This window comes from Pristis pectinata, chromosome 11, assembly GCF_009764475.1.
Source record: "Pristis pectinata isolate sPriPec2 chromosome 11, sPriPec2.1.pri, whole genome shotgun sequence".
NCBI classification, from domain to species: domain Eukaryota; kingdom Metazoa; phylum Chordata; class Chondrichthyes; order Rhinopristiformes; family Pristidae; genus Pristis; species Pristis pectinata.
In genome coordinates this window covers 70,736,391-70,808,479 of record NC_067415.1, presented here as the reverse complement: position 1 = coordinate 70,808,479, position 72,089 = coordinate 70,736,391, and the positions used below count along the sequence as shown (strand labels likewise).

The 72,089-nt window shown below is 39.5% G+C and overlaps 1 protein-coding gene across 2 annotated transcripts; it reads right to left on the bottom strand.

The window, feature by feature from the left end:
* Positions 1–28,212: 28,212 nt before the first annotated feature.
* LOC127575891 (SLIT and NTRK-like protein 6) lies at positions 28,213–66,317 on the bottom strand. 2 transcript variants are annotated; one of them, XM_052026101.1, is made up of 2 exons: positions 65,906–66,317; positions 28,213–31,891 (listed from the first exon to the last, which is right to left on the bottom strand). In XM_052026101.1, exon 2 carries the CDS (start codon positions 31,860–31,862, stop codon positions 29,307–29,309), a length of 2,556 nt encoding a protein of 851 aa, XP_051882061.1. In that variant the 5' UTR covers positions 31,863–31,891; positions 65,906–66,317; the 3' UTR covers positions 28,213–29,306. The 2 variants fall into 2 exon arrangements, with proteins under 2 accessions (XP_051882061.1, XP_051882062.1); XM_052026102.1 differs by lacking the exon at positions 65,906–66,317 and adding an exon at positions 64,026–64,261.
* Between the last annotated feature and the right edge of the window lie 5,772 nt (positions 66,318–72,089).

Here is a 72,089-nt window from a genome sequence, read left to right as displayed (position 1 = left end):
ATTATAGAACACTCCCACATGTGTCTAACTCCAGAGTTCTGTTGCCAAGTTCCCACTCCTGATCATTGACCAACAGATTAGTGGATCTGGCTGCATGTTAGATGGAACTCTTCAAATGCGGCACCTCTTACTGGAAAAAATGACTTGAACCTTTTTAATATCAGAGTTCAATGAAGAAGCTCACAGAATCCCAGTCGAGAGGATAAGAAGAAATCTAAGGTTGTACTATTACTTGTCATTTCTAATAGCTTTGTTATTAACTGGCAGCAAAGCCTTCAGAGTCATATATCTATTGGAAATGATAGCCCTGACTTTGAACTCAGTGATTGTTGAGTCATTGAAGTCGATAGAACAACATTTCAGGTGAGTGCAATGGCTCCTCATCTTTGATACACTTGAAACATCCCTCCCTGTTTTCCACAGATGTCATGCTATCTGCTTCATACTTAAATCATTTTCTTTTATTGTTCAGATTCCTAGCATCAGCAATATTTCACTCTTTATTTTATGTTGTAATCATGTTGTAATTAAATTTGCTAGAACCTTTAAAAATATTACTGAGATAAAAAAAGAACATGTGCAAACTACAATGTTGTCCAATTTTTTTTACAATAAAGGACTTTTAGTTGCTGTAAGGCTCTGTCATCTCTTTTCAGATAACAACGAACTCACTGTGCCTGTTCAGGACTCATTTATTTTCTAAACAGAAGAAAAATCATGAACTTGAATACTCTAGGGATAGAATTAGAAGATTATTCAATGATGACATGCATGTGCCAAGCATTAGGTACACAATGGCATTAATACGGAATCATTTACCTAACAATTTCATGCAGTCAAATGGCACCGCACAATACTTCTGAGCATTTAATTTGCTCTGTATTGAGCTTTACATGTTATTAAATCTTTTTATGAGTAATTGTAGTAATCTACTCTGTACACAGCAGGTTTCTGAATATTCAATCACTGTTCTGCATATCAATATCACAAATAATCTTCTCAATAAAACATTTATCTTTATGGTGAGTTTCACCTTGCAGAGCCGAGAGTTGGAGCCAGGTTTGGAGCAGGAGCTCTGAAAAGAGGTGAGTGTCTGTGCATGTGCTTGTGAGTTTCACCTTGCAGAGTCGGGAGCAAACAGCAGCAAATAAAAGGAAGGTAGTAGAGTGGCCATTTTGGGGGCGGCCATTGTTGTAGTGGACTAGGATTAAAGTGGGGGACTGAGGCTTTGGCTCAAGGGGCTTTGGCGAGAGGAGGCTAAAGTAAGTATCTGGTGCATTTCTTTCTTTCTTGCTTTGGTTTTTCCTGCAGTGCCAGGCCAGAGTAGTTAGAATGGCTCCAGGGTCAGTGGTCTGTTCATCTTGTGAGATGTGGGAGTTCTGACAGACATCCAGTCTCCCTGATAACGATATCTGCATGAGGTACATCCAGTTGCAGCTCCTTGCAGACCGTGTTAGGGAACTGGAGATGCAGCTGGATGACCTTCGGCTCCTATGGTAGAATGAGGAGTTCATAGATAAGAGCTACAGGGAGGCGGTCACTCCTAAGCTGCAGGAGGCAGGTAGCTGGGTGACTCTCAGGAGGAGGAAAGAGAGTAGGCAGGTAGTGCAGAGTACCCTTGTGGCTGAAGTGTGTCTGTTTTAATGTGAGAAGTATCAGGAACAAGGCTGATGAACTTAGAGCATAGGTAAGTGCGTGGAACTATGACGTGGTGGCCATTACAGAGACTTGGTTGTCACAAGGGCAGGAATGGCTGCTGGATATCCCGGGGCTTAAATGTTTCAAGAGGGACAGGGACAAAGGTAAAAGAGGTGGGGGAGTGACTAGGGACAGTGTCACAGCTGTAGAAAGGAAGGAAATCCTGGAGGGATCATCTACTGAGTCAGTGTGGGTGGAAGTCAGAAACAGGAAGGGAGCGATCACACTATTAGAAGTATTCTACAGACCCCCAATAGCAGCAGAGACACTGATGAGCAGATCTGGAGGCAGATTTTGGAGAGGTACAAAAATAACAGGGTTGTTGTCATGAGTGATTTCAACTTTCCTAATATTGATTGGCACCTCCTTAGTGTAAAAGGGATAGATGGGGCAGAGTTTGTTAAGTGTGTCCAGGAAGGATTCCTGACACAGTATGTGGACAGGCCGACTAGAGGAGAGGCTGTACTGGACCTGGTACTAGGCAATGAGCCTGATCAGGTTTCAGATCTCTCGGTGGGAGATCATTTTGGAGACCATAATTCCTTGACCTTTACCATAGCCTTGGAGAGGGATAGGAGCAGATGATATGGGAAATTATTTAATTGGGGGAGGGGGAATTATGATGCTATTAGGCAGAAACTTGGGAGAGTAAATTAGAAACAGATGTTCTTGGGGACGTGCACAGTGGAAATGTGGAGGTTGTTTAGGGAGTACTTGCATGGGGTTCTGGATAGGTTTGTCCCATTGAGGCAGGGTAAGGATGGTAGAGTGAAGAAACCATGGTTGACGAGAGACATAGAATATCTTGTCAAGAGGAAAAAGAAGAACTTAAGGTTTAGAAGCATGGATCAGACAGGGCTCTGGAGAGTTACAAGGTAGCCAGTAGGGATCTTAAGAATGGACTCAGGGGAGCTAGAAGGGGGCATGAGAAGGCCTTGGCGAGTAAGATTAAGGTAAACCCCAAGGCATTCTACACGTATGTGAATAATAGGAGAATGACTAGAGTGAGGGTAGGACCGATCAGGGATAAAAGAGGAAACGTGCCTGGAGTTAGAAGAGGTGGGGGTGGTCCTTAAAATGAATACTTTGCTTCAGTATTCACCAGTGAGAGAGACCTTGATGTTTGTGAGGGTGGTGTACAACAGACTGATATGCTAGTGCATGTCGACATGAGGAAACAGGATGTGCTGGAATTTTTGAAAAATATTAGGATAGATAAGTCACTGGGGCCAGAGGGATATATCCAAGGTTATTACGGGAAGTGAGAGAAGAGATTGCTGCACCTTTGGCAACAATTTTTGTGTCCTCACTGGTAACAGGAGTAGTGTCAGATGATTGGAGGGTGGCAAATGTTGTTCCTTTGTTTAAGAAAAGGAGTAGGGATAACCCTGGGAATTACAGACCAGTGAATCTTACTTCAGTGGTGGGAAAATTACTGGAGAAGATTCTTAGAGACAGGATTTATGGGCATTTGGAGAAGCATAGGCTGATTAGGGACAGTTAGCATGGCTTTGTGAGGGGCAGGTTGTGCTTCATGAGCCTGATTGAATTCTTTGAGGATGTGACAATGCACATTGATGAAGGTAGAGCAGTGGATGTGGTATACATGGATTTTAGTAAGGTGTTTGATAAGGTTCCTCATGGAAGGCTCATTCAGAAAGTCAGGAGGCATGGAATCCACAGAAACTTGGCTGTGTGGATTCAGAATTGGCTCAGCCATAGAAGACAGAGGGTGGTGGTAGATGGAGCATATTCTGCCTGGAGGTCGGTGACCAGTGGTGTTCTGCAGGAATCTATTATGGGACCCCTGCTCATTGTGATATTTATAAATGACTTGAATGAGATGTGGAAGGGTGGGTTAATAAGTTTGCTGATGACACAAAGGTTAGTGGTGTTGTGGATGTAGAAATTTGCTGTAGATCACAACAGGACATTGATAGGATGCAGAGCTGGCCTGACAAGTGACGGATGGAGTTCAACCCGGGAAAGTGTGAAGTGATACACTTTGGAAGATCAAATCTGAAGGCAGAATACAAGGTTGATGGCAGGACTCTTAGCAGTGTGGAACAACAGAGGGGTCATGGGGTTCACGTCCATAGATCCCTCAAGGTTGTTGTGCAGGTCAATAAGGTTGTTAAGAAGGCATATGGTGTGTTGGCCTTCATTAGTCAAGAACCACGAAGTAATGTTGCAGCTGTATAGAATTCTGGTTAGAGCACACTTGGAGTACTGTGTTCAGTTCTGGTTGCCTCATTATAGGAAGGATATGGAAGCTTTAGAGAGGGTGCAGAGGAGATTTACCAGGATGCTGTCTGAATTAGAGAGTATGTCTTATGAGGATAGGTTAAGTGAGCTAGGGCTTTTCTCTTTGGAGAGAAGGAGGATGAGAGGTGACCTAACAGAGGTGTACAAGATGATAAGAGGCATAGATTGAGTGGACAGTCAGAGACTTTTTCCCAGGTTGAAAATGGCTAACAAGAGTGTGCATAATTTTAAAGTGATTGGAGTAGGTTTAAGGGGACGTCAGAGGTAAGTTTTTTACACAGAGAGTAGTGGATGTGTGGAATGCACTGCTGGCAGAGGTTGTGGGGGCAGATACATTAGGGACATTTAAGAGACTCTTAGATAGACACATGAATGAGAGAAAAATGGAGGGCTATGTTGAAAGGAAGGGATAGATATTAGAGCAGGATAAAATGTCAACACAACATCATGGTCTGAAGGGCTAATACTGTGCTGTAAGGTTCTATGTTCTATGTTCAATCCACTCCTTGTGCTGGATAATGCGAAATAATGCAGTTCATTAAATTTTGAAATTGAATAAATCCTTATGATGGAGATCTGTTTTGAATCTGACAACATAGGTTCAAATCCTAAACAAGAGCGACAAACATATACTCCAAGTCAACTCTTTAGTAAGATACAGAGAGAGTGCTGCATTGTTAGTGGTGCTGTTTTTGGATAATATTGAGGCCTCTCAGGTAAAAAGATTCTGACCCTTATCAAAGAAGAGCAGGGAATCTAACTCTTGTGTACTTCCTATGCATATTTCCCAGACACCACCTAAACAAAGGTTATTGGGTCGTATTCTGTTGTGTGTGGAGCCCATTTATTATAGAAAAACAAAATTTTCTCTGTTTGTTGCTCAGCTGCCTTGCTTATTGTTAACAACATTTTCCATTATTTTCAAGTTCTCTCTAATAAACATTAGTTCCTCATAATTATCATTGCTTGTTTATTTATGGTTCCAATTATTTTTTTCCACAACATTTTTTGTACTCAAATCTTTCCTGCACATTCTTCTGAGGGGACTTCTATGGGAAAAGTAGGAAAGCGAAGTATTATTTAAATAGTGTGAAAAGACTGGTATCAGAAAAAATTATCCTCATGCATGAAACACAACAAATTACTTCTAGTAAAAGGCAAATAGTTTGTTGGGTTTAATTACGAGAGGGATAGCACAAAAGATTAAAGACACGTTTCTGGAACCTTACAGGGGTTGATGAGTCAACATGCAGAGCATTGTGTATAGTTTTAGTCTCTTTATTTAAAGAAGGATATATCTGCCCGCGGGGTATTACTACAGAGGCTCACCAGATTGATTCCTGGAATGACAGGATTGTTTTATGTCGAAATATGGAACAGAATAATCCTATTCTTTCTGCTGTTTAGACAAATGGGAGGTGATGCCATTGAAAACTATAAAATTTTGATGGGATTTGACAGGATGCATTCAATAAGCACGTTTTCCCTGGTGGATCAAAAATTGGGAAGTGTAGTCTCACAATAAAGGGTTAATGGTTTAATACTGAGATAAGTAATGATTTCTTCCCTCAGATGGTTGTGAATCTGTGAAATGGATTCTGGATGCTGAGTAGTGGATGGTGACTTATTAAGTACATTCAGGAATGAGATAAACACATTTTTGAACTACTGAAGAAATATGGTCAAAGTCAAAGTTGAAGCCAAAGTCAAAACTGAGTTTATTGTCAAATGTACATGTGCATGTAAGTACGGGTGCAATGAAAAGCTTACTTGCAGCAGCATCATAGTCACATAGCATCAGATACATAACATTCACAAGAAAAACATAAATTAGACATAAATTAATTTAAATACAATTTTTACAAAAAAAAGAACACAATTGGAACAAAACAAAAACAAAGTCCATTGTAGTGCAAAGTGGTCAAAGTGGTCATAGTGTTGCTTTATCAAGGTAGTGATTAGAGTTGTGCTGGTTGGTTCAAGAACCAAATGGTTGAAGGGAAGTAGCTGTTCTTGAATCTGGTGGTGTGGGACTTCAGTCTTCTGTACCTCCTGCCCAATGGTAGCTGTGAAATGGCATGACCTGGATGGTGGGGATCTTTGATGATCAGTGTTGCCTTCTTGAGGCAGCACCTCGTGTAAATACGACTGATGTTGGAGAGGGATGTGCTCATGATATATTGGGCTGAGTCCACTACTCTCTGAAGCTTCTTACATTCCTGCACATTTGAATTGCCATACCAGGCTATGTAACAATGAGTCAGATACTTTCAACAGAGCATTTGCAGCAGTTTGTTAGAGTGTTTGGTGACATACCAAACCTTCATAACTTTCTATGAAAGTAAACACATCTCTGCCATTTCCTGACAGGAAAATGGATTTGACATCATAAATCAGATCAACCATGATCTTTTGAATAGTTTATTCACACAATCTGTGTGTAACTTTCCTCCACTAGCTGCATTTAGCTGGACATATAAATTCCATGTTCTCTGATCTTTAAATACAGTAAGTAAATTTGTTTTCTTCATATTGGTCAGTTTGTTTTCAGCCAAAAATATGGCTGACAAAGTGTTCCCAACAAGTATTCTGTTGACACAGGAAAATAGCAATGATGCCCATTTTATTCCACTGTTGACTGAAGTTTAAAAGAACACAACAAGGAACAGGTGATGAAAATATGGCATATTATTTGCATGCCGCATATTTGCAGAACAAATGAAACGATAACATGAGGATTAATGATAGAAATCATCACAAATAGCTTTGTGATCATGTTTCATAGTGCACTTATTCATTTTGCACCAGTGTGCAGTGTTTATTATTTGCATATCAGTAAAGTGATGCGTTACCTCGATAACTGAGTCAGCAAGGTCTGACCCAATATACATGAAAACAGGTCAGAAACATTGAAAGGGCTTGCACCTATAGCACTTCTAATAAACATTGGATTGTCCAAAATGCATAAATGTTCATCAGATACTTTTGAAGGTTAGTCACTGTTGTAATATAGACAGAGCAGCAACTAATTTACACACAGGAGACTGCATCGTTGTATCAGGCATAGACTAGCCTCACTGAGGCCTTAAAATAAAGATATTGGCACCTTGGTTCATGATATGATCCAAGCTCCTGAACAAATCTGCAAGCACGCATTTATTATATAAAAAGGACAGATTTCCTCTCTAATAAAGTTGATTCCTTTCTTGAAAGGGAAGTTTATTTGTTGTTTGAATTAGATAGACGCGTACTGAGCCAACATTTTAAATTCAAGAAAAAAAGCTGGAAATACTCAGCAGGTCACTATCTTGAAAGGAGGTTGTAGACCTTTCAAGTAAACTGTAAAAGGAGAAAACAAATGTGTTTTACTTTGGCAGGATAGCTATATTGATAAGCTGTTGATGTAATAACTGGTTAATAGGTTAAAGGGAGCAGTTAGAGAGAAAGAATGCAAATAAAGGAACATATAAAAGCTGTAAAATGCAAAACAGAAGGAAATGCCCAGCAGGCTGTTTTAGTGGAGAGAGAAAAATTGAATTAATATTGCAGGTGGATAATCTACAACAGAATATGCAATTCTGAAAGTGAGTTACCTGAAACTGTTGAATTTAGTACTCAGCGGAGAGAAGTGTAATGTGCCCAGATGGAAGGTGAGGCATTGTTTCTCAAGCCTTGTTATAACACTGCAGGAGGTCACAGGCAGATAAGTCAAAGTGGGAGTGGACTGGAGGATTAAATTGCCACTCTATTACTTTGACAGCTTCTAATTTCCTGATCCCAACAAGCTCATCTTTACCATGGAGGTACAATCCATCTACACCCCTGTCCCACACTAGAATAGTCTGAGGGCCCTCCACTTCTTCCTTGAACAGAGTTTCAATCAGATCTCCACCACCAATTCACTTGGTTAATTTTTCTTACATTGAACAACTTCTACTTCAACTCCAATTACTTTCTCCAGATCTAACCTTTATATCTGAGAATTGAAGTGGGCCCAGGCTATGCTTGTTGTGGGATACGTAGGAAAGTTTATTATTTCTGTACTGCTCAGGTCCCCTCCCTCAACTCCTTTTCTGATGCATTAAGACTGTACTGGTGCTACTTGCTGCACTCATGCAGAACTTGAATTTGTTGTTACTTTTCCTGTCAATTACTATCCTGCTCTCACTTTCACATAGTCTATCTTTCTTTTTACATTCATTCAAGGAATGTGAGCTTTGCAGGCTGAGTCAGCATTTAATTGCCCATCCCGAGCTGTCCTTTAGAAGGTGGTGGTGAGCTACCTTCATGAACCGGTGCAGTCCTTGAGCTGTGGGTATACCTCACAATGCTGTTAGGGAGGGAGTTCCATGATTTTGACCTAGCGATGGTGGATGGGCAATATACCTCCAAGTCAGGATGGTGTGTGGCTTGGAGGGCAACTTTTAGGTGGTGGTGTTCCCATGTTTTTGTTGTCTTTATCCTTCTATCTGGTAGAGGTCGTGGGTTTGGAAGATACTGTCTAAGGAGTCTATCTCTGACGCTTCCTTTCACTTTCTGGATAGCTCTATGCCTATCTCGGGGATTAGGTTAGCGTTCAATATCCATTACAAGTCAACAGATTAACACAGTTATCTGGGCTACTCTTCCTCAAAACCTTCCTCCTGTATGGAATTCCAGTTCCTTGGTGTTCATTGCCTTTACTCCAATGAAGAGATTTTCTGCACAGGTGCCTCTGAGATGTTTTCCTTATACCTTAACTATGGCTTCCCTTCTACCATAGTTGACAGAGCCCTCAGCTGTATCTCATCTATTACCTGAGCCTCAGCTCTCACCCCCAGAAAAAAAATTGAGATCCTCAGGCCTTCAACTCCAATACCTCTATGGCCTCTACAGGCAGACAAATTATCATCTGAACTTTCCAATGCATCAACAAAATTCCACCTCCAGAGATACCTTCCCCTCCCCTTCCCTGCCAATTCAACATCCTGAAGGGGCTACTCTGTTTACAATCCCTGGACCACTCTTCCAGCCACTTTGTCATTCCCTTCCCTTCTTCATGGCACTTTCTGATGTAACCACAGGAGATGCGATACCTGCTCTTTTATTTCATCACTTCCACCCAGCCAGGACCTAAACAGTCCTTCCAAGTGAGGGGACAATTCACTTGCATTTCTTCCGACCTAATGACTGCATTCGGCGTTAACAGTATAGTCTCCTCTACATTTGAGAAACCAAACACAAAATGGGTGATGACTTTGGTGCAGTCCATGGAGCAACTCTGAGCTTCCATTTTTCTGCTGCTTTAATTCTCCATCCCATTCTGCTCTGTTCAAATGGTACTTGCTTAAGCTTGAGAAACAGTGTCTCTCCTTCCATTTAACAAACCTCTGTACAGATGTATTGTTGAAAGTATCCTCACTGGTTGCATCATGGTCTGGTATGGCAATTCAAATGTGCAGGAACATAAGAAGCTGCAGAGAGGAGTGAACTCTGCACAATACATCACAGGCACATCTCTCCCCACCACTGCAAGTATCTACAGCAGGCGCTGACTCAAGAAGGCAATAACCATCAGTAAAGATCCCCACCATCCAGGCCATGCCACCTTCTCGCAGCTACCATCAGGCAGGAGGTATAGAAGCCTGAAGTCCCATATTAGTAGGTTCAAGACCAGTTACTTCCCTTCAACCATTCAGTTCTTGAACCAACCAGCACAACCCTAAACGCTACAGTATAGCAACATTATGACCACTTTGCACTAAAATGGACTTTTTAAAAATTATGTTCTTCATTAAAATTGTGTAAAATTTATTGTTAATTTTGATTTTCTTGTCAATGCTGTGTATTGATGCTATGTGCCTGTGATGTTGTTGCAAGTAAGTTTATCAGTGAACCTGTGCATACATGTACTTGTGCATATTACAATAAACTCAACTTTGTCTTTGACATCTTTGTGACTCAACTTTGAGTTTAATAATTTCAGATAACCCACTTTGTCTGGATAATTCTGCTGTAAGATTATCCACGTGTGATATTAGCTTAGTTTTTCTCATTCCACAGGTCTGACCTCCAATATTCTTCCTTTGGTCTTCAGTTTTCTGCAACATCTTTGACCTGCTTTTTACAGCTATTATATGTCTATTTGTTGATTTTCTTTCTCTCTAACTCAATCTCATTATCAAAGACACAGTTTCTAAACAGCATATCAACAGTGCAACTCCAGCTTCATTCAATTGGAAATATTCCCTTTATCCAATCTCTCTCCTGCCCTCTTTGCACTTAAAAGCAACTTGTTTTCTCACTTCTGACAAAGTGCCTTTGACCTGAAATGTTCACTTTCTTTCTCTTTCCTCAGATGCTGCCTAACCTGCTGAGTGTTTCCAACATTTTACATTTTTATTTTAGATTTCCAGCAACTGCAGCTTTTTATTCTCCTTTTTCTAGGAAGTACATTGACCTGTTTACATAGCTGCAAAACAGAATGCAGTTCTAAACAGAAGCAATGCCTGTGGGATCAGGGATAGCTGAACAGTTGCTATAGAGCTGTCTATTCTCCTTCATTGATGCTCTGCCAAGCATTCAGCAGACAGATGATATAACAACAATGTGCTTGAGTAAACTTCAGAGGAGATTATGGAATATTTCTTTCCAGATGACTGCAGAGGACAATTCTCCTTTGACAATGGATTCCTTGCCCCTACTAATTCCACTTCTCCCAAAAATGAAAATGAACATAAAGCTGCTAAGTGATAAACTATTTGAGAAGGAAATTGGATCCAGTATTAAACTGCATGCATGCAATATAAGGTCCAAATTAAAACAGATTTTCCACTGAACTTACAATAATAACAACAGTATCAGTATTGCTTTTTTAATAAGTAGATTTACAATTTCTCTTTTTTCAATATTTAAACTGGAAAGAGGGAAATTTTAACTATGTTCATTAAAAAAGCAAATAGTTTTGTAACAATTGTGCTTGGGATACTGCCAACAACTAAAAGGATTAATAGGATGAAGTGATTAGAAATTTGAATAATCTTAAAGTACATTGCTAACCACAGCATTTTTATTTAATTCTGAATATTAACAGAACACAATACAACTGAGTAGCTCCACATTCAACACAAGTGCAAATCATGGCAATGAGTTTCAACCTCTACCATTACCATTGTGAGTCCTCAGATCTTTAAATCCCCATGTAATTATTTGGAACAATTCATTTTCAGAATCATCTTATTTATAAACTGCTTCCTGGTACCCAGTATTGATCCATCAACAAAGGACAGGCGTGTTGAAAAAAAATGGACCAATGGAACTCTGCTTAACCTTTCCAAAGATGGGTGTCAATTCACAAACTAACCATTAGTTTGTGCTGAAAGTTTGTGCAAAATTCATGGCACAAAAGGATAGATGGTGGACCAGCTACAATTGTCCATCAATTTACTTAACAAACAAAAGCTTGGTTTGGAAATTGGATTATTGATGAACTAACCATGTGATGTGCATTGCACTAATGCAAAAAGAAAATGTTAAAAATAGGATTATGGTGGTTTACATGCCAAATCATACACTAAAATGGAACCTGTATGGTTCCAGCTCAACTCAATATAGTCCTGCCAAATTGGCTTATTTGAGATACCATCAAACCTTAAGGGCACATTAGCCATAACAGCCAGATTCCAGCAACATGCACAATAGCTGCCATGGTAGAGAATGCAGCAGAGATCAGAAAGGTACCATATTTAGTGAAAGAGACCTGGTATTCTCATCAGTGAGATAAATGTCAAGTGGGAGATCCTCTGTGTTGGAGGCCAGGAAACCCATTAGGGACAACATAGGAAGATCTTGGTAGGAGGTGACTACAGTTGTCTCCCACAGGGCTCAGAAGGCCCACTCAGGCAACTGATGCAGTGATAAATTTCATGTCCTCACAAGTTATGTCAGAGTGAGTTATTCACCATTGCACATAGTTGTAGTGAGACTTTTCAATAAATGAATCAGAGATTCATTCATTTGCGTGATATGTTAACACAGATTCTGCAAGGAGGATGTGGTGGATAAGTATATGTCATCTTATTCTTTGCTGTTTGATGTTGGTGTTAAGGAAGGATAAAATGGTTTTGGGTTGGATAACTATACAAACAATTGCCTGATGGTTGGCACAGACTCTGTGAGCTGAAGGGGCTGTTTCCATGCTTTATCTCTCTAATGAAGTGTGGAGAAGATCATTTTGTGTGTATTGAGAACAATGATTTAGTAGGTTCCTTATGAAAAACACTTGTGTGTAGTCCCTTGTTATCCATCCAGTTAATTCCATGCTCTTCTGCTTTGGGGGAGATGAAGCTGGTGATGTTCTGCTGGGAATTCCTTCTGGTTCACTTCCTCATCCCCCCACTTGCTCCTGTTCTCCTTCTGCCTGCATCTCATGCTCACAGGCTCCAAGTCTGCTTGCTACTCCTGCTCCAGTAATGGCTGCTGACTTCAGATTGTGCACCACACAACTAGCAAAAGTGGTGCCTCTTTCTGTATAGGCACCAGAATCTTATTTTCAAGTCAATGGCATTTTCCATAACAATTCTGGTTCTTGTCTCTTACAACAGTGTTCAGCAGCAGTGGTATAACTGTGAATTTATGTCAGAAGCCAGGACAGTAGAAGCTATCCCTAGTATCCTAAAATCCATTACAGAAAATGTAACAGAGGATTTATTTTCCTTGAGATGTATAGTTTCTGGAAACAGGTCATTTACTATCAGGAATATCTTTTGATGGTCTGCAACCATCTGAACTTTGAGGGAGTGTGAAACATACTGTTGATGAGAAGGTTTGGGTGAATTATTGTAGTCTTTATGGTACATGTGCAGTCTATACTTGGGATAAACAGCAATGCCGGCCAGTCTCCATGCCCTGGATGCCATCTCATCATCACTGAAATGAAAGTAGACGAAAACATCTTCTGTGAGTTCAGTGCCTGGGCAATGTCTTGATGAGGGACAAGCAGCAAATTGGGAAGTGTGGAAAAGATTGTCTATTGGCTGATTAGAAAGTTATTGTGGGAAAGCAATATTGTGACTGTGACTGAGTCACTGGAGACTGAAGCTGATGGATGTAAAAGGTCTTTATTCCTCACGACAAGCAGGCATTCTCATTGAAACTTTTTCAGTAGCATCTCCCTGAACTCAAAGTACATTGAGTTTTTATATTCTCAAGAAACAAGATAATAGCAGGTGATTCAGTAGAATTTCAATAGCTATGATGACATGAATAGATACAATGACATCAAATGGCATGAATATTGAATTCTCCCACTTTAGGTAATCCCGACCCTCTTCCCCACAAACACCCAACCCCCACCCCACCTTGCTTCTTCTTGTCTTCCCTTTCTTAGTCTCTTTTTTCTCTACTTCCTTTTTCTCTCTCTCTCCTTACCTTTGACCCATCCCCCGGTGGATCTGCTCTCCCCTCCTCCACACCTGCCTGTCACTATCTCTTACCTGCATCTACCTACCACCACCTTGTGCCACCCCACCCGACCTCCCCTCTTCCATCCAACTATCACTGCTCTGTTTTTCACTCTCATATATATTGGGTTTCCCCTTTTCCTGAAGAAGGGTCCTGACCCAAAACGTTGACCACCTGCTTTTCTCCACGGATGCTGCCTGTCCTGCTGAGTTCCTCCAGCATCATCGTGTTTTTCAGCTACAATGATATTGTTTACTTCAATATTTTAAGTCCGACAAATGGTTCCACTGAATTACATATTTAAAATAGGAGCACACTGGAACTGACAAGACACCTCTGAATGAACAAGCATCTTTGTCGGACAAAGTAATTCGCATAGGTGGTCTAAAATCTTTCAAGGACAGGGAACACAGACACCCAAAATTAGTGTTGTGAGGGCTGACTCCCTAGTCACAAATTTTCCAATTATTGACAAATAAGGCAAACGTGCCTATGACCATGCTTGATGTGCCAAGTGCCAAAATAAATCTGGTCTGGAATCTTCCTCGATCTCAGTCACAATGGTGCAAAATAACTTTGCTGAAAGTGTCTGATGCCTGGTTTGATGTAGGTCAATTAACATCACCCCCATTGTCTTATGTTTGGCTGATGCAGATGAGAATGTTACAAATCATATCTCTTGAGCAGCCATCTTCCTGCTGTGGGTCAGTAGCCTGTGCTCTGCGGAGAGTAATGTTTGTTTATAAAGCTGCCCTTTTAATTTCAAAAAGGATTAATGCTTGTAGTTTACATTTAGAATCATAGAGTTATAGAGCAATACAGCATGGATACAGACCTCTCAGTCCAACCAGTCCATGCCGACCACTGTACCCACCCAGCTAATCCCAATTTCCTGCGCTCAGCCCATACCCCTCTAAGACCCGCCCCTCCATGTACCTGTCCAAGTGTTTCTTAAATGATACTATTTTATCTGCTTCAACCAGTTCCTCTGGCAGCTCATTCCATATACTCACCACCCTCTGTGTGAAAAGGTTGTCCCTCAGGTCCATTTTAAATCTTTCCCCTCTCACCCTAAATCTATTCCCCCTAGTTTTGGACTCCCCTACCCTGGGGTAAAGACTGTTACCATCCACCTTACCTATGCCTTTCATAATTTAAAACATTTCTATAAGGTCACCCCTCATTCTCCTATATTCCAAGGAATAAAGACCTAGCCTGACCAACCTCTCCCTATAACTCAGGCCCTCTAGTCCTGGCAACATCCTCGTAAATCTTTTCTGCATTCTTTCCAGTTTAACCACATTTTTCCTGTAACAGGAGGACCAAAACTGTACTCAGTACTCCAAGTGCAGCCTCACCAATGACTTATACAACTGCAATATAGTGTCCCAACTCCTGTACTGAATGCCCTGATTGATGAAGACTAGCATGCTAAATGCCTTTTTCACCACCCTGTCTACCTGTGACACCACTTTCAATGAACTATGCATTTGTACTCCAAGATCCCTCTGTTCTTTTACACTCCCTAGCGCCTTACCATTCATTAGTCTTACACTGGTTTGACTTTCCAAGGTGCATCATTTCACACTTATCTGTATTAAAATCCATTTGCCACTTCTCAGCCCACTTCCCTAACTGATCAAGATCCCTCTGTAACCTACAATAACCTTCTTCACTATCAACAACACCTCCTAATTTCATATCATCCGCAAACTTACTGATTAAGCCTTGTGCATTCGCAAAATCATTGATATAAATAATGAATAACAAGGGTCTCAACACTGACCCCTGTGTCACACTACTAGTCACCAACCTCCATTCCGAGAAACAACCTTCAACCACCGCCCTCTGCTTCGTCCCTCCGAGCCAATTTTGAATCCACCTAACTAGTTTTCCCTGGATTCCATGGGACCTAACCTTTAAACAGTTTTTTTTTGAAGACTCATTCTTATTTGTATTAATGGCTGCGATACACATAATTCCAGAACTCCTGAATAATCCCTAACAAGAGCCAAGGGACCTCCATGGAGAGAGCAAGCTATGTTTAAGAGCATGGCCGGTGGTCATAGAGTCATAGAGCCTTGAATCATACAGCACAGAAACAGACCCTTTGGCCTACCATGTCCATGCTGACCATCAATGACCAATCTATACTAATCACATTTTCCAGCACTTGGCCCATAGCCTTCTATGTCTTGGTGATTCAAATGCTCATCTGGATACTTGTTAATTGCTGTGAGAGTGCCTGCCTCCATCACCCCTCAGACAATGTGTTCCCGATTCTAACCATCCTCTGAGTGAAAAACTGTCCTCATTATTATGCACAGCTCAATCAAGTCCTCCCTCAGCCAATTTAGTCTTTCTTCATAACTGAAATTTTTCATTCCAGACAACATGCTGTTGAATCTTCTCTGCACTGTCTGCTGTACAACCACATCCATCCTATAGTGCGGCAGTCAGAGCTACACAATCTCCACCTGTGGCCTAACCAATGTTTTATGAAGTTATGTCATATCCTCCCCATTCTGTGCAAGTATCCCATATCCCTTCTTCTACCTGGTACCTGTAAGTTATTAAGGTCCTTTTATTCCTTTATGTTCCCTTGGACCCTACTATTCATTTTGTATTTCTTAGCCTTATTAATCCTCCCAAAATGCATTGCTTCACCACACCATACATCCAACATCATGCCAGATACCTCAGAGGTATAGAGTAGGCTCTTCATCAGTGGGCTTATTCTTGTGCTTCAAAGTCAACCCACCCTGCATGAACAATCATTGCCATACAGATGCCTTGAGTAATGCAGTGGTGCCAGTGGTGTTACTAATGGGGCACCCATTGAATGAGTATCTCAGCAACTCAGAAAGAAACACCCCTGTTAGGTTTAGCACACTCTGATCCTTGAAAGCCTACAAATAGCCTGCAGTGGATCTATGAAGCCCACCTGTCAGGTTTTCCAATGTCAACAACGTGTCCTTTTAACTACACATCTGCAGCATAATATGCTCCATGTTAATCCAAAGTATAAATTTTCATAATTTTACCCACATAGCACGTGAGTTATAGATTTTCAAGCTTCAGACATCCAAAGAAGAAAACTTAAAAGGACAGGAGTAAAGGTAATATTTCTCTTGGATTATGTTCAGCAGTTAATCCTGTGGGTGAAGTGCATCCAAAAGCTCCAATGTAAGTGAACAAAAAAGGAAATTTTTGATGTGTCATTAAATGACTGACAGGTGTTAGAAAAATGTAAGCAGCCCTGCTATGAATTGTGCACTGAAATGCCTGGGCTTATTTCCTGATGGGTGTGACTTGACATGATTGTAGCACAATCCAATCCTAGTTGCACCACTTGGTGCTTCAAAAAAAAATGATTTTCTCGGCACTTGAACCCAAACAAAAACTTGATTTTGGAAATGTTGTGCGATTAAGCAACAGAAACTTACCTTGCGTAATACTATGGTACCAGTATTTGGCTGCAAGTTGTTCACAATGGAGTAAGCAAATAGGTAGAGAATAATATTACTCAAGCTCCATACATTTTCCATTGGATTTATATTTTCATTTAACAATGGCAAACAAGTCCCAGCAGAAATGTACAGGAACTTCAAAAAAATTATTAAACACAATAGAGGTCAAAGCAATATTTGGGTTTGATGCATAATTTTGTAATTTCACCCATACAGCTTGTGCACTATAGATTATTTACATACAGATTTCAAAAGAAGAACATTTAAAGGGACAGGAGTAATGTTAATATTTCTCCTGAATTTTGCTTTATGGTTAAATTCTGCCAGTAGAGTGCTCACAGGAATGTTCTCACTCATTCATTTTTTAAAAAAAACAATTCAATATTTATTGCAGTGGGCATATCCATTGGCATACCTCTTTACAAACCAAGAAAGAGAGAAAGAACACAGAAATACAAGTCAAGGCATGACATGTCTTCTGTGGAGTGGGCTTTTCAGCTACTTCTGTTCTAACATAAAAGTATCTAATGCAAGGTTTAAGTGAACTTACCTGAAATGCAATGACTATGGAGGCTTTAATTCATCAGGAAGCTGTGACAGAGCTGATTTGCATGATGTAATACTGACACACTGTAAACCCAAATGCACACTCAGTCCTCTCATTTGGATTAAAGCTTCCATAGCATTCTTCTCAGATGCTGCCTGACATGCAGATTATTTTGGATGATCCAGCAATTTCTTCCGATTGTTTTATTCTTTATGGGAGTTTGATGTTGATACATATTTTACAGATTTCAATAGTGATGACACTTCAAAGTTATTTCACTTGTTGTCGTGTTTTGTAATATCTGAAAAGAACAATAAAATGCAAGTTTTATTTTATTAAATTCCCCCACTTCTAATATTGATTATTAGTTTTTCAGATAAATTCTGATGAGATATCAGTTTGGTTATGAATGTGACATTCTCAATGAGGACATTCTCAACGATGGCAGGTGTTATTTTACTCGATGAAGATGTGTCAAAAATCCACATGATTGACTTTTCATACAGAATGTGATGGTGTTTGTTCTTGTGTCTTATTGTTTATATATAATTACATTCACTTATAAATGGTAAATCATAATTTGCCATGTAATTGTTGCTAACCGTTAATGGATCAAAGGATGTATGCAGATACAGTACAGTTTTGTTTACATTTATCAAACAATGAACCTCCAGCAAAAAACAAAATCACTAGTTTTTCCGCCCCCTCCATTCCCTGACAGCAGTTTCAAATAAAACACTGAATTACATGCCTTCGTTTTCCCTCAGGGGTCCAATTAGTTGTCAGAGTTGTAAAAGTATGCTGTCAGCTTCGGTATTCATTTTAATGTCACTCAACATCTCCAAAACATATAATGTAATCTTCTCTTTTTTAACCTCTATCTATTTATGTAATCAAAAAAATAATAATTTTGGGCCCTTTTCTCCATTTATTTTAAGAGAACATTTCCATTGGTGCTGCTTCTACACCTGTGAACACTTATCTGGTTATTTCATATGCATTCATTCCACTTCTGCTGAAAACTTTAATTGTATATCCATGGAATCATCTGACAATTTTATTCATTCAATGTTGTGGTGATGTAAGCATCCTGTCAAACACTTTAGTTTTGATCATTACAATACATTGAAGTATTTGCCATTAACACTACCATCCATGATCATTTTTTCATCTCTTTCATGACTACAGCTCAAGCATCATCTGCCCTTAGATAAAGTATCCCCTCACCAGTCCAAACCTCCAAGCTCCTCTACTCTAACCTGGTGTACAATCTCCTCAGGTTACTACTGCCTGTATTGACGTACTCAACAGCTCCATTGATCTTGGCTTTGAGTTCTTTGTTGTGGCCAAAGTCTATTAGTTTCTTGGGCAGCGCACACATTACAATTTTAATCGACTGGATTTGAACAGAACATTCAAATTTGGTGCAAGACAGAATTACTTAATTTCAAAAAGCTTACTTTATTTCATACATAGCACAAGCTAATGCTTAAATGAGAGGATATATTTTGCTATCAACAATCATCATTTGTGGTGAAAGGGTTCAAATGGATCTTGAAGATAATCATCAAAATGCTTTAAGCAGGATCATCTCAGTCAGTGAGATAAGATGCTACCCCAGTCTCAAGGGAATAAAGTCTCACTCCTCAGAATAAACTGGCATTAGCAATTCCACCCCCACCACCATTACCATCCCCCATTGGGTTGTGAAGGATAATGAATGTATACAAAAATGACATCATTGGTGCCATGTTCAGGAATTCCTCCGGTCTTGGAAGCATGACAATATTTGGTTGGAAATAGTCTAGAGGTTATATAATGGGTGAACAAATAGTTATTAAGGAAGTTGGGAGGGTCATGACATTGTATCAGTCAAAAAATAGTTTTACCATTGTAAAGGACTTACAAATGCCAGGTGGATGATATATAGACAACAATGAATTGTTGCAAAAATGATCATCAGCTTGAACCAAAGGGCCTCTTCGCTATTGCAGAAAAAATTATCACAGCAGTGTATTTCATTCAATGCACAGAGAAAATAGGTAATAGATTCCAAAAAGGTATAATATAGTTGGTTAAAATCTGCCAACCAATATATATTCAGGACATAATTGATCAGTAATGAAATCTTACATTTATTGTTTTCATAAAGCATAAAGATTTGCAGAAGGAGTGAAGCTCTTGGCCAACATCAGACATTCCCAGTTTTAACCGAAACATGGCCTAAGGTGCTACCTTTGCAGTAGCTCAAGCATTTGCAAGATTATAAAGATAGCAATAACAATGGTATGTTGGTTGTGATGCTCAATTAGAAAGCTAGGTAAAGATCAATATTTTAAAAACCAGTAGCATCAATCAAGAAATAGTGAAGGTTTAAGTTAAAATTCTTTCCTCTCCAGGCGAGGAGTTGTAAAAATGCAAGGGATAATTGAACCAAATCATCACAATCTTTTTTATTTACATTGATCTGTTGTGCTAATTGAAATACTGTAATAAACATATGCACATGCATTTACATCTCATTAATTTCCATAGTGTGCATGCTTGCCCTATACATAAAATCAGTTCAGTTTAAATTTGAAATAATGGAGTTAGACACTTTCAAATGGCAAAGCACATACAGTACGTGCTGAAAAACTGGTCCTGGGTGGCTATTGCTAAACTTGATGAGAGTTAGAAAGAAGAGGTCCCACAGTTGGCTTGCTGAGTCAACTATCTGGGAAATTAACAGTATTAATTGAAATAAGTAAGGATATGTTTTTGTAATATGACAACTGAAATGATGGTTGCAACTAAAAATGATTGACATGACTACACCACTCCCTCATCAAGTATGCCAACAAAGGCAGTTAAAGTAGAAACTGATTATGAACTGAGAAAAAAAAGTGGGGGAGAAAAAGAATAAAAGGGAAAAGGACTTAACCATCTCTGTAATATAACCATAGAAGTCCTTGAGTGTTGCTAAGCCAGCATGATATAATGTAGTGACCTGTTAAGACTCAAAGACAAATACTTGTTAATGCATATAATATTGTAGACTTGCCTTTGATTCAATGAAGTTGTTAACTCAAGTGATATTGTCAGTCATATTGTGAATAAATAATTGTAATATATAATAAATGATGAAGCACCTGAAACAAGACATTAATGTTACTAGCCATCAACAAACTATGACAAAGAAAATGTAAGGGGCAAAAACAAAAAGCTAAAACTGAGTTTCAAAAAGCAAACAATTTTCCAGTGGCATCCCATCACCTCAGCTGAAACAAAACCTGGATGCAACATCATCAGAGAATGGCAGCTTGATGTGCCATATAATTCTGTTTGTTCTCAAGTGAGTAAAGAAAAGTGATAACCCAAATTTTAAGTCACTCAGTAAATAAACAGAGAAATGGTGGGGTCTTTATGGAGTACATCAAGAGGACGTTTGTGAAAAGTAAACCTGCCTAAGGTTCTCAACTCTTCAGGACATGCCTTCATCTTCAGTCATTCTAGATCATCGTCATTTATCCCGGCTGCAAGTTAAAAACACTCAGTGAGTTGGAGGAAGTCATTGCTGATAAGTTAATTTAGTCACAGTCCAATGAAAAGGACAGATGCAAGAACAGGTGGCTGTGACTGCCAGGAAGCAAGGCAATAGGAAATTTGGAGAGATGGGAAAGAGCTTGTGCAGCCATTTATTCTCTCATACAGATGCAATTTAAGCATTATGGCTGAAACCAATATAGAAGATAGTTATAAGAAGAACTCAACATCAGACTGTCCAAAATGGGTACAGAAGAAGAGAACTATGGAAATAATAGAGGATTCTGTAATTAGGTGGAAAAGTGGTATTCTCTGCAGCCAAAACAAAAGCACTAACAGTCAGTTTCAAATTAAAGGATATGGAGGAATTTAGAAAGGGGTTGGGATGGGTGTGGAAGAATCCATTAATGTGAAGAGGGAGCAGAATAGAGTCAGTGGTCTAACATTGAGGGACAACAGGGAAGTTGCCAAAGGCTTAAACTTGCAAGGTGGAGTGGAAACAGGCTGGGGAGGAAGTCAAGGGGTTTGATGTTGGAGATAAACTAAATGGAACAACTTAAATATAAAAGAAATAGGAAAGAACTGTCTGAACTGAGGAAAAGGCACACATAGCCATGGATTAAATCGATTATAGAACAAGAGTGTAAGAGGATAGATAATACAAAGTGCGAAGAACTAAGAAAAGGAGTCAAACTGCCACGTAAAAATGCAACAAAGTTTCCATAACAAAATAGGGAAACTGTAGAGAATATGCAACAAGAAATTGTTTCTGAAAGTGAACACACTTTGATATATGTTGTTGGATCCACTCATAGACCCCAACCAGTTTTTGTGGAGATTGCGTCTATAACTTAGCAAGTCGGACTTGCGTGCTAATTCAAAGTCAGATCAATAGCCAATGTTCATGGCACAGTTTAGATTCATTGCATCATGGGCAGTGAGGAGGGAGGAGGAGATGACAGGAATTACCATTAGTTAGCAGGCTGCTGTTAGTTTGGTGCTACGTTTTGGTGAAACCAATGGGAACAAATGAAGTCTGAATTCAGTATTCAGCAAATTACCTTATCTTTATAATGACATCGAAGGAGATCATGTGGTGCATTGTGCCCACGTCAGCTTCCAGCTACCAATCCCATTAATTTGCATTCCCTCTCTTATTTCCATGTATTTCTGCAATTTGTTCTCACACAAATGTCATTCAACTGTTCTTTGATTCACTTTTCGATTAACCTATAATGTCTTGGGATGTGGGAGGAAACAAGAGCACCTGGGGGAAACCCATGCAGTCACAGAGAGAACATGCAAACTCTGCACAGATAGCACCCATGATCAGAATCAAACCTGCATACCTGGAGCTGTGAGGTGCCAGCGCTAACTTTTGTGCCACTGTGTCACCCCAATTAATGTTTAAAGAAGAAGGAACAAACAACAATTTTTTTTTATTTTAGAGTCAGGCTTCCCCTTTTGTTCTTAAACATTGCTTGGCATGTGATTGCAATTCAAGTGATTCTCTGTGGGGATATAGCTTGACCTAATTGGAACAAGAGGCTCAATAATCTTTATAAACATGTGTTGAATTGAATTATAAATAATAGGTAGACATGTATAAGCACAAAGCATACCATATAGACCTGTACAACCAAAGCACATATGATTCCATCTGAAATCACTGATGATGCTTTGGTCTAAAAATAAAAATAATTTTTAAAAATGCAATACAGGTAGTGCACCAAAGAAAGAACCTGAACTTGTATATCAACTTTTTTGACCTCAGATGATCCAAAAAACTTTATGGTTACAGTTGTAATGCAAGAAATACAACAGTCATTTGGTACACTGCAAGAGCTTGCTTACAGAATGTGATAAAGACTAGGTTAAGTGTTCTGGTGCTGTTGGCTGAGGGATAGGGATTGACCAGGGCTCCAGCGATCATTTCTTTCTTCTTCTTCAGAATTCTGTCATGGAGCCATTCATGCTCAGCTGAGAGGACAGAAATTTAGCTTCACATTCAAAATATGGTAGGTGAATACTCTGTTAATATGGCCTTGGGCCATCAGACTAGATTGTATGGTTAAGTCTCTGGAACGTGACTAAAATCTGTGCATTTCTGACTCAGAGTTGATCCATAAACTCACAACAATAAAACCATGTAATGATGGAAATTTGTCCATAAAATGATTGGCAAGTGGCTTTCTAGTGCACAGAAGCACAAACTGACAATATAGTCATGATAATCGCAAGTTTTACTAATATCCTCAAAATGTTAATAGTTACAGAAGTACTTCCACATTGACCTTCAACAATAAATTGATTTTTGAGACTTGATTCTGAGGTACTGAGATATCATTGATGATTTATTGAACAGTTACTTTTGTCTGTTGGCTCCAGAATGATTGTTGACTGGTGATAATAGGCTTTGAGGGCAACTCCAAAATTCTTTTAAGATAATATGGAAAAAAAATTATTTTTCTGTACAAGGCAGTCAAACAATATAGAGCAATCAAAATGGAGATTAGCTACACAAATGGCTGCCAAATATACCTGCACTACAAACTTTTCCATAGGATAGTTCTTTGTGAACGATTACTTCTGAAATATTATAAATGTTAGATTCATGCACGTCAATGAGCCTAGATTAGGTATTCTCTTCAGCATGCAGAAAAAAAGTGATTGTGGCTAATATCAGATCTGTGTATCCCTTTGACAGCAAGAACGAAGAAATCATGGATAAAAGATACTTTTACAACCAGGGCTTGTCCAGAACCACCTGGAACATTGGGGTTAGGTCACAAATGAGATGACTGTACTGCATTCAAATTACATTTACTTGAAAAAAAATCTTCCTTTTTGCGACACGCAAAACCCCTCAAACATAAAATGGTACAGTACTATGACAATAATATGAGCAGAAAAGACAGCATTGCAAAGGAAAAAAATACTAAATTCATAAAATTAAAAAGAATAGCTCTGGGGCGATTTCATTGAAACACACCTCTTGACTACATAAACTGCTACTAACCATCTCTGAGTCTTGTCACGTCATAAAAATGGACTCCACAAAATAACAGATCCATTTTATCAGAAGGCTTGGCAAGCAGAGGACACTAAACACTTCTGAAAATAAATTCAATGGGGATGCAGGCTAGAAGCAAATCAGGAGCCAATCAATGCTGTATATTCTTGGCAGAGATAGAGATAAACAAAAAAGAATCTCAGTATTTAAAAGATCTTCTCAATGGTATGCAGACTAAAGCAAAGAAATGGTAGTTTCTATTAAAGGAATGTTTGTGAATATATCAACACTCAATTCAAACTGTTTTATGTAATACAGTTATAAGAAATGCCTAATGCAAACAGCAATGTGAATATTTTATCTTGTTAAACGGCTTCCTGACATTGAGCATCGGAAACGTGCATGAGAAGATATCAAGAAAAGATGGCATCACAAAGCATGTGGCAGGTGAGTGTTATGACTTGACAATGGAAAAGATTTCCCCAGAGGTAACTGTGTCTGTTTACTTTAGCAAATGTTAGAAGTCAAATAGTACATTAAAGCAGGCAAGAATACACTCAATAGCCATGTATCAGCTTGATAAAATGACAAAATATGCAGCCTTCAATTAAATATTAACTATTTCTGTCAGTGAACCTAAGATGCAAATAGTTTTTCATTTCAGTTTCTGTGGAGGTCAAGCCCATCATTTCAACGTGGGGCAGGGAAATTATTAAATCTGGAGCATAAAGAGTCAAATTGCTTTTTGTGATTGGGGTTCATGTAAAAATGCCATTGTGTGCACATAATAATTGTACCGTGGAAGAGGATTTCCAACTCAATGAAATCAAATGGCATGGAAACAGTCCTTTCACCCACTGCATCCATGCCACCCATCAAGCTCCAATTTACACAAATCATGCACTAATCCCATTTTATTCTCCCCACATTCCCATCAACCCCCCAATATTCTGCCACTCACCTGCACACTGGAGACAATTCACATTGACTAATTAACCTGCCAACACACATTAATCTGCCTTCTTCACTCAGAGAGTGGTGGGAGTGTGGAACGAGCTGCCATCTGACGCGGTAAATGTGGGCTCACTCTTAAGTTTTAAGAATAAATTGGATAAATATGTGGATGGGAAAGGTCTGGAGGATTATGGACTGGGTGCAGGTCAATGGGACTAGTGGAATAAAGTTCCAGCACAGACTAGAAGGGCTGAATGGCCTGTTTTCTGTGCTGTAGTCATCTATGGTTCTATATTTAGAATGTGGGAGGAAACCAGAGAAGCTAGAGGAAACTCACAGGGTCACAAGGAGAACATAGAGACTCCATGTGGACAGCACCAGAGATCTGCTTTGAACCCAAGTCACTGGAGCTGCCAGGCAGCAGTTTTACTAGTTGCTCCTCTGTGCTGTGAATGGTCACTGTTATTTATTCCTATTTCAGTTTAGTTACAGGTCATTTTAGCTCCTTCTTTTAGGGATGATTTTATTGTAAATCATGCTGAAGAAAGATATTCAGAAAGAAAAATAGGAAGGTCTTGATATAGAAGATGCTGGTCGACTCTTCATCAGGATTACTTGTTAACAGGCACGGTTGGCCCTTTGCAAATGTATGCTGGTTTCCCCGATCAGCTGGGAGTTTTCGAGCTATTCACATTACCTTTAATTATATATTCTAACAATTCCTGAACAATGAGATGATTGGTCTATAATTCATTTCATTCCCTCTCCCACCTTTCTTAATTAAGGAGGTAATTATGCATAATTTTCTAACCTAATGAACGGTTCCTGAATTGTGAGAACTTTGGAATATTATAATTAGGGCATCTGTAATGTCATACCTTCTTTCTTTAGAACCCTGGGGTGGGTACCATCTGGTCTCTGGTATCTTATAGCTTTAGTGCCATAATTTTCCTTACTACTGTTACTTTACATCCATTAATTTCACTGAATCAGCAACCTTGTCAATGTTGCTTTCCTGGAAGAAACCAATATTCTCTTCTATAAATAATGATGATAATTATTTAATATTGCTCATCACAAATTATGCTTTTTAAAGAGTCAACAAGTCTTCTGGCACCCTCTTTTATCCAATGTAATAGTAAGATTTTTTTTCTGATACCCTTTTGCAGATTCCTTCTTCATAGTTCTTTCTGCAGTTCCGCATATCTGTTTTCATCAACTGTTAGGTTTTGAATCTCTCCTCATCACCAGGAGCTGTGCTAGGATTTACAAATTTGCATGTTTTTGTAGTTTATGTTCTCCCTTACTGCGTTAGTAATCTGTGGCATTTTGTTCTTGAGAGGTTTAAACTGGTTCTATATCACATGATATTATTTTTGAGATACCTCGCACTGACTTACTGTTACATGTTTTCCCACAATGATAGACAAGTCACAAAATGTAACTTCTTTATTTTATCAAAATTCCACACGTTATCCAACTTTTACTTAAACATATACAGGGGGTCCCTGGGTTACAGAAGACCTGACTTACGAAAATCCAACTTTACACAAACACTCTCAGACTCTGTTCTTGGGAATAGAACTTGAATCTCTTCACCAGGAAGCAATGCGAAGATCAGCCATAGAGAAAGCCAATGCCTTCTACGAATTCTGCTTCAGGTAAGATCTAATGTCACAAACCCCAAGCCACCTGTCGTTAGTGCACACTTTCTTTTATTGAAATGTCGGTAGTTTTCTTGCTGATTAGCCAATCAGCTCCCTCCGTCTCTCCATCCGGGCTGCATTCAGACAAACATTTGTCAAGAGTTCCCTGCTGACAACAACTCCTATCACCTACACTGATGTTTCCCTATCTACTCTTTGCAAATAAGTCTCCAAGGGCTGTCAAGGCTAAAGATTTCATATTTTGATTTTGGGGAAAATTGTTCAATTCTGACTTATAGGAAATTCACTTAACAGGTAGTTCTCAGGAATGTAACCCAGGGACTTCCTTCTACCACTGCTGACTTGTTATTTTATATTTGCTAGTTTTTTCTGGGATATTTCCTCATGGTTATGCTGTAATTCATTTTGTTTTTAATTTAATTTGGAAACCTGTCTGTTCTATTTTTTAAAAAATAATGAGTTTTGTTTCTGAGCTGAAATCAGATGAGATGTCCAAAATCTGGTTGCCCAAAAACCATAGATGTCTAAATTCTTGGCAATTTTGAAAATATTCCATTTGATAGTTAACTGAAACTTAGACATTATCGAAATACTGGGACAACCCTTCAGCAAGATGCAAGATGTTGGTGCACATCCAACTGGTTATTAGCTTCACTGCTTTGTTTACAGTGGCTTGCTGACCCAGTTCTTGCACTCCAAGTTGCCAGAAGCAAGCTTCAACCCCACCTGGCTTCTGTCTTCCTTGTCATTGAAATCATGCCAGAAAAGCCAGTGGTTACTTCAGTAATCTTGCAAAAGGAAGGCACAGTTTGTTCTGTATTTGTTCAGAAACTTTTTTTTCCCCCAAAATATTATGTTCAAAATCTAGGACAAATGAAATCCAGCATGGCTTCAGTAACTAGGTGCTGGGTTTTAGACATATCCAACCTATAATGGCAAACAAGGAATTAAAGGGAAGCATTTCACTTCCAGCAAAAACATGGAAAACAATACACTGGGGGTGCACAATATCTCAATGAGCATTCATGGTATATTCCAAGAGCATCAAAGTAAGTAATCTACCCTGAAGATTGTTAGGCTACTATCATACTGCTAATGATATTTGGTGTCAAAAAATAGTCGTATTAGCCATTTTTGTGGTTTCCATTTAAGACTTTTCTGTAATTGACAACAGTGCAAATATCTGATGAAGCTTATTTAAAATTAACAGAGCAGGTACTAACAAGCACGAAGTGATTGACATGCTTAACATATTCTCCACAATAGTTTTAAACTTGACTCTGACGTTGATCATTTACCTCACCAGTGATATATATGAATGTGCATAGCTGGTGTGGAATATAAAACAATGGTGTGCTGCTGATTATCTGAAAGATCCTTCACCTTATTTGTTGTAACTGGACCACAGTTGCAGGATGCCCTGCTTTTCCACACAAATACAGCTCCTAATATATCAACGTGATGTCAGTGGAATGGGTGCAGGCCCAGAAAAGAATATTTTGCAGAAATGAACACTAGGAATAAGCCTGGGTCAGTAACAGAAATGGAGTAAGATGGGAATGCACAGTGAGAGGAGAAAGTCTTGCATCCTGACTTTATTTCAACTAAAAGTCCAGTGCACATATTTTTTTTACAAGAAAGGCACCCCTGCTTTATTTGCAAAACTGTACAGAATAAATAGTTTACAGGAATATTTTACAATTTTGTAAATGAAAAAATAACTTGTAGAATTCTGTGTTGTATTTGAAACAAATCATATCCTTCAACATCTTGGTCTTTGTGTGCTTTTCTTCCCAATACATCTCAGTTTTTAAACCTTCTGTGAATGAAAGGTTTACCAAAAAAAGCACAATTTTTTTTAGTTTCAATTTTTCTTAAAAATAACTGCCTTGAATGTAGTTCCAGGCTTAAAGGAATTGGGAATGCCTTGTGATATAACTGACATGAAAGAAATGTTGCAAAGAGAATATGACTCAGTCTAAATACAATGTGCAGCCACATTTGGGTCTGCTCCTTACAGTAGTTATTTCAAGACTTGCAGATTTGCAAGTTCAGACTATTCTCTATAATTTAAAATCCAGCAGCAACAAATTGGATTGTCAGAAATCATGTAACTCATCTCCCATATTAGACAATGAAAGCATTACAGAAGATCGTGAGAGTATATGTATTAATTAAAATGAAAAAAAAGTCACAGGTTTACATCAATTGCATGGATCTGATTCTGTTTTGTCACAAGGAATTGTCACTTTTTTTTAGGGATCACATTCCATGATTTCATCCACTGTTCCATGAAAACTGCAAACCTGTGGCCTTGAAAATAAGGCTTCCCAATAAATGTGCATACAGGTAGCAGTCACTCCTTCGGAAACCCTCTTTTGATCACCATTGGTTCACCTGACAGCATCATAAGGTTATTTTAATAGGATTGTCTCTACAACTATAAAATGATCGTCCTGACGCTTAATAAAGCCTTGTGCTTGACAATGCACTGTCTGTACACTGTGAAAGAAATCCTGTGGCTGTTACTGTACCTGTACCTACATTCTCTATTGGCTATTCCCAGTGGTTTGTCTATCGATCCCTGAGTTAAATAAGGATTACTGCTGTATTGTTTGCAGAAAAAAGAGAATCATCTGTAAAGGCACTAATGTCTTAGTACAGCAAATAGGCTAATTTATCACAATGTAACAGGCGAATTAAAAATGTCAATGCCCTTGAAGGAGTTATGGTTGGTTCAAGGCTGTCTGCTGTTCCAAAACTTCTAAGTAGTCAGGTTCAGTTTGTAGTTTTGCTTTCAGTTCAAAATATTCATTTTTTGTCTCTTCAACCACAACTTTTTTAGGTCTTGAGTATATGATTGCTTCCATCAGTTTCAGCTCTTCATGTCTGGATGGGTAGCGAACGTCGAGATCTGATTGTAATGGTGAGATATTTTTCTTCAGGTATTCTGTGATTCCAATTTGCTGAAGCTCCCTTTCCTTTTCAATAATATTTCTGTACATTGAAGTAGGATCACGGAGGGACATAAATTCTGGGGCTTGCTCTATTGTACTGAATTTGATGTTGGGATTTGTGAGCAGAGGGTCATTTTCTCTTATCATGTGACTCCTATAAATCATTTTTGGCTCATTCCCATCTTTGCTCTCATTGTCCAGTTCCACATCCCTCATATTATAAGAACGGCTCCTGCAGACTGGACCTATTGCATTAATCGTGTGCTGCTCATATATATTTCCATCTGGTCTTTCTTCAGTATGATGGGTTCTCTTGTGTCCGTATACACTGTATTGAACCTGCAAAGGACTGCAGTCCTGCACTGGAGTAGTTTTATGTTTTTTCTTTGTCCTTCTCCGACGGTGAAGCACAAGGACCACCATCCCAGCTGCACTGAATACAATCAATAAGAATACCACCAACAAGCTAAGGATCAAAACAGAAAGTGGGACCGTGTCCATGATGGAACCCAGGAGGCTGGAGACAGTACTAGAAGCTGCCATGGTTGAGTCAATATTACTGGCCTCTGTCGGTGGGTCTAGAATACTTATTAATCCAGGACATATCAATTCATTGTTTAGCATTTTCAAATCTTTCTTGGCAAACTTTTCAGGGGACTCACACATAATCTCACTGACAGTTACATTTTTATGGAGTTTTTCCATCCATTGCTTCAAGCTTACCAAGTCACAAGTGCAATCCCAGGGGTTGTCTTCTAAATCTATCTGAACCAAGAATTCAAGCTGATCTATTACATTGCTCACAGGAAGATGCATCAAGTGGTTACTTTTAAGGTTTAACCGTAAGAGTGGAACACCAGCAAATATATGTGGGGGCAAACTATGAAGAAGATTGTTGTTCAAATACAAGACCTTGAGCTGTGGTAGTGCACTGAATGTCCCAGGTAGTATCTCTTTGATTATATTGTGCTCCAGATACAAGTATTGAAGACAACTGAGACCAATGAACATTTCTTTTCTTAATCGTACAATACTGTTACCATTCAAGTACATCTTGTGAAGATTGGTGAGGTTTGCAAAAGCACCATCCTCAATCACTGTTATTCGATTATTTCCTAAATGTAGTAAATCTAGGCTGTCATAACCGAGTAGATCAAATTTTGTAACATACTCGATAACGTTATCTGTCAAATAAAGCTTTATTGGCTTTGGTGGACTGGGTGCAAGGTCTGACAAACTTTTAATGTTTCTTTCTTGACATTTCATTATCTGCCCGACATTTGATTGTGTGCTGCAATGACAAGTGGTCATGCAGGGCGATTTTGGATAGATCACAGGCCATGTTGTCGCAATTTTACCATCATCCTGTCCATCAGGTTGTAGAATATACGGATCCCTTTTAGGTTCTTTAATAACTGACTTATTCACACTATGGATGTTGATATGAGTATTATCACCAGCTGGAGTTACTACCAAATGAATTGAATTTATGGGTTCCTCAAAGTCAGTTCCAGAACCTGCAGGACAAATCTCCATAACTGGTATTTTAGTTAAAATTTTACCCTTCAGTCTAAATGGGTGCATACAAACAACATCGCCAATATTAGACTGGGGCGGCATGTTTTCCAGCCAGGATCTGAGTGGCACTAAATCACAATCACATTTCCACTGGTTATCCTCCAGCTGTAGCTCCATTATTCTGCCAATATGCTCCAACAGACCAACGTATGGAAGTGAATTTAAGTGATTTCCTCGAAGGTCCAGGTGCGTCAGGGGTACAAAACGAAAGATGTTGGTGGGGAGAAAGGGGATTGCATTGTCATTCAGGATGAGCACTTTCAGCCGGTGAAGCTTACTGAATGCACCAGGCTCAATAACTTGGATGAAGTTATTATCTGCCTGAAGGAATTCCAAATTGTCCAATCCCCGAAATGTGCCCTCACGCAGAACTTCCAAATTGTTGCCATTTATATGCAAGCGTTTCAAAGAACTAAGGCCAGTGAAAGTCCCAGCCTCCAGGTTTTGCAAATGATTCTTGCCAAGATGCAGTGACAAAGCATTCCTGAAGCTGATGAAATCGTTGCGATATATTACACTCACAAAGTTATCTTGTAGGTTAAGATTGTAGTTATATGTCTGTGGTGGTTTTATTTGAGATATTTTGGTGATGTCCTTGTTTTGACAATTTATGTGCAGCAAACCGTCTCTTTCTTCACAGGAACACAGCTGCTCACACACTTCCTTATCTGAAGCATTTGAAGGATCTGCCTTGTGGGAACTGATTACAACTAAAGCTGTACTTAGTAGTAAATGCCAGGTCATCATTTTGTCAGTGTTTCACAATAGTTAAGTACCTGTTGAAACAAAATGCACATAATTTATATTTTATGAGCTCTGCACACTTGAAGTAAGACAAGCAAATCACCCATTCAAATCCAAAAACAAAACCTTAAATAGAGACATAAACAGTTCACTCTCAAGTGGATAGGCTATTTGTACAAGAAGATGCATGTTGTTCTCCTCAAAACTCAGCCATTGTAAATTGTTCCTAATATGTAAGTGAGTGATAGAATCTGGGAGGAGCTGATGGGAATGTGGGGAGAAAAAAAATGGTATCAGTGCAAGGTCAATATAAATGGTTGCTTGATGGTCAGTGTGGAATCGGTGGCCGAAGGGCCTGTTTCTGTGCTGTTTGACTCTATGACTCTGTGAGGTCTGCACCAACTCACAGAAGAATCCTATTCTCCCACTAAATTTTATTCTAATCTATTCTCTCCGAACTCCAATCAGCTCCACCCAGGTTCTAGCACTCATTGACATACTATGGGCAAGTTACAATGGCCAATTAATCTAACAACCAGCAGATCTTTGGGATGTGGGAGGGAACCAGAGCATCTATGGGAAACACACACACAGAGTCACACAGAGAACCTGCAAATTCCACACACACAGCGGAGGTCAGGAGTGAACTCAGATCACTGGAACTATGGAGCAGCAGCTCTGCTTAGCTGTGCCACCTGTCACCAGTACAATTGACATGAATGATTATGATTAAAGGCGCACTGGATTACAAATTAAGTGGCTACGTTCAGCAGTTTTTAGTTTGCACCGATACTCACAGGCAGTGTAGATCTAAACTCTGTGCTCACCCAACAGAAATAATGTAAGATTCTGGACTCAAACAACCTATGTTTATCACAATATAGAGCACAACTTGAATATATTGGTCTTATCTGAATTTCCAGCAGCTATTCAATAGCCATACAGAAGACATGAAAATCTAATGGTGACCCTCATAGAATTAATGACAACTTATTGATCTGATTGGGAAGTCACCCATGTAGCAGGAGACAAAGAATAAGGAGAACAAACAGAATGTGATTATTAAAGAATGAATAGAATTGGGCAAGTGAATTTCAATACAGGCAAAAATGAGATCATCTATACTACCTGTGAAGCCCAACATGTACATGTGAGCTTTCAAACCTTAAGATATGTTGCCACCCCTTAAGAAATCTGGATACAAATCAAAACAAACACATCTTAAAGTATAACAATAGCCCAAAATCATAACACAAAAATAGATTGAATAGAATACAGAACTTTGATAAATTTATTCGCTGGAATTGCAAAAATATAATTTATCAGTTATAAGGTTCATTACTGACATTACAATGTTTCAACAAAAATATAACATTATTAATATCTTTAACATAATTACATTGTAATTCAGGCTGTTGAATGATTTAAAAAGTTAACCATGATTAATTTTGTAATTATAAAAAGAGCTTGAGTTAGTCGAAGTTAAACTGAATTGAAAAATAATAATGGAATACCAATATGTTTTAATAATGTAAAAATAAATTGCTTTGATTTTGAGAGGGAGGGAGAGAAGGACAGGGAGAAAATGTGGGTTAGAGGGTCCAGCAATGGAGGATGAAGGAGAACGTAGGCGTGGAGAATAGTGGGGCTAGAGAGAGTAGAGGCAGTAAGGTGGGGAGAGGGAGATTAAGTTAGGGATCCTCTTGGAAAGAGTGACCATGGTATGGTTGCGTTTCTCATACAAATGGAGGGTGCAATAGTTCAATCTAAAACCAGTGTATTATGCCTAAACAAGGGAAACTACAACAGGATGAGGGAGGAGTTGGCTAGCATAGACTGGGAACACAGGCTATATGGTGGGACAGTTGAGGAACAGTAGAAGACTTTCAGAGATTTTTCACAGTGCTCAACAAAAATATATTCCAGTCAAAAGCAAGGACAGTAAGGATGGGGAGAGCCAGCCTTGGATAACTAAGGAAATAAAAGAAGGCATCAAGCTAAAAGCTCATGCATACAATGTCAATAAGAGTAGTGGGAAATTGGAAGATTGGGAAAACTTTAAAAAGCAACGAAGAACCACTAAGCAAGCAATAAGGAAAGGGAAGATAGATCATGAAAGTAAATGAGCACAAAATATAAAAAACAGACAGTAAAAGTTTTTATAATTATATAAAGCGGAAAAGAGCGACTAAAGTGAATGTAGGTCCCTTGGAAGATGGGAAGGGGGAATTAATATTGGGTAAGGTGGAAATGGCCGAAGCTTTGAATGACTATTTTATGTCAGTCTTCAGGTGGAATACACATCAAACGTGCCAAAGAGAGATGTTATGGATGCGATGGGAGGCGAGGACCTCGATACAATCGCTGTCACTAAAGAGGTAGTGATGAGCAAACTAGTGGGTCTAAAGGTAGACTAGTCTCCTGGTCCTGATGGGATGCATCTCAGGGTACTGAAAGAAATGGTGCAGGTTATAGTAGATGCACTTGCAATAATTTACCAAAATTCTCTGGACTCTGGGCAGGTCCTGGCAAATTGAAAGACAGCAAATGTCACACCACTGTTTAAAAAACGATGTAGGCAAAAGGCAAGTAACAAGAGGCCAGTTAGCTTAATGTCTGTCATCGGGAAAATGCTTGAAGCTATCATTAAGGAAGAAATAACAAGATATCTGGATGGAAATGGTTCCATCAGGCAGACGCAGCATGGATTCAGGAAAGGCAGATCCTGTTTGACAAACTTATTGGAGTTTTTTGAGTATATAATGAGCATAGTGGATAGAGTGGAGCAGGTGGATGTTGTATACTTGGATTTCCAGAAGACGTTCGATCAGGTGTCACATAAAAGACTGATCCATAAGATAAGGATGCATGGAGTTGGGGGTAATGTATTAGCATGGATAGAGGATTGGTTAACCAATAGAAGGCAGAGAGTTGGGATAAATAGGTGTTTCTCTGGTTGGCAATCAGTGGTGAGCGGGTGCCGCATGAGTCGGTGCTGGGCCTGCAATTGTTCACGATATACATTAACGATTTGGTAGAGGGGACCAAGTGTAGTGTATCTAAGTTTGTTGATGAGACTAAATTGAGTGGAAAAGCAAATTGTGCCGAGGATGCGGAGAGTCTGCAGAGAGATATAGATGGGTTAAGTGAGTGAGCAAGGGTCTGGCAGATGAGTACAATGTTGGTAAATGTGAGGTCATCCACTTTGGAAAGAAAAATAGAAGATCAGATTATTACTTAAATGGTGAAAGGTTGCAGAATGTTGTTGTGCAGAGGGACTTGGGAGTGCTTGTGCATGAATCATAAAAGGTTGGTTTGCTGGTACAACAGGTTATCAAGAAGGCAAATGGAATGTTGGCCTTCATTGTTAGAGGGATTGAATTTAAGAGCAGGGAGGTTATGCTGCAACTGTACAGGGTACTGGTGAGGCCGCACCAGGAGTACTGCATGCAGTTCTGGTTTCCTTACTTGAGGAAAGATATACTGGCTTTGGAGGCAGTGCAGAGGAGGTTCACCAGGTTGATTCCCGAGATGAGGGTGCTAGCCTATGAGGAGAGATTGAGTCTCCTGGGACGATACTTGCTGGAATTCAGAAGAATGAGAGGGGATCTTATGGAAACACATAAAATTATGAAAAGGAAAGATAAGATCGAGGCAGGAAGGTTGTTTTCACTGGTAGGTGAGACAAGAACTGGGGAACATAGCCTCAAGATTCAGGGGAGTAGATTTAGGACAGAGATGAGGAGAAATTGCTTTTCCCAGAGAGTAGTGAATCTGTGGAATCGTCTGCCCAGGGAGGCAGTAGAGGCTACCTCATTAAATATATTTAAGACACAGTTAGATAGATTTTTGCATAGTAGGGGAATTAAGAATTATGGGGAAAAGGCAGGCAGGTGGAGCTGAGTCCATGGCCAGATCAGCCATGATCTTATTGAGTGGCGGAGCAGGCTTTACAGGCCAGACGGCCTACTCCTGCTTCTATTTCTTATGTTCTAAGGGGTAGAAAGAACAGAAGTGAGGGAACAGAGAGTAGGGGAGCAAAGGTAGAGAGAAGTGTGGGAGAAGATGGATGGGGAGGTGGGGAAAATAAGGAGGGGGTGATAAAGGAATGAGTGGGAGTGCTATCAAAAGACCCCTGACTTTATACCTTGGAGAGGTCAGGACCTCAATGCATCTCCTGCCCCATCCCTTCTTCTCCCCCCTTTCTCCACCTACTCCTTTCTCTCTTTCTCCTGATCCCCCCTCTCTCTTTCCTTCCCTTCCTCTCTCCTCTTCCTCTCCTGTTCCATCTCCCTTTCCCTTTTCCATTGTACCTCCTTCTACTATTTCTCTTCCCACCTCTCTCTCCTCTAACCCATCTCTCTCCACCAAATTCTTTCCCTCACCTCCTTCACTCACTCCTACCTCCCTCTTCTTTCTTCCTTTCATCTTTTCCCTCTCTATGCCTTCTCACTCTCCCCTTCTCTTTCTCGCTCACTCAATCGTCCTCTTTTATCCCCTTCCCATATTCACTCTCGACCCCCATATTCTCTCTTCCCTTTTCCTTGCTCCATCTTTTCTCTCTTTCTTCCTTCTCCTTTAACACTCCTCCTCTCCTCGTACTCTCTATTTAGCTCACCCACTCTCTCCCTTCTCCTTTTCTCCTTTCTCTCTGTCCTGCCCCCTCTCTATCTCCCTCTTCTCTCTTTCTACCCTCCTTTGTCTATTCCCTTCACCACTTCCTTCTGTCACCTTTCCTTCTCTCTCCATTCCCCCCATTCATCTGCTCCTAACTCTTTCTCCCCTTCCTTCTTTCTCCCTTTCACTCTTCTTCCCCTCTTCCCTTCAACCTCTCAATCCCTTTCCTTGTCTCTTGCAGTTTCCTCCCTGTCACTCCTTCCCCTCTTCTCACACCTCTTCCTTGTTTTCCCTCTATCTCTATCTCCAATTGCCTCTATTTCTCCACTCTCTCTCCTTGCATCTCTCTCGTTCCCTCCTTTCCTCCCTCTTCCCCTCTTTTCTCTTCCTCTCTTCCCATATCCCTCTGTCTCTCCTCCTTCCCATCTCTATGCACCCTACCATTCTTTCTCAGGTTCTCCTGCTATCTAGCAGCTGGGGATGAGACCAATCTTGGATGTCGATGGAGCAGACTCAGCGTAGCACCTAACTCTTGGTAAATTTACATGAGCTAAAAGTTGTCTGGAAAACACCAGCATGTCATGAGGAACCAAGGGAGTCTGTGCTGAACTTTTGAAACTGACTATGAACTAAGAGTGGATGTTGAATAACCTGTTTAAAAATATACAAAAGCCTCCTCTGATCCCTGCAATGTGGCTATTGGCAAAGTTTTACAGCTCAGCACGTTCGTGACAATGATGGACCTGGTATGTCTAGTTCTGTCACAAACAAACTTTTGAAAGTGGTAAACATCCGGATTGTCACTCAAGAAAAACCCTTTCAGGATACTCAAACATCTTCCTATTAAAGCATTTTAGATGTGATGATGGTCAAATATTTCTAACATTTCTAACATTTCTAATTCTGTAGCAGGCAAGCAGACAAAAATGATACAAAAGAGGCTGCATCAATCATATTCTCACAGATGAAGTTTTTGAATTATAACTTGAGGAAGGATTAGGAAATAATTTAGCAACATACAGATAGCTGAGGACAGGACTAATTCCTGTACACATTCTCAGTGATCACCAGGGTGAGTGATGTTCAAAATCATCTGAAGTTAACATATGATTAATACTTAAAATTAAAGCACAGTTTGCAAGGAGCTGTAGACAGAGTTGGTCACCTGCATATAATTGCGAACATCCAAGTAATTGCTGCTGTGAGCTGCAGGGAAAATCAGAGAGATATACATGTGGGTAGGTGCTGCAGGTACAGTTAAGGGCTAAGGATAAGCTACAGAGTGTAGTGGCCCTTTTAGTGTACAATAGTTTGGAGAATTTTATGTTGATAATTTCATATTATACCTTATAATATTAATAGCATCTGCAGTTATGTGTTTTTTTTGTAAGGTTTGCACCTTTTAAAATTTATGAAAGAGTTTTGGGTTGTGCTGATCTGTGAGCCTTGTCTTGCTTTTACTTTTCAATCTGAACTCTGGAGGATAGGTGTGAGACAAATTACCTACATCAGGCAGGTTCTCCCCTCCTTCTGCTGGTTGTGGATTTAACAGGTGTTGGAGATGGGTAGAGAGCATGACCTGGCGAGGTCAGTGTCCGACTTTGGTGTTGTGGGGGCCGGACCCAAAAGTATCCAGACTAGGAGGTGGGAATTCCTGCTAGAGTCATCGAGCTGTAGGACTGCAAAGTTAGGGAAAAATACTTGAAGAATATGGGCAACTTGCATTACTTGGTGGGATGATAATAGGCCTATTGAAAGGATAGATAAGGTTAAAAATGCCTCAATTTGACCTTGCACCTTATTGTCTACCTGCTCTGCCCTTTTTCCGTAGCTGTTACACTTTATTCTGAATTCTGTTATTGTTTTACCTGGTACTACCTCAATGTACTGTGTAATGAATTGATCTGTTTGGATGGTATGCAAGGTAAGTTTTTCACTGTAGCTGGGTACATGTGACAATAATAAACCAATTCCAATTCGAATTCCAAATGAAATGATGAAAAGCTAGGGATAGTGGAAGTCCAGAGGCTTGAAGATCTACATACAGGAATTGTTAAAATGCCTTGAACAGATACAGAGAATAATTAAAAGGCTAATAATATGGGATAGCTTGAAGACTTAACACAAGGTAACAAATTATGCTACATTCATGCAAACCTCTCATTAGCTCACACCTGGAGTACTGAGTTCAGTTCTGGACACTACACTTTACTAAGAATATATTGGCCTTGGAGATGGTAGAAAAAAGTTTTTAAGACTTGGACACCAAGGATTAAATTATAAAGCAAGGTTACAAATATCTTAGGATGTACTCATTAGAATTTAGAAAGGTAATGGATAATTTGACGAAGTTTTCAAAGTTCTTTTCCAATCTGAAAGGTTTGGAACCTCTTTCTGGTAGTTGATGATTCTAAGGGGACAAAATTTCAAAATAAGAGATATTTTTCAGGAATGAACTTAGGAACTACACAAAAGGTTGCCAAGAATTGGAGCTTTCTTTCACAATCAGCTACAGAAGCAAGGTCAATTATCAGTTTTAAATACAAAATTGTTAGGAAAAGTCAGGGTTATAACACAGATCGACAATGATCTTATTGGATGATGGAACAGTCTAGAGGATGTGACCTATTTTCTACTTTTCTGTACAGGTAGTTCTACTACAACATGTGTTTCCATGATGTAAATTGAATATAACATGGTGATGAATTAGGGAACACTATTTTATTACATGGGCCAAATTGGTTATAACGCAATTTTGATTGGTAACTAGAGAACTACTTAAGAGTTACTTCAGAAATTGATAAGCAGGGAAAAAAAGCTGTCTTGCAAAAAAAAATAGTCTTGGGAAAAATGGTTACATGTAACCTTCCTGTAGTAATAGGGCACCATTGCTTCTTAAGAACATGGGCTGCGAGAGGCCATTGGAAAGTGACAAGCAATCACTTCTATTGATACTTGTGTAAGGATACTTTATTAAACAATGTAACATATTTAATATTTATACCTTACAATAACAAAATAAACTTAGGGCTATTAAAACACCTTTATGTTTGAAAATCCTTCAGGAAAAATAAATGTGTTTTTGTGAATCCGAAACTCTCTAATGCCTTGTCTTTATAACGCAATTTTCTATTATGCAAAATTTCTCAGGAACACAACTATCACATTACAGCAGAACGACCAGTATTTGCATAGGCCTATGCACTGTCAAGCAGGTTGCAAAATATATCCAAGGTTCCTATAGATCTTTTGTATGTTAACTGACTTGTAGAGAACATGAATGCTGCAAACACATAGTTCAGCCCTTCCAAATGTCACTGCCTGCAAAGATCTACAAGTGTGCAAGCACATGGATGTAAGAATTTTTGCCCAGCATTAGAATGGAAGGTTCAATCAGTCAGGATATTGAGACACTACTGATCTCAGACTCCAAGCAGTAGTCAAAATAGACTTTAACAAAGTACAAATGCTACAATGCACCTACAAGTTGTGATGAAAGGTCATCAACCTCAGAATCAGAATCAGGTTTATTATCACTGACATATATTGTAAAATTTGTTGCTTTGTGGCAGCAGTACAGTGTAGAACATAAAACTCACTACAAATTACAAATAAATAAGTAAATAGTGCAAAAGAGGAATAACGAGGTAGTGTTCATGGGTTCATGGACTGTTCAGAAATCTGATGGCGGAGGACAAGAAGCTGTTCCTAAATCACTGAGTATGGGTCTTCAGGCTCCTGTATGTCCTCCCCGATGGAAGAAATGAGAAGAGGGCATGTCCCAAATGATGAAGGTGCTTAATAATGGATGCTGCCTTCTTGAGGCACCTCCTCTTGAAGATGTACTTGATGGTGGGGAGGGTTGTGCCTATGATGTAACATATTTCACAATATATGTCAATGATAATAAGCCTGATTCTGATTCTGAGGTCTACAACCCTTTGCACCCTCCTTCGATCCTGCACATTGCAACCTCCATAGCAGGCGGTGATGCAACCTGTCAGAATGCTCTCTATCGTACATCTGTAGAAATTTGCAAGAGTCTTTGATGACATACCAAATCTTCTCAAACTCCAAATGGAGTAGAGCCACTGGCATGCTTTCTTCGTGATTGCATCAATGTGTTGGGCCCAGGATGGATCTTCTGAGATGTTGACACCCAGGAACCTGTAATGTTAACCCGCTTTTCCCTCCACAGATGCTGCCTGACCTGTTGAATATTTCAACCGTTGACCTTCATTTCAGATTTCCAGCATCTGAGTTGTTTAGATTTTTTTTGTATTTCATCATTATTTTCTTTCCTCTCAACTCAAACATTCATTTCTTTCCATGTACATATCTCGAGATGGATCAGTTGTAACAAAGAAAACTTCACCGCTCTCTCTCAGTCAGCACCACCAGCACTTGTATCATTCAGCTTCTCTTGGTCTCAATCCTACCACAGATATTCCATTTATTCTCTCCACCCCCTCTCTTCTCTACAACTTAAAGCTTGTTTGATTTCCTGTTCTGATGAAGGGTCATTGACCTGAAACATTAACTCTGTTTCCCTTTCCATAGCTACAGCCTGACTTGCAGAGTATTTCTTCTATTTTCTCATTTGATCATTGAGTTGGTCCAGCCGAAGATGAAAGAGGAAAAAAATACTTATACTTAGCTAACACCTTTCACATCCCTTTGAGTATATTGAAACACTCCTCAAAGATAATATAACTTCAGAAAATAAGAAGCCAATAGCACACAGGAAGCTCCCATAAATAGCAATGACTTTTCAACTGACAGGCTGGATCATAATAATGGCTCACCATTGATTCTGTAAAGAAGCAGTGGCTGGATGCAAGGGTCATCTCAGAACATCCCTGACCTTGTCGCCTGTGAACTGTAGTGTGCAAAATACAAGACTCAGTGGAGAAATGCTGGTGGCACAGGATGCACTTCGCATCTGGCACTTGATATTCATGCCAGGCATAGCTGATGCATCTAACATTATCTCATTCAAGTACCTTCACTAAGAAGGTAAGTTGGTTGTACTGAAGACACAGGTGACTGCAGATGCTGTCATCTGGGGCAAAAATCAAACTGCTGCAGGAACTCAGCAGATCAGGCAGCAAAATAAAGGCAAAGAGATAGACACCATTTTGGGTAAAGACCCTGCATCAGAACTCTTGACCCACTGAGTTCCTTCAGCAGTTTGCTTTTTGTTCCAAATAGCTTGCATTATTGAATTTACTTAATTGGTCTTAATATATTCAGTAATTTTCATACATTGAATGTGGCTTTAAATTAATTTATTATTTTTTGCTTTGATTTTCATATTTTCCATTCTGATGATTGGATACATTTAGAAACAGTGGAAGAGGCCTTCTGCAGCCATCAGATGGCCACTGTGTACAGCCCCCTCACCGTCTGTATCCTACTTTATCTCATGGAAGAGCTGCAGCAAAGAGTTTGGGAGGACACTGAGAACTGAGCCACAGCCACAGGCATTCTGTGAGAGGTGGACTGGATCAAGCCTAACATTGAATGAGGGACACATATGGGTCAGGTCACCAGATATATCTCATTTCACTGTTGTTAATATAATGCTTAGGAACATTTATCACAATCATCTCAAACATCAGAGCAAAGACTCCATTCTTAGTACTTCACTTGAAACACACAGCTTCCCATGGTATTCACTGGAAAGCCTACCTGGATTTTCATACTTGAAAATTAAAATAAAAACCTTAAACATTGGAAACATGAAATAAAAAACAGAAAATGTGGGTCAGGTAGCATCTGTGAGAAGAGAAACAGAGTAAAATTTCATGTTAGATATTTTTCATTAGAACTAGGAAAGAGAGAAAACAAGTATTAAGTTGCAGAGACGTGGGGAGTAAAGAAGGTAGAATATGACAAAGGAATGTATGTGATAGGGTGAAGCCAGGGTTGCCTTGGGGATAATATGTATAGATTCTCCAGTCAAAAGGGCTAATGGGGGCATACAAAGAATTGTAATGTGTTGTGAAATGCAGGGTGATGGGACATGTCTGCAAATCAAAGCATGCTAATGAAAAGGACAAAAAAGCCTACATTGCAGATGGATGATTTACAGCAGGATCGCCATTTTCGATACAGGCAGAGAAAGTGCGTAGTCTAAAGTTGGAGGATTTGATATTGAGTCCAGAAGGTTTCACTGTGCCCAGACAAAAGATGAGGTGCTGTTCCTCAAGCTTATGTTGAGCCTCATTGTAACAGATGGCCACAGACTGATATGTCAGAGTGGGAGTGTGATGGACAATTAAAGTGGCAGGCAATGGGAATGCTGTTGATCAAGCTTAAATTGAGCCTTGTTTTAACTGTGCAGGAGGCCACAGGCAGATGTTTATACCAATGACCTTGGTGTGAGACTTTACCCCAGAGGTCTTGGTGTGGGACTTAACTCCAGAACGTTCAGATTCAAAAGCAGCAATCATATGAACTGTGCAATCGCTGACAGTTGACAGCAACCCAAAGGTTGCAAACTCAAACCCAACAATTCAAGATTTAAGACTTGTTTTAAAATCTGAGAACCCTTGAGGTTACAAATGGTGCATTTGCTGCATCAATGTGGACAGGCCCTGCTGCTTAGAATCACATCCATGGTTTCCCTTCAAATCTCACCAGACATGCCTAGGCCAGATGCTGGACACTATCTCACTGCCTTCTGCATCCCGGAACCCAGCCACAAGATGCAGAGGGATTCTATCTTGTGAAGAGCATGCTGCAGAGGTCATATCCCCTGCTCCTGGTAGAAAGAAAGTTAGGGACAGAGATTTATCTTCTGTCAAAGCTCCTGTTGAATATAAATATCTCTGCCACCCAGACATTTACAAAATCTATGAACATTGAAATTAACAATTAAAAAGTAAGAAATTGCAAAAACATTTAGAAATTCCTGAAACAAAAGCAAAATGATAAATATATATTTTATCACCTCCTGAACCCTTTTCTTACAGTTCCTGTTACTGAGGTCTGAGACCAAGTGTTAGGTCTAACTTGGCACAGGATCTGAGAGGCAATTCTCCAGTGGAATACTGGGGAATACCAGCAAGAATCTGTCAACAAGTTTCATGCTTCCACATTGATGCACAGATATCCGGGATTACTTCAGATGAATGGTTGAATGCTCTTGGATGTGTTTTGAACCACCAAACACAACGAGCATGATTCATCCCATTCCCATAAAATTTGCCTGAAAACAAACTAATGCCCCAATACCCTTTCACAGGGAAGCCTAAAATCGCATGTAGTGAAATAGAAAGCCCCTCGAGATTTTCCTCACTGTGGTGTACAGAAGTAATGCATATTGAATTACCTGATAATACCACAATGAGGAAAATCAAGCAGAGCAAATCACATGCCGAAAGGCAGCCTGCCTACTAAATGGACATAATATTAGCTGGGCATGCATGTTCAACACTAATCACTAAAATTTGTATTCAAATGTAATACAAATTTAATGCAAGGGATGGTAACAATAAGAAGAAGATGTATCAAAGATGGGAAGTTTGGGATATCTGAAGCTAAAGCGTTGTATGTGTTTGTTGGAGAGGGTATGAATAGAGAGAGTGTGAAAAGGATATTTATGTTTTCAAACCAGAATGATTAAGAGCGGTCCATCTGGTTCAGGTTTTTTTCAGATTGAATTCTTATGAATGTATAGCTAGCTTGTCAAAACATGTTCTGGTTGAATTAAGATTATTTTTGCTGAGAAGTTTAGTAAAAAATGATAAATATCATACAAAACTTTCCAAGTGGATCCAGATAAGAAATCATTGTATTATAATAATGTGTGTATGTAAATCTGAGCATGAGTATGTGCTTCAGTACAAATGTAAATATTTTGTTGAAAGCACAGGCTGTTGCTTTCCACATCAGTGCTTTGCATTTTTCAACAAGTGCACCATATCTGCCTCTTTCTAGATGTTATCTGCCATCCTCAAGAGTCTAAATATCACGAGATGACCTTTTCCATTGTGACCTTGTTTAAACATTTTATCAATTGACTATTCTCTTCATTTCAGTTCACACAATCTACTTCTGAGCAGCAATGCAAAAATGTTAAACACTTTATGAAACAGTCAAGTGTCCTTTTATGAAGGTTTTTTTTCCTATTTTTTAACCAAACAAGTGGGCACAACTTTCCATTGCAGGCCAGATTCAGTAATAAACATTGCTTTGTTCTTGATATTATTGTCTCAGGTATCTGCCAGCTTTAATAAGATATAGACAGTGAACAGCTGTCTTTTGCACTAGTGCTGCTGTAAAAGATGAATTTATTGTTATCTATGGGTTATAAATCATTATTAGGAAGATACTTGTGAGAAATGGAGTTGATCACAGTTCTTTATTTTATCATCACCAGACTGCAATGTTCTTGTTAGTAAAGGTGTCTGGCCCATCATTATATGAGGTCCCTCTTACACAATAGCACCAAATTAAGGGTTATTCAGATCCTTCACCTGGAAACTTCTTTGTTTATTGTCGATAATGACCACTCCCTGACCATATCACACTAAAATGATCTTTATATTCATTGTAACGGGAAGATGTCCTGTGATGCAAATCAGCAAAGTGGGGCAAGAATTTTTTGACAGGATATGGACAAACTAGTATGGAAGCTCTTCACTGAACTGTCACAGCAATGTATCGTCTTACTGCTTGATCGTTGCTCACAAAGAAAAATATAACAGAAAAGATTGCAAAACAATAAATATATATGTATTTTGCAGCATTTATAACAAAATGTGATGCCTCTTCATGTTTTTTTTTCATATTGAGACAACATAAGGTTGTGGAGAAATGCACTGGTATGCAGAATATTTGGGAGGAAGGAAGGGAGAAGGGAATTATTGAAAAAAAATGAATGGATAAGACTGACTTCTGAAGAGTCAGTGGGGCCTGTGGGATATGATAATCTCCTGTTCTTCCTCAGATCTCCTGATGTTCAGATTACCTACTTGCATCTGTGTATTGGTGTACATTGTATCATAGGAAACAAATGGTCCTTGCATTGTATTTACATGCTTGCATTATCCTCCTAAATAAATATGTTTGAGTATGTTAAGATTAGCCGAAAGCACATGATAAAATCAGACATGGACATTTCAAAATATTGAGTAAGAGTAGGAAGAAATAGGTAGGCTTAAAAGTTCAGATAAGGCAGCAGTGCTAAATTTCTCAGTGTAATGAATTTCAGAGGCAGAATACAATGTGCTAATACAACCATATAGCATGCTCAACATTATGAACCAATAACGAATTTTCAGGCACCTCTGTTTATCTTATGGCTTTCACAAGCTCATCATACTGCAGTTTGAAAAAATATCATGTACTTATCATATGATGTCACCATTGACAAGCAGAGGTTTGTGGCAACCAGTCTACATAGAGCAATGACTCATATACAGAAATCAAATTGTAAGGTCTCTTTTTTGACGTCAGTTGAAATATGGTTAGACTTTCAGGGAATATTCTCTTTGAATTGTACCTCAAAATCTTCAGGGGGAAAGATATTTATTGGAATCAGTTACAAAGGAAGAGATAACAGGGCACTTAGGAAAGTGCAGCATGATTAAGCAGGTTCAATGTCATCTTATGACAGGGAAATCATGTTGAACTATTTTTCTTGGAATTCTTTGAGGGTGAAGCAATTGGGACAGATAAAAAAGGAGCCAGTGAATTTGGATTTCTGAAAGGCAATCAACAAGAAGATACCACATAAAATGTGGGCATTCCTTAACTGTGGCTTCTGTGTTGTCATTGGCAGAGCTCTAGACTGTATCTCATCCATTTCCCACACCTCTGCTCTAACCCATCTCCTCCTGGACAGAGACAGGGTAGTGTTTCCCTGGTTCTCACCATTCATCCCACAATTTTCCATGTTCAATGCATCATCCTTCATAATTATCCCCACCTTCATGAGATTCCACTGACTAACACACCTTCTACCCACCCAGCCTTCTCCTTTCAGCATTCAGAAGAGACTGTCTCTTTTGTAACTCCTTTGTCTGCTCTATCATTCCTACCAAATATTCCCCTTCCTATAGCACTTTCCCAAGCAATCACAGGAGATACAGCACCTTCTCTGTTACCACATCCCTCCACACTATCCAGGAACCCAAACAATACTTTCAGGTGAAATAGTAATTCACTTGCACATCTTCCAGTCCAGTATATTGCATTCTGTGCTCACAATGTGGTCTCCTCCACATTGAGGAAGCTGAATGCAAATCGGGTGATCTCTTTCTGGTGTTCCTTAGTTCAGTCCACGGAGATGACACTGAGCTACCAGTAACCTGTCACTTTAATTCTCCATTCCTCTCCCATTTGAGTATTTCTGAAAGCAGCTTTCTGTACTGTTCTTCATCTTCCATTTGTACATGTTGCAACCTTTTGGACTCAATACCAAACTCAACAATTTCTGGTAACTTGATGAAAAGACCAGTTATAATGTATACAAGTTGACATTCATGCTTGGGCCAACAAGTACACCATTGAAAGTGTCAGGCGATGACCAATTCTAATAGGAAAAATTCCAACCAACCTACCCTTGGTAATCAATGGCATTACCACTTATGAGTCTCCCATCATCAATATCCTTGGGGGTCACCTGAGACCAGAACCTTAACTGGACCTGCCAAATAAATACTGAGCATTAATTTTATTCATTTTTCGATTGAACAGGTGCCAGTATCATCTATAAGGGACAAGTCAGGGGTATGATAGAATATTCTCCACTTGCCTGATGAGTTCAATTCCAAGAAGCTCAACAGGACCCTGGAGAAAGCAGCCCATTGACCAAAGGGCACCTTCTCAGCATAGGAGGCCAGCTACTTTAAACTGAGATGAAGAGGTTTTCAATCTCTCAGAGAAGTAATAATCTTTAGAATTCGCTACCTCAAAAAGTTGTGGATGGTGAGCCATTCAAGGCTAGGAAAGATGATTTTTTGGATTGTTTTAGTGAATTAAGAGTTAAACAGGACAGTGGACTTGAGGCCAAAGATCAGATCAGATCAATCATGATCTAATTGAATGGCAGAACAGGCTTAAGTGACTGCATGCCTTACATCTAATGGTGGTTCTTATGCTCTTATGTTCTTATGCTTTTATGTTCTATGTTCACCTGAGATGGCAGGCAGAGCTGGAGCTTAACGACTCATCCAAAAGACACCATCCCAGGCAATGGAAAGTCCCCTTAAAATTGTACCATAGGGTCAGCCTTAATTTAATGCACATATCTTGGAGTAGGGATTAAAATCATGACCTTAACACACAGAGATAAGGCTGTTTCCAGTAGGTAAATGCTGACAATCTAGTTGAATATTTCAAGTCAATATATGAAATAGCAATTTGAAAAGCTGATAAAGGACTCTTAAGACTAAATTTAGAACAAAAAAACAAATCTTTTCCACTCAAGCATTCAAAATAGAACAAATGTATTGGTCCTTCAAGTTGATATATTGGTAACTGAAATTACATTTAGTACAAATAAATGAAATCTAGTAATAACAACATGAAAAATAGTTGTAGACGCAAGGAACAATAATAAAGCCATAATATCTCAATGTTCTTATTAAGCTTTATGCTTTTGTAACATAATTTTGTTCACGGACAAGCAGCAGAGACTGCAAGACACTAGACCACATGTCACTGGAAAAATCCCCCCAGGGAATGGCACTGTGCACTGGAACCATTGGATAATTGAATACATCACCATAATTGTTCATAGAAAGACATTCAGGGAATTCAGTGAAAATCTAATGGTCATGAGCTGTGTCAAAACATTAGAACAATAAGCAGATGAATTCAGCTAAATCTAACTTCCCTTGGATTGTGCAAGGTGACTGTGGTGTGCAGCTGGAAAATTTGGACGAACGTTGTTCGTAATCTGGTGCAGATTCTGATGTGGTGGTCAGGGTAATTGGCTGGCATGTGACTTGCATTGTTTTTGTACTATACTCCAGATGATGAGCCAGTGAAGATGTGAAGAAGCTGCCTGCCGGCCAGCTGCAGACAATAAACCCTGGTTTCCTCGTCCCTGATTATTCCACATACCTAGTGCATTCATACTGTCAAGAATAACAATAGCATTAAGAATAGGTTTGATTTAGCCAACCTGGATGAATACAAATCATCCATTGAAAATATGAAATGATGATACTCAAACTCCAGATATAGGTTAGAAAGTTAGTTGGAGATTAATATTAAAGAGAGCCATAGAAGTATAGAAACATACAGCACAGAAAGAGGCCATTATGGCCCACCACGTCATGCCAACCTTATTCTAATCCCATTTGTCTGCATTATGCCTGTATCCCTCTACTCCTTTCCTATCCAAGCAGCTGTCAAAATGCCTTTTAAATGCTGGAATAGAATCTGCCTTCACTATCTCCTCTGGCAGCTTGTTCCAAATATTCACCACCCTGTCTGTGTAAAATTTGCTCTTCATTTTTCCAGTTTGGGCAGTACAGCATTAGAAGGTAAACACAAGTTTACCTCATGAAGACTATTGACGTTTTTAATGTGTGGTTAAAATTAGATTAAGGATATAAAACTAGGAACAGTGTTTGTACAATTACACTGAACAACTGTAGGCTTCAATCTTGACATTGTGTTATTTATTTCATCTGAAGCATTGCCTGAAAATTGATGTGTGCAGCATAGTAATTTTTTTGGAGCTCTTGAATTCTTGATGTGCATTTTTGTTTATTATAGGCAATATCTGTCTTTTCTCTGGTCATTTAGGTCAATAATATGAAATTTCCTGTTGTTACTTTCATATACAATCTTGTCCTAGTTTGTCTAAGCCTTTTGACAGCTGGGAAAGCTGTTTCTACCCATTCATTGCTTGAACAAAACAACCCGTTGGACTGTATAAAATATTGTTATATATTAGCCACAGCACTCTGCATCAGACATTTCATTTTATTAGCAGAGTACAAAGCAAGTGGACCCTTGTCACCAGCTGATATGAAAAAAATAATCACATTGGGTGTATTAGCAAATTAACAATGGTAAGTTAAGATGCTGAACGAGAAGCATTCTTTGCTATACAGTTATTAAATAATTTGCACAATTATATAAAGTACTTCAACATCTAGTATTCTAAATTAAGCTTTCCCTTACTCCTGTGATGTAATTACAATTTATTCTTTCAGCATAACCAATTGTTTTGTTATTTAGCACAATGGCCAATTGCACCAATAAAGCCAGAACTATATTGTGCACATGTTAACAATAAGCATAGCATTATAGATTTAAAAAGTCATGCCAAAATCAGATAAGCTCTTTGCTTCTCTTTCACAGAGATCATAGACATTCTTTCATTCTTGCATAAAGTCACAAATACTGATTGTAACATAGTATTCTGGATTTACACATTTCCCATTCATCAAAGATCAGCTGGGATTTATGTTAACTTATATCATATCTGCTCTACAGACCATGAGATAAAGCAGTTTAACAAACAATGGTGAATTTCCCGGATAACATTCAGAACAGAAAGGCTACTCTTCCCTTTAGTGCTATGTTAGAATAAATACTTATAGTAACATCAGATGATTCCAAGAAAAAGGGAGCAAAGCTCTTTTGAAGGTCTAAGAAATCATCATTTTGTTTCCACACTAAAATCACACATGTTCACTCCTCTGATGTGAAATACAAAGGCATAATTCTTTGATAGTAATTATTCTTTGCCTACCCGAATGCTTGAATCATATGAGTTTAATACCATAATTGACAAATTAGATCCAAAAAAAGGTATTACATTTAGGAAGAAAAAAAAGTAAATTCCATATTATTTGCAAAAAAATTAGGGTAATATGTGGTGATCACAGAGTACAAATGCACAAATCACTTAAGATAATAACATAGGTTAAATAAAGCCAAAATAAAACAACATTTTTGGAGTTCATTTTTAGAGCATTAGAGTTGAAAAGCAGGGAGTTCATGGTGTATTTGCAATGAAACTTGGTTGGACTACAATTGAAATACCTGATATAGTTCTTGTCCTCACATTACCTAGGAACTGGAAAGACTGTTAAAAAGACTTAGAAGGATGGTATCAAACACGTAGGTTGCCCCTACTTAAAAAGGATGAACTGGCAAGGTGTCTTTTCTCTTGAAAAGAGAAATGATCTGATAGAAGTCTTTGCAACTTTGGGTGGTTTTAATACGGTGATGTCAGAGGAACTGTTTCCACTTCTGAGGAAGAGCAAAGTTAAATCAATAATAAAAAAAGTAACCAAATAATACCAACAGAAAATTTAAATTTCCTGTTTAGGAAATTCAAGTGCCACTGATGTTTGTTCATCTGACTGCACATGGAATCATTGGAAGCACTTACTCATTAGCTTATGGGCTCATCGAGAGAAAGACTTGTATTTACATAACATTTCACATTCCTTTCAGGATGTCTCAAAGTGCTTTAAAGCCAATGAAGTATCTTGGAAATGTACTCACTATTGCGATGTAAGAACTATGATAAGATATGGGGCAATGTAAACCAAGAGATTGCATATCCTGCAAATTCATTCATGGTGGCACGGTTGCGTAGCAGTTAGCGTGACGCTATTACAGCGCCAGCGATCAGGGTTCGATTCCCGTCGCTGTCTGTAAGGACTTTGTACGTTCTCCCGTGTCTGCGTGGGTTTCCTCTGGGTGCTCCGGTTTCCTCCCACATTGCAAAGACGTACGGGTAGGTTAATTTGGGTTTAAAATGGGTGGCACAGACTCGTTGGGCCAGAATGGCCTGTTACCATGCAGTAAATAAAATTTAAATTTAAAAATTTTTTTAAAATTTAAATTCAATCAGGGTTACAGAGGGTCATAGAAATGGCCTAGCCTTTCATCAAGTGACAGAAATTGGTACTGTTGAACAGTCCTGGGCCTGAATTATTAACGGTTTCTCTTTCCACAGGTGCCGCCTGAACTGCTGAATGTTTCCAACATTTTCTGCTTTTATATCAGATTCCTAGCATCTGTCTGCAGTTTTTTTCCAAGTTTTGTTTATTATAAAAATTGTTGATAGTTTCTGCAATTGATCAATAAGGGTCTCAGCTGGAAAACATTCATACAAGGAGACACAAGAGACAGCAGATGCTGGTTCTGGAGCAACAAACAATCTGCTGGAGGAACTCAGCGGGCTGAGCAGCATCTGTGCGAGGAAAGGAATTGTTGACATTTCGGGTCAGGGATGCTGGGTGTGGCAACCTGTTCAGCCATGCTCCCATCAATTCCAATGGACAAGCTGAGACCTGAGTTTGCTGGTTGTAATGCACAGTTTGCAAATCTATATTAAAACATATGCTGATCTGATTCTGAAAACAAGCGCATTTTGAATGGATATGTTCTGACAAGGTTAATGTTTGACAGTTATGAGGAAGTTTTGGGGAAATCCATTCACATATGATCCATAAAGCACTTTAGTATTTTCAATAACGAGCTGTCACAATCAACAATACAAGAGTCCTCTACTTGGTTCAATATATTCCAGTGTCACACTGGATTGGAACTGACAGCCAAATTGTAGGAATCCTTACTGATTTAAACTGACAGAATTGCTTCACCCCAATACCTAGGATATTAGAATTTTCCTTTCCAATGCTTGTTCTACAATCAACCATCCTTTATGCAATAAGAACATTTAAAAGACCATTTGGATAAGTACATGCACACAAGGGGTTTAGAGGGATCTGGGCCAAATGCAGGCAAATGGGACTAGCTTGGTAGGCACCATGGTCAGCATGAATGAATTGGGCTGAAGGGCCTGCTTCCATGCTGTATTACTCTATGACTCTAATAGTACCTATTATTCTGAGTATTATTGATTATAAAATATACACTTCCACTATGTCTTAAAAACTTATTTAACCTGCCTTACTTATACTATTCTGTGCATACACGAATAAGGTTCCTAAAACGAAGTGACATACTTATTTTCTTTAATGTTATGCAGCACTTAAATATGACAAGCCATGATACATGTGGTGGTGGGCTAGACTATACTGTATTAATGCCTAGCCAGCAGATCTGTACAGAAAAACCAGCTAGCTCCAGAATGAGTGTCAGCACATGCAGAGCTACAGAAGTCTGTAAAGCTCAAGAGATAGATGCAAATACACCCCTGGACTCTGCACTGATTCAAAGGGCTGGTTCCAAAAGCTATTTAACTGGATGCACTTCATACCTGTCCCCTCATCTTGAATGGGATTTCTACCTGGTCCAATTCATTGGAATGCAGTCTCTAGCCTGTATGGAAATAGTTGTTGAAGTAAAATGGTTTATTTTCTTTAAACTTTATCTTAATTAGTGTAATTGTTGTAGTGAATTTACATAAGTTGAATGTGTTTTAAAAATGTATTGTTCATTTTCTTAACAGTTTTAAAGTAATCTCAATGTCTCTTGTCACCCAATAAACTTAGGGATAGTGGAGGAGGCCTTCTACCAATATGAGCTGTCAGGAGCCCATCAGGGCAGTCCAAGAGTGGGACCTCAATTAGTGCTATCTGAAGTTCAGTAACCACCCCTGGACTACTAAACGTCCAAATCGACAGCAGCAATAACGTCTCAACGACTTTGGGAGCTGTATGGCAGCAGAAATTAAATGTTAAGGTGGGGATTGGAGCATAATGTTGTATTTTGTTTGAATAGCATGTTGGTATTTTCATTTGTTTTCTATTCCTCTTTTATTTCCAGCAAAGTTCTTCCCACCAATCATAAGGAGAGGGATCATAAAATGTGCTCTGCAAAATGTTCTGAAAAATTAAGTTAGGAAGTGCCTAAGCATGATTCCCCACCAGTACTTCTGTTGCCTCTTGTAAGAAGGAGACTTGTTTTAATTAAGAATTTGCTCATGGCAGCACAGCAGAGATTAGAGGATCAAATTCAGGCATATGGACTACTAACATAATCTGACAGCTACCAGAGGATTGTATTAGAAACAGAACAGGACATTCAGCCAATTGACACTTTTGTTCTATTCACAGAAAATCACATACATGCTCCCGTAATTTCTCAGGTAATAGAAACATGGTTCTCATCAAGTTTCAAATCAACGTTCTATTTACTTTAGATCTCAGTGCACTGCATAAATATTAAATGTTCAACTAACAAAAATGCAAATACAATTACACTTAAGGAGGGGAGTAGGGGGCAGGGGAGATTTTTCCAAATCCTCACATCACAGGCTTGTTTTGCCAATAAACTGCCTCCTGTGTGAAACATTTTGCTATTGCCTTGGGAGAGTAAATGCCTATAAAACAATACTTGTAAATGAAAATCAAAAAAAGAACTGCAGATGGTGGAAATCTGAAATAAAAACAGAAAATAATGGAAACATTCTAGAAGTTAGGCAGCGTCTGTAGAAAGAGAAATAGAATGTCAGGCTCGATGTCGGAGCAGGGCTTTAAACATCATTCGAGAACCAGCTCATCCTGCTCACTACTTTTTTAAACTACTCCCCTCTGGTAGGCGATACAGGACAATACATGCACGCACTACAAGACTGAAACACAGCTTTTTTCCCAAAGCTGTTAAATTGTTGAACATGGACTGACACATCCTATACATACATACATACATACACATACTATGTCTTCCCTCCTTTACCGGCTGGACTCATCATGGTGTTATTTAATATATTGATATTGATATGCTGCTGATTATCATTATTATTATTATTATTATTATGGTTCATTTGCACACTGCCTTTTTATATTTTTTTATACTTTATATTTGTGTAAGTATGTTTGTTTTATTTTATAGTTATAATTGCTCTTATCAATTTACTGTTTTGATTTTTATTAGGCAAGGGAGTGCCATCGTAATCTCGTTGTGCTGTTGTTGCCACAGTACAATGACAAATAAAGAAATAAGGATAAAGATAAAGATAAAAGATAAAGAACTAGTGTTTCAGGTTGGAGGCCCTTATTTGGAAACAACATTTGCAATCCAAATTCTTGCACAAAGTAATAGTCATTAATGTATTCAGCTTTGTTTTCCTAACTTAAATTAGCTTTTGAATCCTATTTTATTGGGAGTTTTCTCCTTTTTGCCAGCATCGACTGCAACTTTCCTTTGATCTCTAAGGGAACAAGACCTATGTCGAAACTGGCTAGACTCTCCTTCTCTTTGGCCACTGAAAGAAGCAAGCAATATATGGCATCTTACTGCAGAAAAAAATTAATAAGGATATCAATTAAATATTTTGAGTCCATTTCAGCTTTGTCTAACGGAAGTTATTTACTGTGTATGGTATATATTCACATAAGTAATTCACAAACAAAAGCTGGCCCTTATTTTTGTTAAAACTGCAAATGTTCAAAGGATCAAAATGTTCTATTTGCCTACCTTTGGATCCTTCATTCGCTCAGTTGCTATCCCTTCTGGGCTTATCATAGAAGTCAATCATCATTTTTTTCTGAATACTGTAAAAGTTTCTTCAGCTGATCAAAGCTCATCCCTCTACCCTTACGAGATAAGTTCATGAATTTGTAGTAGTGAAGGGATGGTAACATCATGACCCTCCCTAACTCTCTGATCTGCAAGACACAATTCCAGCAGTATAATGCCCTGATGTTAACTCTTTATTCTCATAGCTTAGCAAACTGTTTTCAGAACACCACGTAAGTGTGTTTCCTTGCTATCCTGTGTGATTGATCAGTATTTTCACTTTTACTTCAATTAGATGTTCTTAAGCTATTGCTTTATACTGAAGTAATAACGTGGATGTACCTTATCTAAGCTATTTAATACCAATGTGTACTTTTATCCAGCCTATTGAGATTGAACTTTATGAAATCTTTCTTATAACACACCTGTGTGCATTGGAATAATCATTGTAGTTGTTTTTTGTACATTTTTCAAGATTTCCACATGCTTCAGCCAAGGGTATAAAGGGATCACATCAGATTGTATAACACTCATGAGAAGCAAGAGTTGGGAGAAGTAAATAGAGAAGTCATTCATTTCATTGGATGTAAATCTGAGAGTATCATGATTTAACTTTGCTGAGTTCACATCCAAACCTCTGGAGCAGATTTTCAACTCATCATCCTGGCATTGAATTTACACTAAACATTGTGAATCTTTCATGTAAAACAACTAGGTTTTCACTTCCATTGATTTCCTGAAGTGCATCAATTCTACATCATCATGCTGAGAATCAAGTCTCTGAAATTGTATTCTAAATAGCGCAGTGCATAGCTTTAATAAAATTGAATTAGCCCATCCAGTTTCTAGATAATATCAATCCTGGAATTTTAGTGATTATTAAAACTTCCTTCTCACACAACAAAAGCATGGATTGGTCAAATGCTGCCTTCCAGTCAAGGGTAGGTGGTTAGAACCTCTTTCTTTTTGGATTTGGTCATTGTTGTGCTTCTGTAATGTGAATATTACTTTTCACCACAGCTGATGCAGGCAGAGGTTGCTTCATTTTTTTTAAAAATTGCAAATGGAACTGAACATTATGCAATCCTATTCCAGCATCCCATTTCTGATCTAGGGTGGAAATAAGGTCATTGATGGAGTAGCAGAAGATGGCTGAGCCTCGGACACTGCCCTGATCAACTCTTCTAGCACTGACTTGCTGGTAATATAATTGACCATCAAAAACCACAAACGTATTTCTTTGTGTAAAGTATGATTGCAACCATTGCCTCGACTCCATTTTGTCCCCTTCCCACCTTCCTCCATAACACTTTGCATGCCCTCTATCACTTCAACGACTTTCAGTTCCCCAGCCCTGACTGCCTCATTTTCACTATGGACGTCAAGTACACTTCCATCCTCCATCAGGAAGGTCTTAAGGGTCTCTGCTTCTTTATTGACAATAAACCCAACTAGTTCCCCTCCACTGCCATCCTCCTCCGTTTGGCAAAACTGGTCCTCACTTTCAGCAACTTCTCTTTCACCTCCTCCAGCTTTCTCCAAACCAAAGATGTAGCCATGGGCACTCGCATGGGTCCCAGATATGCCTGCCTTTTTGTCAACTATGTGGAACAGTCCATGTTCTAAGCCTACACCGGAAACGCTCCCCAACATTGATGACTGCATTGGTGCTGCTTCCTGCACCCATGCTGAGCTCGTCGATTTCATCAACTTTGTCTCCAACTTCCACCCTGCACTCAAATTTACTTGGTCCATCTCCGACACCTCTCTCCCCTTTCTTGATCTCTCTATCTCCATCTCCATCTTTTACAAACTCACTGAATCCCACAGTTCCCTTGACTACACCTGTTCCCACCCGGTCACTTGTAAGGATGCAATTCCCTTCTCCCAGTTTCTCCGCCGCATCTGTTCCCAAGATGAGGCTTTCCATTCCAGGACATCTGAGATGTCCACTTTTTTCAGTAAACAGGGTTCCCCTTCCACCATCAACAATGCTGCCCTCACCCGCATCTCCTCCATTTCCTGCACGTCTGCCGTCACCCCTTCCCCCCCCCCCCCCACTGACATAACAGGGACAGGGTTTCCCTTGTCCTCACCTACCACCCCATGAGCCTCCAGATCTAAAACATCATTCTGCACAACTTCCACCATCTCCAACGGGATCACCAGGCAAATCTGCCCCTCCACCCCCCTACTTTCTGCAGAGATGACACTCTCCGTGACCCCCTTGTCCACTTGTCCCTCCCCACTGATCACCCTCCTAGCACTTATTCCTGCAACCATGCAAAGTGCTACACCTGTCCCTACATCCCCTCCCTCACTACCATTCAGGGCCCCAAACAGTCCCTCCAGGTGAGGCAGTGAACCTGAGGGTGTCATTTATTGCATCCAGTGCTCCTGGTGCGGCCTCCTTTACATCAGTGAGACCCAACACAGATTGGGTGACCGTTTCGTCGAGCACCTTCGTTCCATCCACTGCAACAGCCATCCACTTCAATTCCACTTCCCATTCCCATACTGACATGTCTATCCACGGCATCCTCTACTGCCACTTTGAGGCCAGATGTAGGTTGGAGGAGCAACACCTCATATTCCGTCTTGGTAGTCTGCAACGTGATGGCATCAACATCCATTTCTCCAACTTCCACTCACCCCTCCCCTCTGTTTTCCCTTTCCCCTCCCCTTTGATTTTCCTCATTCCTGTGGCCCCCTCATCCTTTCTCTTTCCCCTTCCCTGGCCTCATGACTGGCTCATCACCTCCCTCTGGTTCCCTACGTCCTTCCTTTTATTCCTTGGTCTACTGTCCTCTCCTATCGGATTCCTTCTTCTTCAGCCCTTTGCCTCTTCCATCTATCACCTCCCACTTCTCACATCATTCCCCTTCATCCCTCCTTCCCCACCCACCTACCTTCTCCCTCTCACCTGGACTCACCTATCACCTGTCAGCTTGTGTTCCTCCTCCTACGCCTACCTTTTTATTCTGGCTTCTGCCCTCTTCCTTTCCAGTCCTGAGGAAGGGTCTCAATTCGAAATGTCAACTCTTTATTCCCCTCCATACATGCTGCCTGACCTGCTGAATTCCTCCAGCGTTTTGTGTGTGTTGCTCCAGATTCCAGCATCTGCAGAATCTCCTGTGTCTCGGTGTCTGTGACTCCAAACATTGGAATATTTTCATCTCAGTGCCTATTGACATCAGTTTCACCAAGCATCCTTAATGCAGTGTTTGGTCAAATGCTGCTTTGATTGAGATACTAATTGATTGGGCATGTTATATATTTTTTAAACTCCTTTAGACTCTGAAACGATAACATTCACTAACATATTAAGCTTGATTTGAAGTCTGAGATATGATTTTGCATTCAGTGCATCATCTTATTCTTGATTACTGATAAATTTTCAAGATACAGAAATAGGCAATGCAGGTCAATGCTTACATTTTGGTTTACACCAATGAGCCACATATATAAACGTACTTTCACATTATGTCCAGAGTGTCTTTATTTTCAAGAAACTATTTACTATCTTTCCACGGACTTCATCAGCAAGTGTGTTGACTGTGTACCAAGGAGGACAATCTGGATGTTCCCAAACTGGAAACCATGGATGAACCGGGAGATCAACTCCTTACTGAAGACTAGGACTGCAGCATTCAAATCAGGTGAGCCTGACTTTTACAAGACATCAAGATACGACCTCTGTAAAGCTATCAGAGATGCCAAGAGACAACATCAGTCCAAAATCGGGTCCCAGACCAGCCGTCAGTTGTGCCAGGACTTACACGCTATAACAGGCTACAAAATGAAGTTGGGCAGCATCGCCAACAACAGTGCATCCCTTCCTGATGAGCTTAACGTGCTCTATGCATGTTTTGAACAGAATGTCACCACCCACCTAGACAGCCTCCAATGCACCTGAACCCACAGTCACCGTTTTGGACATAAGATCAGTCTTCCAGAGACTAAACCTGCGGAGAGCATCTGGCCTGGATGGTGGCCCTGGCTGTGTCTTAGATCCTGTGCAGATCAGCTGGTGGGGGTATTTGCAGACATTTTTAACTTCTCCCTGCTTCAATCCGAGGTTCCCACCTGCTTTAAGAAGACAATTATCATCCCGGTACCTAAGAAAAACAAGGTAATGTGCCTTAATGACTACCACCCAGTGGTTCTGACATCCACCAGCATGAAGTGCTTCAAGATGCTGGTCATGGCACGCATTAACTCCAGCTTCCAGACAACCTTGACCCACTGCAATTTGCCTACCACCAAAACAGGTCTACGGCGGATGCCATCTCCCTGGCCCCACACTCAGCTCTGGAGCATCTGGATAGTAAAGACACCTACGTTAGACTATTGTTTATTGACTACAGCTCTGCTATCAGTACCATAATTCCATGCAGACTCATCACCAAACTCCGAGACCTGGAACTCAACACCTCCCTTTGCATCTGGATCCTTGACTTCTGACCGACAGACTGCAATCAGTAATGATAGGCAGCAGCACCTCCGCCATGATTATTCACAGCACTAGTGCCCCGCAAGGCTGTGTCCTCAGCCCTCTACTCTACTCCCTATACGGTCATGATGGCGTGGCCAGATTCTGCTCTAACTTCACCTACAAGTTTGCAGCTGATACCACTGCAGTGGGCCATATCTCAAATAACGATGAGTTGGAAGGAGATAGAGAGGTTAGTGACATGGTGTCATGACAACAACTATTCTCTCAATGTCAGCAAAACAAAAGAGCTGGTCAATTACTTCAGGAAAGGAGGTGGTGCACATGCACCTGTCTACATCAACTGTGCTGAGGTCAAGAAGGTTGAGAGCTTCAAATTCCTAGGAGTGAACATCACCAATAACCTGGTCCAACCACGTAGACGCCACAGCCAAGAAAGCTCATAGTGCCTCTACTTCTTCGGGAAGCTAAAGAAATTTGGCATGTCCCAGTCAACCCTCACCAATTTTTATCATTGCATCTTGGAAAGCATCATATCTGGATGCACCACAGCTTGGTATGGCAACTGCTCTGTCCGTGACCGCAAGAAACTGCAGAGAGTTGTGAACACTGCTCAGCACATCACAGAAACCAGCCTCCCCTCCAGGGACTCTGTCTATGCTTCTCACTGCCTTGTTAAAGCAGCCAACATAAACAAAGACCCCACCCACCCCAGACATTCTCTCTTTTCCCCTCTCCCATTGGGCAGAAGATACAGAAGCCTGAAAGCATGTACCACCAGGCTCAATTACAGCTTCTAAGTGACATAACCTCAAGATTCGGGGGAATCGGTTTAGGACAGAGATGAGGAGAAGCTGCTTTTCCCAAAGAGTAGTGAATCTGTGGAATTCTCTGCCCAGGGAAGCAGTGGAGACTACCTCATTAAATATATTTAAGACACAGATAGATCTTTGCATAGTAGGGGAATTAAGGGTAGCGGGGAAAAGGCAGGGAAGTGGATCTGATCAGCCATGATCTTATTGAATGGTGGAGCAGGCTCGACGGGCCAGATGGCCTACTCCTGCTCCTATTTCTTATGTTTTTAACCTGCTGTTATAAGACTATTGAATGGTTCTCTAGTATGATTAAATGGACTCTTGACCTCTACCTCATATTGATATTGCACCTTATTGTCTACCTGCACTGCACTTTCTCTGCAGCTGTTACACGTTATGCTGCATTTTGTTATTGCTTTACCTTGTACTGCCTCAATGCACTGTGTAATGAATTGTTTTGTATGAACAGTATGCAGGACAAGTTTTTCACTACATCTCGGTACATGTCAGAATCAGAATCAGAATCAGAATCAGATTTATTATCACTGTCTTATGACATGAAATTTGTTGTTTTGTGGCAGCAGTACAGTTCAAAGACATAAAATTACTATAAATTACAAAATAAATAAATAGTGCAAAAAAAAAAGGAATAATGAGGTTGTGTTTATGTGTTCATGGACCATTCAGAAGTCTGATGGCAGAGGGGAAGAAGCTGTTTCATGTGAAAATAATAAATCAATTCCACTTCCAAAATGTTCTTTTAAAATGTTTCAACAAACATTTACAGCAGATAGTTCTTCCTTTTAGCTATTTAGTGTAACTTGTTTTCTCTAACTTCTCTTTAATATTTTTTGGATTTTCTATTTGTATTCTCATCTTATCAACATTGCATTGTGCAGTGATAATAAGCATAGAACACAGAAAATTTACAATACAGACCAAGGCCATCTCACTTATCATGTCTGTGCTGTTTGAAGAAGAGTACCCAGCCTATTCCCACCTTCCAGCAGATGATCTGTAACCCTGCAGGTTTTAGCTGTTCAAGTACACCACCAGGCACTTTATAAAATTGTTGATAATTCATGCCTCTCCAACTCTTTCGGGCAATGAATTTCAAACTTCTTCCACCCTCTGGGTGATTTTATTTTCCCCTCATCTCCCCTCTAATTCTTCTCCTGAAATCTAAATCTGCTTTAAGTCTTTGATCCCTCAGCTCAGGGGAAAATATCCTTCATACTTCCTCTATGTAGGCCGCAGTAGTTTTACACAACTCAAATCTCTCTGAAGATTTCTCAGTAACAAAGAACAACACCAGCCTCAATTCAATAATTTTCTAGTCTTGGCAATACCCTTTCAGATTTCTTCTTCACCCTCTCAAGTGTAATCACACATTTCCTCCAATATGATGACGAGAACTGTACATGATTCTCATGCTGTGGCCTAACAAGCACTTTATGCAATTCAATCATAATGTCTTTGCTCTTGTATCCTTTATCTTGGCTAAAAAAAATCAAATCACACCAAGTGCCTCTGCTTCCACCTTTTCTACCAATATCTTTCAGGAATTATGGACATATGTTCCAAGGTCCATCTATTCATCCACATTTCTTAATATCCTCCTATTTATTGTATATTTCCTTGCCTTGTTGGGCATTCCTAGATGCATTGGTTCACATTTTTCTGTTCGAATGCCATTTGCTAAATTTCTGCCCTCCTGACCAGACCACCAATATCCCCCCTCCCACAAGTCATAGATTTCCTCTTCTCTGTCAATCACACAGCCAGTTTATATTAGTTGAAATTTTCTTTATCATGCCCCCTACATACAGTATGAGTCCAGATCACTAACATAAACAACAAAAAAGCAAGGGACTGAGTACTGAGCCTTGTGAAACCCACTGTGGAACCACAGTAATCGCTTTCCACCATCAATCATAAGCCTATTCACTACTTTATGTGCTTATAATACAGCTTCGGATTTTTTTTAATTTACCAGCCAATATTTTCTTAAGGCCTCTCTTTGCTTCTCTTAATTCCATTTTAATTTCATCCTACACTTTCTGCAAACTTCTCAGCATTCTGCAGTAGTGCATTCATGGTCCCTGACAGAAGCTTCCTTTTTCTAACCGTATCTGACCTACTCAGGTACTTGGCATTCAGAAATTTTCTTTATGGGAATCTGTTTCCCTGAATCACGTTCTTCAATGCCTTCCATTGCTCTGACTGATTTACTATCAAGTTGTTTGTTCTACTAATCTATCTCCATCTACATTTTTAAGAACTTCTCATAATCTTTACTACTTCTATCAGGTATGCTCCTAATCAGCTGTCAAACACTCATCCATGCTAATATCCTCTAAACTTGGTGCTTCACATCTTCCATTGCTTTGACTTTCTTTCAATAAAGGGAAAACTTTAACTTTTCCTGATAATCAATAAGTGTCTTAAGGTAGAGGCAATTTCAACATCATCTCCCTTCTCTGCATTCTGTCCTGCTGGATACAATGATTAACCATCAGCTTGCTAATACATCTGAGGAAATTTCTATTTCTCCAGAATCAAAAGATGTTGTAAGTTTTCTTAAGATCACTTTCCAAGGCATGGAAAGAAACAGTTCCAGTACACTAATAAGTCTAATCAAATTTCAGACAAATCTTTATACATTAAAGGAATTCCATAATATTGTTCACAATAAATTGGATTTTGCAATGTTTTATAATATCAGGAGCAGCGTACAGTGGAATCCATAATGTATTTTTCCTCCATGGTGTTGATATTTTTAATGGCCTTTCCTTTGAGAACAGTTAATGATTAATTTCTGTTGGTAAAGAAAATTTTCAGTTTAATAGATTCCATTTAATTTTCAGCTCTGTCAGAAGAAGCCAACATAAAATAATGTTTTCTTCATTCTATTTTGTACCTAGATATGAGACAATACATTTTATCAATTTAAATGCCTTTACATATTTTTGTTATTTTATGCAAATTTTGCAAGGTGGTGTCTGCAGGAGTGTGAGCTGGAAATAATTACATTTAATCTAGAATACAATAACAATCCTGCAGTTCTACATAGCTCTCAATCTCATACCAACATCTGCAGAACTCACAGCAGAGTTAGTAGATCAAAGTGTATCCCGCTGCAGTCAGACATAATGGAGCTCTGTTCAGGTGGAGAGCTTTGATTCTTGAAAGCTATTTTTGCATGTCATGAGTATACAGCAGCATTCATTCCAATATTAAAAAGGCATGAGTGCAACTATGATATTTGCTATTAATGTACCGATGTAGTAACATGTTGTTAGATGTATACATTATTTAATGAAGGTGCTAGAAAATCATTAAATTCAATGCATGCAAATGAGTTAGATACAGATTCCTAAAATGTTCATGAGGTATTTTCATGTCAGCTTAATGACACACATGTGTTTTGTAAAGTATTGAATATGTCCAATTCCTGGAGTTATACTTCATCTGAATCTCAGCTTGAGAAGTCATAGCGCTAGGGGACAAGCTAGCTGACAAGCTAAACTGACATGTTTTTGCAGTGAACACCACAGTTTCATATGGCAATCATATAAGACAAGAGAAACATGACAAAGCTTTGTCAAAAATTAAAATATATATGCATTTATTATTTAGTTTTTGCTCAGCTCTCTCATTTTTATAATGTACTATTTATCCATCTGATCTGTCCTCTTTATTTTCCTGAAATAAAGTCCATACCCAAATTACTTCTGTTCTTTAATTAATCAAAGGACACTGGCATTGCTGGGAAGCCCAGTATTTATTGTCCATGGTTAATTGTCCCTGAGAATATTGAGCCACTCTCCTGACCTGCTACAGCCATAATGACAAAAGTAATCCCACCTTACTGTGTGAGGGTACCAAGATTTTCGCACAATCATTGTAAAAGAACAGCAATACATATCCAACTCAGGATGATTATGACTGGGATGGAATCTAGCACAGGGTGATTGTCCCATGTTCCTGTGCCCTTATTTTTCTGAGGAGCAGTGGTCACAGATTTTGTCAGGTCCTGCAGAAGATGCTTTGATGAATTGTCACAGTGCCTTCCTGTGGATGGTGCATGGTGCACCCGTGATATTTTGGTGATGGATGGAGTGCCAATATAATGGACAGCTTCCACAAGGATGAGGTTAGGCCCCTCTAATGTTGTTGGAGTTGTATTCATCCAGGTAAGTGGGGAAACTTTGCATCCCTGTCAGGTGCCTTGATGCTTGTGGAAAGGCTCTGGAAGACCTTCTGCAGGAAGGCTGGCCTCTTACTTGCTTTTTGAACCACAGTATTCATCGACTTGACCTACCTGCCCATGTTAAAGATAAAACGTGATAGTTGGTGGAAATCTGAGTTTGCGACTGGATTTTTACCCAAAACTATATGGCACAATGCAAGCATTTGTTCGGCTGCATCAAATCCAGGGGAGACTTCATTAGGTATGGAAATTCCCGAGAGCATCAGTTGCAATAGATGCAAGCTGTTACCAACGGGTCTTGTGTTCCGTACATTATCCTGCGTACCTGTTGTGAAATGGTCGAGTTAATTGCTAAGTTTGTTTTAGTTTGCCCTCATCCACTGCAAAACAAAATAGAAATCAATTGAAAGGTCGATCAACATGACCACAAAAAAAATCGATTCAATTCACCGGATCAAGTTACCCAGACGACACCCGCATAACAATCTGCCAAGATCTTATTTTCACGCAAGTGGATCTGTCATCATTCACTTCAGAGCCACAGAACCACCTCTTACTCAAAAATTTGACAGGGAACACCTTTGATCTGATGTTATTCGTTCGAACCCATTCTGCAACTTTACTTAGACATCACAACAAAAACTCTACTTCCCCGGTCCAGATGGAGACAGTTTAAATAACTCCCCGTTTCTTTTTCAGCAGCCAATCAAGATAAACTGCGAAAAGGACCGAAGTTTCTGCAACCGATTCCGAAGCAAACGTGCACTGTGAGGGACTCCACCCCAACCACATATCCTTCCCTGAGCACAGTGGGGATTCCGGCATCCGCTTTGTGCTTTACTCTTTAAAGGTAGCACCATAATTCAACGCAATAGCACACTTTCAAGAACCAGTGCATTAATTGAACAAAGCGCAAAGAAACTGGAGTTTAAAAGCTGGTTCTGCAGCATCTGAATGCTTGATGATATTTCACGTCAATCGCTTCAAAGACAAACTTATTTTCATGTGAGATCGAATAATAGAGATTCTTCGTAATAAATGTCTGCCACTGTCTACCTTGAAGATGTATAAGGAATACCAAATCCCAACCTCCACCACCAAAGCAATTCATTACGGGGACCTGCTTTCTAACACTGTCGAACAAGACCTCCAACTCTTCAACCACCAGTCAATTGTCACATAAGCGTTGCAAAGCATACCCTCAGGCATCAATATTAACACGTCCCGGGTAGATCAGTTCCTTATATATTAAACACTTAAATTATATCAGAAAACAGCATGCTTTGCCTTCATGAATCGATGTGTGTCGAACAATCTGTTTCACGCTGGTCTGCAGCAGCTCTGGTGATGGGTCAACACACGCAAAAAGTGATGATGGGTCGTTTACCTGAGGACCGACGGGACTGTCCCACAAATACAATCGGCCAGGTTAAATCTGACATGCAGCGCAGCGAGCAAGCCGAAACGCAAACACTTCTTAAATCGAGATGAGTTTCCCAGTGGAGTATTTAAGTGTAACGCAGGATTCACTCACCTACAAACGCAGTGCAGCCGCTTTCAGAACTGCTCAGTTCATGAGCAATGCAGAGGGTAAAACCAGGAACGTCAGTTAAGTTTCATTCAATTCGCATTTTTCCTCAGAAAACAAAATGGACTCATCGTGACCTGGACTGTCAGTTTCCAACTGATCCGGGATTGCACTAATACGGTGTAGAAGTCAAGCAAACATGTATTAGATTATCTTTTTTAAAAAAGGATCGAAAGCGCCAGTCAAACTAGATGGGATAATTCCTGTTTGATGTCCAGACTCCTGACCAGCAGACTCCGGGTGCAGGTCCCCCAGAGGCTATTCTGCTTATTAAAGACGAGAAGGGGCTGTTATATAAAAACTAAAGACCAATATCTGCAACGCCACAGACCAAATCCACACCGGAGCAGCAAGCTGGTCTTCCCTGGTGTTCTCTAAGTAATCAGATTGCCAGAGGGTTCTCACTTGGAGACTTCTTGACTTGTCAGCCCGAAAGCTCCGCCCCCTTCTAGTTTTTCTCGTCAGAAAGCTTGCGAGCTCCACCCTGGGACAATGCGATTTGTATAACGCCGCATCCCCACAGCCCCGCCGTCACCAGATGCCGCCTAGGCTGCCCGGAATTTCGTGTCGGTGCGGGTATCTGTCCTTACACCTGGACCTTCACTGCAATAGCCCCATTTTATCAGCTGACCTCACCGTTTCTGATAATGGAAACAATAATTGAAGTGAAAATAAAGGGGTTGATGGTGAATTCTAACATCACCGGTTACCTCGCGGTTCTTCAGTCTTTGAGTTTAGATCACGGAGATATGGTTCTCTATGTTAGAGTGGTTTTATGCGGATGACAAAAACGCCTGGCAAAAAGGGACAGTTATGCGAATAAAGTGAATAGAATTGTGGCTTTACCGAGGAACAGAGCTTGAATGAAAATGTCAAACTCATTCTAACCTACTATAATAGATGTGTTAAAAGTTAAGGAGGAAATGATGGGAATATGAGAATAGAGCGCTGAGCCTTGCGAATTTATGCTTCATTACTCTCTCAGCACGAAGGAAACCTTTTTTTTCATTATTTGCATTTTCAGTGGTTTGACAGAGGGAACGGCCATCTGATCTCGAACACACAAAAAAACACAGCAGGAACTCCTAATCTTGAAACTAACACATGAACAAGATTTATGCATAGTGCGAAGATAACACGCACATTTAGACTTTTGCATCGGCTTGCTCTCATTGTTCCATGCGCCTAATCTTTAATCTCGCCATCGGCACCATATATTTATTTGTCATAATTTATCCTGTCGACGTTCTGCAGAAAATCACGCAAAAGCAGAACTTTTTAATCATATATTAATACTGCGAAGTATAACAGTGATAATAAATGGTAACCGCCCCAATGTAAAACTGGAATTAACAAAGATCTTCTAAGGTATTAATTTTCTCAGCAAGTTGCTGGTCGACGAACCATTAAAGGTGAACCAGATACAGCCATTAATGCCCCAGTTAAGCCACTCTAATGTACGGAGAAATACAATTCTCTCAAAATACAAAGGTTGGGGCTGAGCGCCTGATTTCAAATGAAGATACCGCAGAGCCACACAATCAACCTTCCTTGGTAAATGTAACACGGTCTTTCTGGCATCAAATTTCACTGAGTTACTTTGCCTGCAAAATCTTAGTAATGGCAACGGAAGTTTCGTGTTCGATACTCTGTTTGATGCACTTGCAGTGGACTTCTTTTGTTTGGAAAAACTTTCGTGAAATTATGGATTTAGCCACCTCACCGTGGTCTGATTGTTTTGGAATACCAAGTTAATTACAAGTCGTGTTAACAACCAAATGGCTTACATGAGTTCGACTTATGAAGTCGCTTTTCAACTACAATTCAACATCGCCCTCTTCTGGTAGCACGCCGGAGGGAGAGATTCAAAGCATTTGAATCTATTTGGTCCTTATCAGTAATGTCTGCTCTGTCTTAGGCAGCCCTTTGGGTCAGGAATGACTTGTTTCCACCCCGGTTCTGTGTGCCCTGAGATGGTTGAATGGCCAATATAGAACTTACTGACTCTGCCAAAGCCATCCTGAATGCTCCTCCTCCATTTTGAATGGTCATGGGCAAGGGTTTCCCCATGAGTCATTTGGGGATGATACACGTGTTCAAGGAGTTTTTCATAATATCACTGAATCATTTCCTTTGTCCACCTGGTAATTTCTTGCCAAGATGGAGCTTGGAATAGAGTGTCTTCTCTGGGAGACTGGTATCAGATAAGTGAACCATGCAGCCTGTCCAAGGTGTGACTGAGTGTAATTTGGGCTTCACTGCTGAGGTTGTTAGGCTGGGAATGGACATCAACATTGACTCATTTTTTTCCTGCAAGAAGGTTTGCAGGATTCTGCAGAAACAGTTTCAACAATACCTTAACAGTGCTTTGAGGTGCTTGTTGATGGTAGTCCAAGAGTTGGAAGTGTATAGGAGGACATGGATCATTGCTGCCCAGTAGACCATGAGCTTTTGCTGAGTATGTGCTGTCTATGCTCAAACACTCAAGCTCAGGCAGCCAAAGGCTGCATTGGCATAACAGAGGTGATGGTGAATTTCATCATCAAGTGTGTATGTGGAGCTTGAATGAATACCTATCACCACTTGGGTTATCAAATTGGTGTTTTGATCTTTTGTGTCATAGTTCTACCTGAGGCAGTATTGTTTTTCATTGCTGAAAAGTAATGATAATGAAATAGCCAGCCCCTTCGTGGAACTAGATTTTGAGTGGTTGCATGAGGGTTCCACAGTCTTTTAAATTACTACTTTTGGTCAACTTCATGGCAGTGTGCTGTATGTAGAGCACACTTACTGACTGGACTAAGTTGGGTGAATATACTAATAAATGTTTTCCCATTTTATCCTTCAGTTTTCAGAATTAGGTCAAGAGGTGGGACAAATCAATGGTGGCAAGATTAAGTGTCAGAGCAAATTGACATGGAAGATAAGGCAATATTTTAAACTGAAAAAAAAACTAACTGATGTGAAAATGTGTGTTACTTTCTGTAAGAAAAAGGATGCAATGAATCACAAGTAACCTATAAGAATATATTTCAGCATCAGAAACTATAAGTGGAAATTTTGGCCAAAAACCTCTGCTGAACTACTCACTGCCAGGTTCTGATCACTTATCTTTTACATTCACTCTTTGCCTGAGTGGTCCCTGCCATAACCTTTCACAAAGAAGTTGGCTCCAGATTGATCAACAAGGCCAGGGCTCCACCAGTTGTCAATACTTCTGAAATGCTTTCAGCGAGCAGATAGTGTGGGGCCCCTAGCCTGAACCAATCGTTACAGTTGTCACAGATCTTGCATTCTCGTGAAGATCCCAGATGTTTAGAAACACTAAAAAAAATAAAATATAAGAAATGTTAAAAATGAAACACAATATCAAAATATGAAAGAATTGAAAACATCAAAATATATTTAATTACATTTTTAAAAGCTAAATCCTGTAAATTACTTCTCTCCCTTGTGTGTGTTCCTTTCCATTGCAAAGAACAGATAACCTGAACCTGCAGAATTCGGCAGGCAGATTTCCTAATATTTACACCCACCATTGGACTTTATGAGGAGTCCAACATTGAGGTACAATTGGGGTGATGGAAGTGATCAGTTGTGGGTTTCTATGTAGAGGTACCAACTTTTCAGTAGGAATTTAGGACCATTTGGACATCACCTTCGTTTTGAATACAATCTGGAAATATCACCAACACATTCAAAGTTGTCCTAGTCAGCATACAGTTCACATTGCCAATAAAAATAATTTGCATATTTATTCTGTATAAAACAGAGCTGCCTAATGGAACTTTATTTTTTTACATGAAAAAATGCACAGAAGAGTGATAGTTTAATGCATTTTCATAAAGTGTGTTTATCACAATAAATATGCACTTTTTTGATGTGTCTGCTGTGACTGTGAACTGAGCCACATGGAAGCTGTAGATGGGAGATATAAAAGGTCTTTATTTAACACAGCAGATCTCCTAGACAATCTACTGCTCCTCTCCCCACACAAGTTTTATACTTCTTAAACATAAAGGCAACAAGAAATAATCCACTACAGTTTCAATGGCTTTAAATACCTAATTAACTTTAACATTTTGACCGCAGACAGGTAATTTTGCAGAATTACATATTTACAATGGGGGCACATCCCAACTAGCAGAACCCCTTTGCATATTCAAATACTGGTGGCTGGTCTGAGTACAAGCTCCAGACACATAAAATATACCTCTTTTGTTGAGGGATGGCTCCCTAAATATGCAGATAGCCAGAATATAAAGTGACAAAACAGACATGTTCTGACTGTGCATTAAGTGACAGGGATATGCCTTTAATAAAGTGTTAATAAAGAAGATAGTTGCTTAATGGCTTCCCTGATCTCATCAATGAGTGCCAATTAACATGAACATTCATCTATTGTCTTCTCCTGTGTAGTTACAATGGTGCAGAAGCAGAATGTTCCACACCTAATAATTGGTTATGATGGCCTTAGTATCTGTTGAAGTTGAATTGTGAACAGGTTTTATTTCCTGAAGATGTTTTTCATTTTAATTAATATCTGCTATTCCTGATTTCATAACTCTAGAATAATCCCAGTGTCCAATCTCGCAACTAACAATATTTGTTGTAAAATTACTGAAAATAACATTAAACTGTATTTGCAACCACTGATACGATGAACTAGCTAAATATTAAATGTTTTATTGCAAGATGAAAGATCTTTTAATTTGTAAAATTAAAAACAAATGCTTATTAAAGAAATTTGGCATGTCGCCTTTGACCCTCACCAAATTTTATCGATGCACCACAGAAAGCATTCTATCTGAAAGCATCACCGCTTGATCCGGCAACTGCTCTGCCCATGACAGCAAGAAACTGCAGAGAGTTGTAGACACATCTCAGCACATCACGGAAACCAGCCTGCCCTCCATGGACTATACTTCCCACTGCCTCTGTAAAGCAGCTAGCATAATCAAAGACCCCTCCCACCCCGGACATTCTCTCTTTTCCCCTCTCCCATCAGGAAGAAGAAGGAAAAGCCTGAAAGCAGGTACCACCAGGCTCAGGGACAGCTTCTATCCCACTGTGATAAGACTATTGAAATTCCCTAGTACGACAAGATGGACTCTGGACCTCACAACCTATCTCGTTATGACCTTGCACCTTATTGTCTACCTGCACTGCATTTTCTCAGTAGCTGTGACACTTTATTCTGCATTCTGTATTGTTTTATCTTGCACTACCTCAATGCACTGTGTAATGAATTAATCTGTATGAATGGTGCGCAAGACAAGTTTTTCACTGTATCTCGGTACAAGTGACAATAATAAACTAATTCCATTTCCAATATCCAAACACCAACAGAAGTTAATAGACTTTGAAGATCCTCCTCTCAAGAAAACAATTTACAGAAACTTGCAGATTTGAAGAAGAATTATGGCCAGTTTTGTGGATGGGTCAGATTTGGTTAAGTCAATCTTGAACTAGTTTAAAATATCACAGCAATTTAAGCCTGAATAGTCTTAAAACTTGACAATCTTTGGTGCTGTTACACCAGATATTAACGGCATGGAGCAGTAGAAATTCTACCCTATTATGTTGATTTTATTTTTTCATTGATGCAGATAAATTATTTGGTGCTTATCTAATCTCAGCTGTTAAAGTGACATGTGTAGTAGTAAAATAGCCCAAAGCACAGAAGTGTAGTTAGCTATATTTTCCAAATTTCTTTGTTGTGACACGAGTTTAATATGTTTGAGAAAGGGATGAACAAACTTGTCACTTTCATAGATTTTTTACTTAATCCAATTCTGAAGTGAAGATCATCACAATACTCGTGGGGTGTTCTTGACAGCTTTTAAGAGCAGATATTGAACAAAGGGAAGCTCTTATGATCTTTTAAAGCATCAAGTAATCAACAGGGAACACTTGCAATACTAAAGAACTCTATTACCTACATAATATGAAAAATTGAAAGGAAAAACAAATTAAAACCCAGAATAAAATAATCATTCTGTTAATTTTTTATTGTCACTGCAGGGACCTACAATTCCTACGTGCCTCTCTTCGCTGGAAGAGATTATTCAGTAAACTGCTTTATGTCTAATCTTACTGATTGATCTTTTGACTGGTCTTGGAAGGTACT

Coding starts and splice junctions, on each gene's coding strand:
- LOC127575891 (XM_052026101.1), bottom strand. CDS start 31,862: ATGATGACCTGGCATTTACTACTAAGTACAGCTTTAGTTGTAATCAGT.